The 61,469-nt window shown below is 52.7% G+C and overlaps 2 protein-coding genes and 1 non-coding gene across 3 annotated transcripts in view; 2 read left to right on the forward strand and 1 right to left on the reverse strand.

The window, feature by feature from the left end:
- The window catches only part of MAP2K5 (mitogen-activated protein kinase kinase 5), a 234,025-nt gene extending 206,217 nt beyond the window's left edge, over window positions 1–27,808 (forward strand). Inside the window, exon 20 of the mRNA XM_081831876.1 lies at window positions 27,361–27,808. Coding sequence (XP_081688002.1) covers window positions 27,361–27,465 — 105 coding nt within the window. The 3' untranslated portion in view covers window positions 27,466–27,808. The remainder of the gene's footprint in view (window positions 1–27,360) is intronic.
- An 18,295-nt stretch (window positions 27,809–46,103) lies between these two features.
- On the forward strand, window positions 46,104–55,133 carry SKOR1 (SKI family transcriptional corepressor 1). Its single transcript, XM_081829695.1, has 9 exons — window positions 46,104–46,210; window positions 46,431–48,630; window positions 49,742–49,829; window positions 50,746–50,853; window positions 51,397–51,468; window positions 52,859–52,933; window positions 53,177–53,251; window positions 53,764–53,829; window positions 54,402–55,133. Exons 1-9 carry the CDS (start codon window positions 46,104–46,106, stop codon window positions 54,494–54,496), a joined length of 2,886 nt encoding a protein of 961 aa, XP_081685821.1. The 3' UTR covers window positions 54,497–55,133.
- A 4,775-nt stretch (window positions 55,134–59,908) lies between these two features.
- Window positions 59,909–60,015, reverse strand: LOC115944243 (U6 spliceosomal RNA). Its single transcript, XR_004078810.1, has one exon. It is a non-coding gene; the product is annotated as a U6 spliceosomal RNA (small nuclear RNA).
- Window positions 60,016–61,469: the final 1,454 nt, after the last annotated feature.

A 61,469-nucleotide genomic window follows, 5' to 3' on the forward strand; every position in this document is an offset into this window, starting at 1 on the left:
AATATAAAAAGATCTGAAGCCTAGTCTCTGTGATTTGGGAATTGCTGTTGAAGGCAGCGAACTTATTTTCCTGGGAGTACACTCCAATAAATAGATGCAGTTCTTATCAATAATTAATGAGTCTAACCAGGAATTTCAAGGGCTGGAAAAATATTAGAAGCCTCCTATTTACAGTTGAAACCAGCTGGATTTGTTTAATGGGTTGTTTGCTTTTTAATTTGTAGCAGTTTTGAGAGAGACCTTTGGGGATCGGGAGTCTCGTGGTTTCAGTGAGGCCTTTTGTAGACACACAGTTATTTGGGGGGCCAGATCGGCCTGCAGATAATTTGAGGTTCACGTGGCCATTTAGAGACTGCCTAAAGGCAGTAGAGACATTTGGGCCTTCTGTCCTCTATTTAATTTTCAAGATTAGAATTAAACATTAGGTCTTGGTCTACCGAGAGACATTTGCCGGAACATGGACTAGTTTCTTTCCAGTATCCTGGTTTACCGTTTCTCTGTTCTCTCAGTGTAAATGGTCACTGATTCTGAAGTAGGAGGCTTGGTAGCATTCGTTTATTAGTGCAGAGGTTCCCTTGGCACAAATAAAAATGGAATTTTCAAATGTAACCCGATTAACTCTTAATTGTGTACCAGTAGCCCACGTGTGTCTCACCTCCCTCAGAAGGCTTCTGGGTGGCCTGCGTCTCTTTTTAAACTTGGTGGGGGGAGGGGGGATTCAATTAATAGCAGGACTTTCTAATTGTGGGACTGGTGTGGAGTTGACAAAAATTTGTATAAATAGGGTACATTTTTCCACTTAAGAGGGCTGTGCTGAAACATTTTTAATTGGATTTTCATGGTGATTGACAGCATTTGATTATGACAGTAACTTTATTTGGCTGGACTGCTCTCGCCTCTTGTTCGGATTTTTCCATCAAAGCCCTTTTTTATCCTCTGAATCCCCAGTGGAGCAACAGTGATTGTGGAAGAGCCTTTTAGCACCTTTGTTGTCACCGTCCCTGGTGATGATTGGGCCCAGCTGGTAGTAGATAAGAAAATGTCCCTTTCACAAAGAGGCTGTGTCTCCCGCCTCTGTGGCTTCAATAATTTTAAGAGCCCCCAAAACCTGTTGAGGATTAGAAGTAGCTTTAGATGTGAAATGAGTGTTAAGTATTAGTAATCGGGAGATTAGGGCCCCAGGGACGATGAGAGATAAACAACTGCAATTAAGGCAAATCTGCCGATGTAAACAAAATTTAGCAGAAACAGATGCCCTAACCATTTTGGGGGATTGATTTGAGGGCACCAAGGAATCGATTTTTGTCTTGTTTACACTTTCAAACCCCTGTGATATACTGAAAGGCGAAATATTTCATACAGCCTGATTTTAGTTAATTTTTTTTCCAGTGCCTCACAGTAGGTGCCTGTCTTCTCGCAGTGACCAGGCCTGAGTTTATTCAGCATTCACAGGGAGCAGCTAATTGTCTATGAAGGGCCCCCGTGTTTAAATGGGCTTGACAGGAATTTAAATTTTGTTTCAATCAACCCCTGTGCTCACAGCCTGCTCCAGTTTCTAATTTTTAAATTAAACATGATTTTTTTTTTTTTTTTAAGCCACAGCCTTGCCTCTGGAATACCCTGGCTCTAACTCTCGGAAGGCAAATCGGCAACCCTGCAATGCTGGTGTGTGCAGGGCCTGAGGCACCAGCTCCCAGGCTGGAAAGTTCTTTCCCCAAAGCAGGCGTCTCATCCCCCTGTCAGGGAGGTCAGCAGAGCTGGGGCTGGGCACACTGTCCTTCCTGCCTGTGGGAATAGTCCAGCTCTCCTGTGCAGGCATCAGCACCATGTCATGTGGAAAGTGGGTTAAGTACCAAAGAAAGGCAGAAGGGTAGGTTTAGAGGGCTGGCGAAATCGTAACCCACTGCACGTCTGGTACGGACACGGATTTCAGAAGCCCGTTCTACTCCTGTTTGATGGCGAGAACACGCCTTGAGCATCCCAAGTGTGCTCTCGCCGTTTTTAATTGTCGAGCGTCTGCTCAGCGCAGAGCATCCCGCCTGATGCCGAGGAAGCGTATAGCAGCCCTGATTCCTGACCTCAGCCAGCGTGCAGTCTAGCCGGGAAGATGGGGATATAACAGCCAAGCACTGGATAGAATGTGAGACTGGCCAAGGCCCTCCCTCGCCTACACCTGCCCCGCTTCACCTCACGGGGCTCCTTCGCACGAGCCCTGCGCTTTAATGCTCTCACAGCGCCCAGGTGCATGGGGCATTCTCGCATGGTCGTGTCTTCGCTCGTGCTCTTTCCTTACGTCCACGTGGTGAATTCCTGCAGTTCCAGTCACTGCAAGAGCTCCCCAAAACTTGCTGAGGATTACAAGTAGCTTTCGATGGGAAATGAGTGTTAACTGGACAGCCTCTGTGAAGCTTTCCAGGCCTGCCTCTGTAGGGCTCCTGACTTCCTGTCGTACGGCATCCTTCCTCCTGGCAAGTCCCTCTGTTAGTGCACTTTTCACCCTTTGTGGCAGGAACTTGTTTACCCAACTGGTAACAGTCCATAAGCAAGACTATGAGTTTCTGGAAGACGACATCATGTCTTATTTACCTGAGTATCCTTAGCATCTAGCCCAGTCCCTAGCCTCACGTAGAATGCTCGCTAAATAGTTATTGAATTGAAATGATATGAATTTAACGGGTAAAATGTTTTCTGCAGAAGGCAAGATTTCTTCCGGCCAGGGTTTTCTGGGGAGGCTTTGTGAACCGGTGACAAGTAAGGCAGACCTCGCAGAACATTTACTTATATGCGCTTATTACTTTCTGCACACAACGTGGAACACAGCTTGAATCGTAAGGGAAAGTAGCAGACCCTCTAATATACGCAATAGCCAGAATCCATACTACAACTTATTTTCTCTGAACTTACCTGAAAGCAGTTGGAAGGAGGATTGCATGCATCTTGGAGCTACAGATAAATTCAGAAAGGCTTCTGCTCTTTAACATTTAAAAAAAGCAGATTTATTGTAGAGAGAAATTAATCTAAACAAATACCATTTTTTAAACACGTGAGTTTACAGAGTTCTTTCATATAAATTACTCATTTGACCTTCACACAAACACTACAAGGGTTATTCTTATTCCCATTTAACTGATGTGTTAAACCAGGGCTTAGAAAGGTTAATTGATTTGCCTGGAGCCACACAGCCAGGATGGACATGGGACCATTCTGCCTTAAAGCTGTATCTGCTGGTGCACAGTGGACCGGGGATAGTGGCTGTGAGAATTTCAGTGAAGTCAAACTGTTTCTTGCAGTCAAAAATAAAACTAAGCACAAATAGCCTGCAAAGAAACACGTAGGATTTCAGCAGTGTGCTTGTGAAGCCAAAATGCCCCTCTGGGATGATTGCTCAGCTCACTCCTTATGGTCCCCCCCCACCTTGGCCTCGTCCTGCAGCTGCCGGGCCATGGTTGAGGCAAGGAGCTGGTGGCTGCACACAGCAGCAGGTGCCTGGCTGAAGCCTGGACCTCAGTGCAAGCAAACCAAACGGGAAGAGAGAAAATTCACACTTAGTCTGCTAGTTGGTTATCTGAGGGGAAGCTGTGAGAATCTATGCGTTATCATTGTTTTTTGGTGTTGTCAGCCTGTTGCAGAAACCGAGGACCTTTTCAAACCTTTTCAGTTCTACCATCATGGTTGCAGAAAGAAGCAACTTCCAAGAGATACATACTGTTCTTGAGTTTGGGAGAAATTTCTTTTAACTGGGCAAACTTACTGAGCCCATTCTATGTGCAGAATATATTGCTAGATGCTGTATTTAGTGCTACTCAAATATGGACCGTGGACTAGTAGTAGCATCTGAACTGTTTCTTGAACACAAGGAGTTTGTGCCAGAATATAAATCAAGCATGACTCAAAGCTTCTGTTTAATTCAGCTGACGTTTGTTTGTAGGAAAACTTTGTCAGTGAAGGAAGCTGCGTGCCGATTGACATTGTGGCATAGTTCCTTATCTTGTAGCAAGCCAGTAGCAAGTAGTTCCCAGACCAACCACTTGAGTTACACAGCTGCAGGGAACACAGAGGCTGATCAGAGGAGCTTACAATGCAGTGTGGAAGTGGGGCATTTAAATAACCAGGGGTACAGCTGGCCTGATACAAGACACCAAGGAGCAGTTCAGTAATCTATTTATAGATGGTCAAAAAGAACTAAATGAATTTATTTTTCCCTTCAGAATGGGAAAAATATTTGCAAACCATATATCTGATAAGGAGATAACATCCAAAATAATATAGAGAACTCATACAATTCAATAGCAAGAACCAAACAATCCAATTAAAATGGACAAAGGACCTGAATAGACTTTTTTTCAGAGAAGATATACGAATGGCCAACAGGTACATGAAAAGATGCTCAACATCACTGACCCTCAGGGAAATGCAAATTAAAATCACAATGAGCTGTCACCTCACACCTGTCAGAATGGCTCTCACCAAAATGGTAAGAGATGACAAGTATTGGCAAGGATGTGGAGAAAAAGCAACCCTCTTGCACTGTTGATGGGGATGCAAACTGGTACAGCCACGGTGGAAAACAGTATGGAGGTTCCTCAGAAAATTAAAAATAAACTATATGATCCAGCAATTCCACTTCTGAGAATATATCCAAAGGAAATGAAAACACTATGTCAGAGATATCTGCACACCCCATGTTTATGGCATTATCTACATAGCCAAGTCCAGAAACAGCCTAAGGGTCATTGACTGATGAATGGGTAAAGAAGATATAGTATATATGTACAATGGAATATTATCCAGCCATAAAAAGGAAATCCTTTCATTAGCAACAACATGCATGGACCTTGAGGGGACTATAGTAAGTGAAATAAGTCAGACAGAAATGCAAATACTGTATGATCTCACTTGTATGTGGAATCTTAAACAAAACACTCATAGAAAATAGATTTTTGGTACGGGGGATTAGATGAGAGTGGTCAGAAAGGTATAAGATAAATGTGTGTACAGAAGGTACAAAAAGATAAATAAGTACTAGGGATAGAACAGACAACATGATAGCTATAGTTAACACCGCTGTATGGCATATTTGAAAGTTGCTAAGAGGGTAAATCCTAAGGGTTCTCATCACAAGGAAAAAAAACCATTTTTTCTTTTGCTCTTTTTTATTTATATAAAATGATGGATATTTTTTTAAAAGATGGATGTTAACTAAACTTATTATGGTAATCATTTCGCAATATATGTAAGTCAAATCATTATGCCGTACACCTAAAACTTATACATTGTTATATGTCAGTTATATCTCAATAAAACCAGTTGGGGGTAAGAACTTAATGAAAGAGAAGCCAAACCGTGAGTGCCTTAGGAGACATGTGAACAAAGTAGTTAGGTCACACAGAATAGGAAGCCAGATGGAGATCAGGGTCCGTCAAGAAGGTAGAAGGGAACCTGAGGCTGGGAAGACAGCACACAAGTGTCTGTCCAACGTCGGCATTCCGGGGAGCGGAACGGCAGGAGCACAAGCATGGAGCCATGACCTTGCTCACTTCTATAACCGTTATGGTAGAATTGGAAAGGTGGAAAGATTTGTTGCCAGACAGCGAGCAGACATTCTGTCCTCAGTCTGTGAAGTCTGGAGAGGCCAAAGATGGGCTCTAGATCTTGAAAATGAGTCTGTCGTGAACGTGGACAAGAAGCAACATGGTAAACTGGAAAGAACATTGATCTGATTTCAAGTACAGGCTCTGCCTCTCGGTAACTGGGGAGTCAACAGTTAGGTAGTTTATCTGAGCTTCTTCATCTGTAAAATGGGGGTGGTGATACCAATCTTAAAGTATTGTTGTTTTTATTTAAACAAGGTGAGAGTTCTGTGAAAGTGTACTTATAAACTGTAAAGTGCTAGGCACAGGTGAAGCACTAAATCACTTAGCCTCTTTGGGTCGTGATTTCCTCGTCCATCTAATGTTCTGGGTATTTCCAACTAGTAGCTTCTTGGAAGACAAATGTGTTTAGTGGAGCTGACTGTGAGTTAGAATGAAGTAAATGTGTGTTGGATGTTCACAGCAAGTGTCCAATGAATTGGTAATTTCTTGGGGGGTGGACAGACCCCTGTGAATTTTCCTCCCCAGTCATTAGAAAGCTTAATTTTTTGTCCTCTGTTATCAGTAGAATGTAATGAGCATCTTGTTGGAGGGAATTATTGTGAAACAGTTAATCAACAAGTATTTGTTCTCTGTATCTCTGAGGTGTTGTGATGGATTCAAAAAGAATATAAGAAACAGTTGTGTCATGGAGGAGCATATGAGACACATCCACAGGAGACATTCAGAGAGGGCAGGATGGGCTGTGTGCTGCTGACTTGCCTGGTGTGAGAGCTCAGGGGAGGCCAACCCCTCCCATCCCTCCACCCCTCCTTCGCTAGCTGTTCGAAGTCAGGCATGGCCCTCTCTCAGCCTCATGTTCCTTACTCTTAGAAACGGAGTCCCACAAAGCTGGAGATTTAAGTGAGATAAAAGTATCTTACATGCCTGGCACGGTGGTTGGCATAAGATGAGCACTCAATATACGGTGGTCGCTATCATCACCATCACTGCTAATAACAAGAGGGAAAGGTTTCTGGAAGAAGGAAAAGCACAAGCTCAGAGCAGAGGAAGCACGGGACGGTGAGGAACCCTTTGCCTTCTGGCCAAAGCGAAGAAGACCGCTGGGAACGAAGGGAGTGAGGTTAGCTGGGTGGGATGGGTCTGATCTAGGAGGGCTTTGCACACCCGTGAGGACTGTGGGTGCACGAAGCTGTTGTTGGTTCCTGAGCAGCGCAGGATCTTGGTGAGGCTACCCCTCCACAGGCGATGGACCACCCAGTGATGGTCTCTGCCTGCTCCACATGGACCAGACTCTGGCTGGAACCAGCTTCTCAGTAGGGATGTCCTAACCCTCTGGCTCTTTCTGAAATTCCATGAAAGTCTCCAGCCAGAAGAAGAGAAAACTGAATTCAGAGCCTGTAGCTTCTTGGCAGCATGTCATTTGTCTCTCTTTCTGCAGCTTCTTTTCAGTGTCCTTTCTGTCACCATCAGGGAAAATCATTAGTATGCTAATCTAGCTAGCCGTCATTTTAACACTGACCTTTGCTAACCTGCCTTTGCAATTTCAGGAACTATGTTTGACTTCTGTAAAAGTAACCTTAAATTGTAGTCTTGTAAGAATTCCAGAGCTGTATCCTTCACTCCTTCTTCTAATGAGGTTATGACCAAATGCTCATTATAATTGCTTTAGACTCCTTTTAATTTTCAAGCTTATTAATCATAAGAAGAGTTATTTAAAATTGCATAAATTAATCTTAGATTAAAAGCCCATCAAAGCCTCGAAACAATTAAGAATAAGTAGGATTTCCCTGGGGCAGCAAGTTTTATTTTAATATTGTAGTCAGGTGGATATCAGAACCTTGAAGTGTGGTAGTGATTAATGTATGCAAAATTTAAATGAGATTTTTTAAATGGCAAATCTAAATCACATATTGACCTAACTGTAGGCTTTAACTGCATTGTCTGTCATATATTTAAACTGTTTACTAATCAACATTTTAATTACAGCGTGTGCCAGCAGACCCTAGGACAAATAAAATCTAGCATTTTAAAATATCGCTGCAAAGTTAGTTATCCAAAAATTGCAAGACTGTTACTGGGAAGGACAGAGGGATGAGAAAACAGAGCAAACTTTCTGCAGCAATGGGTAGACTTGACACAGACCATCCTGAGTTGTGGGGCTGCCCAGAGACTTCCGGGCCCCGACTGTCACCTTGCAACTCTGTTGGTCTGAGGCAGCTGCCTCTCCATGGAGCAGCAACTGGGTTTCCTTTGAAGTTGGTTCATGTTTAATTAGGGCAGTACTTCCCTTCATGTGTTTGAGCCCTGGCTGCCAAGCATTATTTACTTGAACACTGTGTAGCCCTCGGGTCGCTATCCACCCCCCTTTATGGTATGGGGATAAGATATTTCCAGAAATTTGCCTGGACCTCCGCCTAAGTGAACAGCCTCTTCTCCTTGCCTTCTCCCCCACGTCCTGGATCACCACTGGGTTAGGCAAACTGTCCCAGCTCAGGAAGATAGCTGGGGGCCGCACCAGAGTTGGGCAGAATTTCTCTAGTTTACAAATACTCTGTTTCGTTATTGAAGGTAGATGAAAAGAGGGTCACCTTGAACAAATTATTTCACCCCTCAAGACTTCAATCCCCACTTCATGGCAGGGAGGGTAATAGTGACTGTTTCTGTGAAAATCCAGATAAGGTGAAGCATATAAAGCAGATAGCGTAGGATTTGGAAAATAAGACGTTCCTGAAAATATTTGCTCCTATCCTCATCATTTCTTTTCTGAAACTAGTTTTTAAGTCATGGTTATAATTTCCAGTAGCACAGCGGGATATGTGATAAGACGTTCGTGTTCTCCCAACCCCTCCCACGGCCCCAGCCCCGCTCTCCAGAGTTAAACACTGTTAATAGTAGTTTCTGATGTTACTGTTCCACACCTTGTGTTTTCACTTACTATATCTATAGAATCTTTCCATATCCTATAAAAGTCTACCTCGCTCTTTTTAATGGCTGCATGATAATCCGTAATATGAATGTACCATATGTGTTTAACCAGGACCCTGTCATAGAACTTCTGGACCATTTCCAGATCTTTGCTGTTAAGATGGCGACCATCTCTATACACATCTTTGTATGCTGCATATGGGAATTCCAGCTCCCCCTTGCCTGTCCTGATGCTGAATTACCAGACTTGAATCATTGCCAATCTGATCAGTGATAGTCGTTTTAATTTGCATTATTTTATTAAGTAGGAAGTTGAACACTTTTTTTTCTTGCATTTATCGGCCAGTTGTGATATTTTTCACATACTTTGCCCCTCTTTCTGTTGGGTAGGTTGTCTCTTCCTTCGTCATGTTTTTGAGCCTTGACTGCCCCATCTAGAAAGCAAGAGTGGTGGACATACCACCTCCAAGGCGTCTTCTGCCTTTCTGGTCTGGAATCCCAGCCCAAGGATCCAGGATCCAAGCTGTCCTTTGGGCAGCTTTTCTGCTAACAAAAGCGCCCATCTGATCGTGGCCTTGCCGAGCCAGCATGGAGCTTGCATAGCCAATAGCTGGGGGTAAACTGCAAGAGGGCTGTTTTCTTCTTTTGTTTAGTTGTTGTGTCTTCCTCTCTGAGAAAAGCAGGCTTGGAAATTACAAGGCAGAGCTGGGATTGAACTTCCTTTAAAGCTGCCTGTAGACATCAGGAATATTTATTTTCTCTATTTGTTTTAAGCCTGGGAAGACTGTGTGGTTTTCTCACCACTGTCCTGATGGAGCCCTGACCAGCAAGCGTGCAATGCCCCTAGCCCTAATGTGCCATTAATGATAGGTTAATGTACAGTATAATGTTTTTGGGACTACGGGTTCATTACACTTCTGAGTGTGAGGTCTTTCCACAGAGCGCCCAAGGTCCCATTGCATTATATCATGCAATAAAAATACCCTTTTCATATCACACACTAATAAACTGTATTTGAAATGCTGTCTGAGGGCACTGCTGTCTTGTCTATAGGCTGAGCGCGAGTGCAACAGTTGGGATGCCTCTTTTCTATTTTGTGTTTTAGTTACACGGAATTCTGAACCCAGGGAAGTCTGCTCGTTCTTGGTTTAAATGAGGGAGCGAGTCGGGGCTTGAGGCCCGAGGCTCAGGGGAGGGGCTGCTTGATGAGAGTTGAGGGTCCTTAATACAGTCTTCCTTACTGGAGAATTGGCAAGGTCCCTAATTCTCCCTAATTCTCTCTTGCCTATCCACCCACGAGGTGTGCCACTGTCAGGGGAGCTGGTCTAGTGTCTTCTACACTTAGCATTAAACATATGTTAGGTGGTATAAAAAAAGAAGTATGATAAGCACTGCCGCGTTTCGGTCATGGATAATCGTGACTGCACACCTGTCTCCGTGCTGGGAGCCTCACACTCAGCCTCCCTGCGAGGTTGCTTCTCTTCTCCTTATTTGATGGAAGACAAAGTTCACAGAGCTGGGGAAGACAGCTGCAGTGCAGAGAAGGAGAGCCCCCTGTGTGGGCACAGACAGAGCCTCTCCCACTAGTGCTTGTGCCCTCCGAGAGGTCAGAGATGCACTTGTGCTGGGCAAGCGCCCTCTCTTCAAACACACGTAGTCCGGGTGCACTTGCTAGTTATCCTCACCTTCCTATGAGTTGGTTTAATCCGGTGATTTTTCTTCTCAGCAGTTAGCTGATAGCAGAGGTGATTTTGAACTTGCGACCCTGGAAAAGGAGACTCTTCTACATCAGAAAAGGACATTGAAATTTAGGAATGAAGCCAAGACTGGGATTGGAGGACTGAAAATCACCAATTTCATACTTTGATCCAGGGCAGACCATGGTGTCTGTACTTTGTTAAGGGGGTGCAGGTTCTACCAGCTGTAGGGTGTGGGGAAAGAGTGACCCGGGACATCCGAGCACCTGGGGTCAAGCCAGCCCTTACCGCCTCGGAGCTCCGTTGTCCTCGTTAATAAACAGGCTGGCATCTACTTCTTCAGCGGGAGGTGGCATGCGGTAACGTACATGAGAGCAACTGATCAGTGCCTGGCCCGGGTAAGAGCTCACCACGGTCCCAATTATGTTACTGCTATAGCATATTCTAACAAAAGGCACAGGCTTTGGAGCTGACGTCCGGTTCAAATCCCTGCTCTACCTTAACCCAGTCACTTAACTCTGAACCTAATTTTTGAATCCACAAATTTGAGGGAATAACAGTGATGCCGTCCCGCTACTTCATGGGGGTGTGTTGCAACATTGGAATTTAGATAATGAGCTTGAAAGCACTTTGTGGAATGAAAATCCCCACTCAAATGCTGGTATCTATAAATATCTGTATTTCTCTCTCCAAATCAACATATTCAAACTGGGTTATCTTTGAATAAATATCCTTATAGTGGAGCCAATAAGGGCAGCTATTAAAACGCCTCGCTGGTGTCCCCCCCCACCACCACCACCACAAGGGAGCATGTCACCACAGAAATGTAGATTTACAATAAGTAAGTCTACAAAGCCCAAAGAAGGGCAGTTATTTTATCCGACGTCTTCATGACAACAGAGCAGGGGAGCAGGGGCAGTGTCTGTGCTCCCCTGAGTTAGCGGGAGGAGAAACCAGCCCTGGCTCAAGGTAGACAGTATCACCTAGAACAGAAGTCAGATGATCAAGGGACCATGTTGAATGGGCTGAACTGGTCTGGGAAGCCAAGAAGATGATGGAAAGAAAAAAAGCCGAAGGTCCTGAGACTGTCCTGAAAGGGCTGAACCTTTTGGCTGTAGCAAAGTCCCCTTAATTGTTAGGAGAAGAGTATTTAAGTTTCAAAGATAATTAGTTTTTCTTTCAAGGGTTACAGAGTTGGACTGAACCTTTTGTTTTCAGATGTGCGGACTTCAGAACACTTACACATAAACCTCTCAGGGGTTAAATCTGTCTTTAGGGCTACCAGGACTTGAAAAATGTTACCATGTATCAAGAAAACCAGAAGTGACAAGTTCATTTAAAAAGCCTGGTTTGTCATTGTTTATCTAATTTTCACAGTTGACACAGAAAATTAAACCAGCTGACACTCACTCTCTTGACCGTCTCCCTGGCTCATTTCCCTGGTCCTTTCCTACCTGACCTTTCTAAGAACAAAATGCTCCAAACCCCCAAAATATAAAACTTCCCACTGAGTTTCCAAGTTGCCTGGCAGTCATTCCAAGATTCTGTCATAGGATGTCATCCCTAATGTTATTAAAAAACAAGATGAGGTTATAAATCTGCTCTTGTGAAGTATTTCTCTTTTCCCTCCGCTTTGACCATAAATCTTAGAAGTAATCAAACTCTCTGCGAAGAAAGCGGAGATAAACTTGGGCCCTGAGTGGCCCCATATGTCTTCACTGAATTCAGATGATCTGAGGGCTCATCTGCCCTGTGACATCACACCCTGAAGGAAGGCGCTGGGCAGAGTGAGAGCTTTCGCCATGTTTAACACCGACATTCTAAAGCTCAGAGAGCAGCACCGCACCTTCTATTGGTGAATGAGCTGCTCCATATAAGGAAACTATCCAGATAACTGAAGCTTATTCTTTATAAAATCAAAACTTTAAAAAAATAGATTACAGTGTGTTCTACATTTCTTTCCTACATAACATAATTAAAAATAAATAAGTAAATATTCACAACTCCATACCAATATGAATTTAAAAAAACAGATATGTACATCAAGATTTAGCTTTTTATTTATTTTTTTAAAGACTTTATTTATTTGACAGAGAGACACAGCAAGAGAGGGAACACAGGCAGGGGGGGTGGGAGAGGGAGAAGCAGGCTTCCCACTGAGCAGGGAGCTGGATGTGGGGCTCCATCCCAGGACCCTGGCATCATGACCTGAGCAGATGCCCAACAACTGAGCCACCCAGGCGCCCCAAGATGTAGTTTTTTGAAAGAATGTCTTTAGGTTGTCATTATGAACATTGTTCCTTTGTTGTATTCTGCTGCACCAGTGTCTCCCGATATTAACATGTGTAAGGCCGTTTGTCCATGCCCTGATTGACCCCAAGCTGGCTTTCCGTTTTTGTTGTGTTAGTGCTGCTAATCCCTGGCGCTTCTTACTCTTACTTGCTTCTTACCTGTCCTCGTTCTTCCCTCCAACACTTAGCCCTCACCTCTTCCTCTACGCTTTGACTATTTCTTTTGTGCTTTAGATTGGGAAACCAGATACTAAGCTTGTTAGCACTAAGTCTGCAATACAAGAAAACTGGCTTGAATAAAGGCTTGAGTGACGAGCTAAAAGTGATCAAGTTTTCGTTGAACTTCCAGATTCTTCATCTTAAATAAGGGTGTCAAATTATAGTGACCTGTTGATATGTCAAGTGCTCCCGGATGTGAAAACAAGGCCCTTTGTCTAAGTAGGAAATACACCACTTGATAATGTTGCATGTCAATGTCCGCGTCTGAAACAATATGACCGCTTTGCTCTTGAATCAGTAATTAGGGTAGACTTCAGAGTGTGGAAGTTTTGCTATTTTCTGAAGGGACCGAATAAGCCATGACTATGCCAAAGGCAGTGCTCAGGCTCTAAAAACCAGATCTAGGGTCAGGTAGCAAGAAGCCTTTCCATACATCTATACTGGATTTGATTGAAAACTGGAGCGTAAGTGTCAGGAGAAGCAAGCTTGTAACTAAGTAACTTTGTCCCTCTTACCAGTGAAAACAGGCTTGGTTTCAAAGGGCTCTGCAGTGAGGGCCGCCAGCTTATTTGTAACCAGATGAAGTGTGCTCCCTTAGTCATTCATTGTGCACATGACCAACGACACTGCCTCAGAAAACACAGGCCACACCGTTCACCGCCACAGAAAACGCATTTCAGGCTTCCGTACGTTTAATTTTCTTCAACATTACCTTGCAAACCACAGTAAATCAGTAACAGAAAAGTTAAGTACCACAGGTTCTTTGTGTTTTGTTTTAGAAAATATTGCTCAAGGCTAAAAGTGGGTTCTATTGATGATCTTTATTTGCTGCTGGGACACAGAATGATCAGAATTTTCAAGTGGCTGCTCCTTTTTTGTGGCAATCCTTTAAAAAAGAAAAAGAGGGTTAGTTTCTAATGGAAACCATTGGTTGCTGATAGCAGAAATGCTAGAGTTAACTGGTCGTTTTCAATCCTGTATTTTGTAGACTAGGCCTGACAGCTTTGGCCTTTGTTATGCTCTGACTTCAAATTTTCCAAAACCATTGCCCCAACCAGTCCCCTGGGCTCCCCCACACTCACCACAGTAGTAACCCATTCCAATGAATTGAGTGAGGCTCAGTGAAGTCGGGGACATCACAGCTGAAAACAGTAAAAAAGATGGCACTTCAGTTAGTTATGTACCCAGAATTTCGACATCCAGTGTCTTTAGCAATTTTCTTTCCTCTGTGTTTTTTGTTGATTTGGTAGCACCAGAAAATGTCCCCTTTAGGTTCAGTCTTCATGCAGAGGGTTGTTTATCCCCCTTTTTTAAGATTTTATTAATTAGTTTATTTATTTATTTATTTATTTATTTATTTGAGAGAGAGAGCGCGCCCACTCCGGCGAAGGGGTGTTGTGTGCAGAGGGAGAGGGAGAAGCAGACTCGCTGCTGAGCAGGGAGCCTGACACCAGGCTCAATCCTAGGACCCCAGGATCATGACCTGAGCTGAAGGCACCCCAGGTACCCCAGTTGCTTAGTTACTAAGATGGATTTTAAGAAGTAGCAGCCCTCACTTAATTGGATGCTTCTTGAAATAAGATGAGACAATGGAATAGGAAGTGCTTTTAAAAGTTGGAAGTGGGATACCAGGGCTCAGAACCCGGGGCTCACGTGGCGAGGTGATGTCTGGTCAGGGCTCTTGGGCACCTCCCAGTTACCACCCTTACCACCTTTCCCACTGCCCCCACCATATATCTGTCTGTATCCCCCCACCCACTCTGTCTGCTGTGGGGTCATCACTCTGCATTTTCAAATATGTTGGCCTCATAACATTCATATGGAATGTCGTTATTTTGTTTTCTGGATTTGCGGCTATGTATCCTATTTTCATCCCTAGTGATGTGTGCTTTGTCTTTATCAGTTTTGTCAGAGGTTAGTCTGCTTTAATAATTTTTTAAAGGACCACTATTTTATTGAATTGACCATCTCTTTGATACCTTTCTATCTAATCCCTTTGTGTTCTTTATTTATTTGCAGTCTTGTGTTTTCTTTGGATTTATTTTTTGTTCTGTTTACAATTTGTTTATATTCTGTTGACACTTAGCTCATAAACTTCCAATCTTCCCCCCATATACCCATATAATGCTGTAAATTGCCTTTTAAATATTATTTTATGCTGTATTCCATAAATATTTATATGTAGTGTTTTTACTGTCACTCAGTTCTAAGCAATTTCTAATTTCAATTACGATTTCTTTTTTGATCCATGAATTGTTTAGAAGTATTTTCTTTTTAAAGATTTTTTATTTATTTATTTGACAGAGAGAGACACAGCGAGAGAGGGAACACACAAGCAGGGGGAGTGGGGGAGGGAGAAGCAGACTCCCCACGGAGCAGGGAGCCTGATGCGGGGCTCGATCCCAGGACCCTGGGATCATGACCTGAGCCGAAGGCAGACGCTTAATGACTGAGCCACCCAGGTGCCCCTAGAAGTATTTTTTTTTATTTGCACTCAGGTGTTTTGCTATCTTTTGATTGTTACCTGCTTTCCATGCATCTTGGTCAGTATACATGGTTGGTGCCATATCAGATCGGTATTTGTTGAAGTTCCCTTATTACATGGTTGGCTTTTCTCCCGGTGTTCTCTTTGCTTGAAAGGAATGTGGGTGTATTCCCTCATTGCTGAATGCAGTATCCTCTTAACATCCTGTAGATCAAACTTGTCAATTGTGTGACCCAAATATTTTGTGGCCTAATTTTCTACCCGCTTTCTCTCTCAGTCACTAAGAGAGCTGTGTTCAGATCTTCCTCGATTAGTGTGGCTTTGTTAATTTCTCCTTACAGTTCTGTCTGTGTTTGCTTTATGCAGTGATGTTAGGTACCTGTGCCAAAAGACTCTATCTTCATTTCAAAGTGTTTCTTTTACCTTTATGTGAATGCCCTCAATCTGGAATATATTTTGCTGTCATTTTTCTTTTTGTCTGCTGTTAATAAACCTGCACTGTCTTTTGGTTCATATTTGTCTACTACGTGTTTTACTTTTCCTTTGCTCTCACCATTTTTGTGTTCTTATAAATGAATTTCTGTGTTTTGTGGTTGGTGTTTTAAATTTCATCCAACTTTCTTTTAATTGATTAGCTTAATTACATATTTATTGCTTATTGGTATATTTGAATATTTTTCTACTATCCTTTTTTGTGCTTTCTCTCTACCATATTTTTCTTTTTACTTTTTCTTTCTCTATTCTGTTGGGTTAATTATTTTTCTTCCCTTTTATTCTTTCCATTGGTGTAGGAATTATATTCTATTTCTGGCCTCTCATGGATTATCCTTAAATTTTTCATCTAATTTAGCAAAGCCTAAGGTTAGTTAATAAATATACCCTCCCAAACAATATGCAGCCTTAGACTCCATGTCTTACCTTCATATTAGGTAGAATTTATTTAAATCACATATGATCAAAAAACAAACAGGAGCTTAGAGAAGATCACAAGGTGTTTCCCCTCATGTAAAAGAAGGCAGGAGTAGGGTGCCCAGACTAGTGCAGTAGCTCCTTCCATTTTACCAGCCAAGGGGCATTTGAGCACCAGCCAGCAGCAGTGAGAAAGGGCAGTGGAAAAGCTTGCCCTTCTTTTCAGGACATTGGCACACAGTATATGTGCTCACACGGCATTGGCCAAAACTAGCTGCAAGGGAGGCAGGGCGTGCAGTTGCTTTGCTGGGTAACAGTGTTCCTCCTTAGAATCAGGATTTGTATCAGTAAGGAGGAAGAAAGAAGAGATATTGAGAGGCAGCCAGCACTCTCTGCCACAGCCCTTCTCCCCCCAGAATAAGGACCTTACGAGCATCTCATCCATCCCTTCTTCATGTCCTCACAGTCCAGGATTTCATTTTCACCTTGTTTTCAGATCCTCAGAATCAGTCGTTACTATCATCATCCTTTTATATATAATCAGCACTTGTTTAGGTTTATGTGTGGGTTTACCAATTGTTTGTTCCTTGTTGCTATTGGATTGTGCTTCCTCCATTAAGAGTTCTGTCAGGGAGTGTCTGTGGGTGGCAGAACCACTGAGCTTTTGTTCTACTCTTGCTGGTGAGAATCTGCACCTCCCTTTGTAGGCAATACATCTCTGTCCTTGGTACTCTGCACTTTCCCTACCATTTGTCTAGGTGTAGATTTCATTATATTTATTCTATTTGGAGATCATTGTGATTCTTTAATCTGAGACTTTGCATCTTTCATCAGTTCTCAAAATGCTCAGCTCTTGTCTCTAGATATCACCCCCCCCCCCCCCCCCGGTGTGTTCAGTCTGTCTCGGTCTTTCTTCTGGGCCTTTCTCTTTCACATGAAAAGAAAATTTTCTCTCTCTCTACTCTGCTCTGGGTGATCTTCTCAGGCTATTCTTCTAGTTTACTAAGTCTCTCTTCAGCTGTATGCAGTCTGCTGTTTGGCTCATCCATACACAATTTCTTTTGTTTTTTTTCCAGTGACTGTTTTATTTTCTACAAGTTACATTAAATTCTTTTTCAAATCTCGGTGTTCTCTTTTTCATCATATCTTGTTCTTTTCTTAGTACTTCACTTTCTTCTTATGTCTTTAATCTTCTCAAATGTACACTTTTTTACATTTTCCCTCCCAATTATTTTTCGATTATCTCAGTTCTGAGAACTCTCATCTTCCTGTGTGTATCTTGTCTGCTCATTCTTGTCCATGGTGAATTATATCCTCACGTGTTTTGGAATTTTTACTGTAAGTTCATACTGACTGGGGTTTATTACTGTGGAAATGGTTACATTTCAGAAGGATTGTCTCAGAATGGTTTTTTGTATGCTTCTGACAGACATTCCAGAGTAACACTAGATCAAGATTAACATTATATTAGTTTATCAGCCTGAGGATCTCAGACTACAGAGGTAGTACACTGGGTTCTAAACTGCGCAGGGCTGTGCCCTGTTTTTGTATTTCTTAGGCATCTCTCCTCAGAGCCACCTTATGGTCCCCTTTGCTGATGGGCAGACTTTTTATAGCTTACCCCTTCTATAAACCCAGCTTTGTTCAGGGTCTCAGGGTCAGCTCCCTGAGGGACCTTGTGTCCTATTTCTGCTTAGTTCTTCATACTTTCTAGGACTGCATTCCTGGAACCAGTAATCCCTGTAAAGCCACAAGACTCCCACTCACTTTTTCTGGTTTTCAGCTCCCTCTTCCTTGGTAACACTTATGGATTCCTCTTCTTTCTTATGAGTCCAGCCATGCTTTTTAAAACTTCCATTTTATCTGCCATGGCAAGGGCCATGTAGAAGGAAGGCTGTTAGGCTGCCTTAGTCTCTCATCATCTCTTCATTGACTCACTGTCAGAATCACTCCATTCTATTGTATTCAGCAAACATACTGAGCTCCCACTGTGTGCCAGAAATTGTGCTGTTCTCATTGCCTACCCCCTGCCTTTCATACACTCACAGTCTCACATATACCCACACACATGAGCACATGCACACATACAGCAAATGTCTCCAAGCTCAAATAGCAAAGCTTCAGAGGTAATTAAAAAAAAAAAAAGGCAGGAGAGAGAATCCATCCTTCTGAGCATTACATCTTTAAACCTCCACCACCATACAGCCATCACCCCACAAGACAAACCTTGACCATCTGGACATTGGTAACTGGCCCCATATTCACTACTTGGACATGCTGCAGAGTCAGCCTGTCAGGCAAGAGTTCTCAGCATTATTGAAGCAAGACCCCCATTCTGCCTCTGGCACCCTCTGATCCCGACTCCTCTGGGCATCTGCCCACCCCGAGACTGCCTGGAGGAGCCAGCATCCTCCCCGGTCCCATCTGAGTTCCCTGCCAGGCAGCCCCCCTCCCTTACGTGGTCAAGAGGCACCATTCTGCCACTCACACAGGGCAGCTTCCTCTGGCGCAGACTCATGAATGCTGGCATCCCACATGTGTAGCCCCCTCACCGTGGCCTCTGAAGTCACCCTGTGCCCCCTCCCTGCACCACACTGCACAAGCCCTAGAATGACTCACAGAGACCTCTAGAAATATCTTGTTCTCTCGATGGGCCATTTTCTGACCAATTACTCTGTGTAGGAGCACATAGATCTGCTCAGATGAAAGGTGGAGAGCTCCTTGACCCCCTTAGATGCCTGTGTACAGTCTAGGATGGCTAGAGGTAAGCAATTTGCTGCTAATAATTGAATATTTGGGGAGAAACATCTATTTCTGTAGCAATTGTAAAGAATAAACTCAGGAAGGTTGATTGAAGTGGCATGTCACAGCTGCAGACTGTTTCTGAGGTCTTAAAAGAAAATGAAGGGCTAGAAGGAACCCCCTCCACCCCCACCCAGGGAAAGGCTTTAGAAATCAGAGGCCAAGAAAGCACATTCTAGAAAGCCAAGCTAGGTAGACAGGCAGGTTCCACACTAGTGGCACAGAGACAAGCCTCGCACCGTCATCTTACTGTTGCACCCCCAAAGTGTTCTATGTGGAGGAGTAATAACCACCCCTCACACTGGCCACCTGTGTGTGAGAAGCCTGGTCTGTGGGCTGGTGGTTTCGTTTGGTCCTTAAAACCCCCCCGCCAAGAGGAGGAGACTGCAGTGGTATTCGGTGGGACTGAGACCAGCAAACATTGTCCCCATGTTCAAAACCAGCTGAGAAACAAGACTCAGGAAATGATAGAAAGCAAATATCAGCTTTATTTCTATAAAGAACTAGATTAAAGGACACGCTTACCTTGTGGCCCGCGTTGTCTTGCTGGGAATTTCCTGAGTCCCAGGAGTGAGCAACCTCAGGCCTTCCGCACAAGAGGGCAGGCCAGAACGCGCCCTCCCCGTGGGCAGGAGACCCCTGAGCTCATCCTGCTCCATCCTTCCTCCCTGTGTTGCTCCTCCCTGGGGGCAGAGCTCAGGAGTATAATAACAACAGAAGTCCTTGCATGAAGAGTGATGAAGCCTGGGGAATGGAGGTGCCCCCTGGAGTATTCTCTCCTTTACAGTGAGGCAGTCATGGCCCTTCCCAAGCCATCACTCTGGGATAGCACCAGGAAGGTTTGCTGACTCTGTGTGGGGCTCCTTGCATTACCCCACACAGGACAGAGAGGAGGATTTTCATGGAGGGGCCTCAGCTTCTCCCTGCTGAGTCCCCACTCGTGAGGGCTCCCCTCCAGCCACCTCCTTCCCCAGCTCCACCTGGTGACTAGCCTGGCACACCTAGCCTGGAAGGCAGAGTTGACCCCAGGGGTGATTATGACTTCTCATGTCATGTAATTAATATTATAAAGGCTGCCTGCGCCCTGCCACTTGTCAGAGATTAGCAGATGTCGGGCATCTGTGCATCCTTTTATAAGTCAGTTCGCTCTCCGATCTGACTGACCTAGGTAAGTAGGGATTCAATTAGCAGTTTTGAACCTTAAGCCGTGGAATGTTTTCTATTATGTAACATTAACGCAGCACCTCAATATTAAGATAGGAAAAAAGGGTGTTTTCTTTTTAGCACGAATGTATTAGTATTCATTGTGGACACTTCTTTATAAAGTCATTTATGAGCCCTCTCTTGAAGGACACAGAATCCAAGAGCTGGGCTCGTAGGGGAGAGTTACAGTCGTATCTCCATAAGCATTCGGCTTCCCTCTGCTGTTGTCTCAGTAACACAGAGTCAAGGAAATCCTGACTTACCCCATTGCCTGCTCAGCTCAGGCATCTGTAAAACCCATAGAGAAGCTTTGCAAAGGCAATAGCAGAAAACTTTTATTTTCAAAGTTTAGTCACTGACAGTAACTAGCAACTGTTCCCATGAGTTGCTTATGGTAAATCTATAGGTCAGACAAGAAGTCCTCAGAGCTTGCTGGAACAGACACCATCAGAAACTCAGAGCAGCCTTGACCCTCAGAGCCCTTGCTGGGCATCACGGGGCAGCCACTGGGCAGACGGACTTCATGGGCTCAGTGCACCTGGCTCCCGTGTGGCACTCACCATGTTCTGTGTCCTTACGGTGTGAGTGCACATCGCAGCCCTGAGTTCTTTCAAATGGCTGTGCGCCAGAACAGCCCTCCTATCTGTCCCCCCCACAGAGAAGAAGTTCAATAACATGCACAGATCTAACAAGCAGGACTGACTTTGCTCCAAGAGCTGCAAAAAATAAGTTAATATCACTGTGCAGGGTAACGATTGCCAGTATTCTGTGTGACATGTTGAGTTAAGCAGATGAGTATGTACATTAGTTTTTAATTAGGTTTTTACACATATAGTTAGAATATTTCTTGACAACTTGATCAAACATGTAGAAGCCCCAACACACCTCACATCCTGTGGCTCTGCTGGTCTCTGCGGTCCCTTCCAGTCCTCCCACTCCTCCGTTATTGCTGAGAAGGAGCTGAAGTGTTAGCCCTGCCACTAGGGCTGGTACCCTACAGGGGACGTGCAGAGAACCTTCAGGCAAGGCTCGCCGCCCCAGCAAGGAAACATGGAGTGGTGGGCAGAGCGTTGACACTGGCGACCCTTCGACCTCTCAGGTCACCCCTTACAGGCACCACCTAATCACAGGACTGCCCTGCCAGCTTGCATGAACAGCCTATTGGACTCTTCACTTGTTTTTGACTCGGCTAAAATGCAAGCGTGCTAGGCCTTTGCAGTTTCCTTGGTGGGAGAGGAGTGCCTGGTGGCCTGGGGCTCATGGAGATAATAATACTTAGAGTTACTGATTTTAAATAAACTATTTGAATAGAAGTGCCTAACACATAGGACTTTGAACAAGGGAGGACAAAGATACGCCTTTTTGTCACCCTAACTGCAGTTAACAGTTAAAAATCACTTGTTGAGGGGGCACCTGGATGGCTCAGTCGGTTAAGCATCCAACTCTTTTTTTTTCTTTTTTTAAGATTTTATTTATTTATTTGACAGAGAGATAGAGCCCAAGTAGGCAGAGCGGCAGGCAGAGGGAGAGGGAGAAGCAGGCTCTCCACTGAGCAGGGAGCCCGACATGAGGTTCAATCCCAGGACCCTGGGATCCTGACCTGAGCCAAAGGCAGACGCTTAACCAACTGAGCCACCCAGGAGCGCCAAGCGTCCAACTTTTGGTTTCAGCTCAGGTCATGATCTCAGGGTTGTGAATCAAGCCCCACATCGGGTTCCAAGCTGAGCTCGGAATCTGCTAAAGATACTCTTTCCCTCTCCCTCTCCCCACCCCACGCTCGCTCATGCACTCTCTCACAAATAAATAAATCTTTTTTAAAAAATAATTTGTATACCTATGATATACAAGGATACTCTTTTTAAAGAGTAGAAATTAATTTTTTTAAAGATTTACTTATTTTAGAGTGAGCACGCATGCAGGTGGGGGGAGGGACAGAGGGAGAGAATCCTCAAGTAGACACCCTGCTGAGCACGGAGTCCAACAGAGGGCTCCATCCCACGACCCTGAGATCGTGTTCTGAGTCAAAATCAAGAGTCAGACACTTAATGGACTGAGCCATCCAGGCTCCCCAAAAGTGGAACTTTAGAACTCACTGTGCCTGACCTCAGAGAACACAGTAGTTGTCCTCCATGACAAAAGAGAGTCTTAGATTCAAACCCTAAGTCTGCCACTTTCTAGCTCTATGGCCTTGCCCCAGGTCCCATTTCTTGGCACCTCAGTTCCTTTTGTCTATAAACTAGGGGTGCTGGGAGGGTTCGAGGCCACAGGCAGATATCTGGCAGCCGGAAGGCACACAGCAGGTGCTTGGTGAGTAGCTGCAGACATACAGAATGCACAGATGGCTTTGTCCTGCCACAGGTAATTGAGGGCCTACTATGTGCCGGCCTGGCAGCCACATCTGTAGATTATTAATGATGCAGATGCATGATATTCTTTAGGAAATTATGCAAGAGAAGGAAGTATGCAGACCCCAAGTAGGTCAATTCCCATTTGGGAAGAAAGTCAAAACCCAACTAAAGGGCAGAGCATGAGCAATCCAGACCGTGAGCCTCGGGCAGCGCTTAGCACTACAGCGGGCCCGGAGCTCTGTTTCCTGCCTGCACAGTGGGTACACTAACCCCCCATCTCCCTGTCCCCCCACCCCCGGTAGAGGGTAGAGCGCTGCCCACATGGGAGGGACTCTTTTGGTCAGGAAGGCATCTCGTCACGATGAAATGGATGGGAAAAAATTAGAGACATTATTACAGAGGAGAGTCCTACTCTAGTGAACTGCCGGTCACTTTGCCCAGATGAAGGGGAGGGAGAACTGCACTTCCTCCTCCCAGGTTCTCAGTCTCCACAAGGGCCCTTCCTTGTGCTAGCACGGTCTGCCGCTTAGCCCCACGTGGCCGTGGCTGCCCCAGGCGACCACAACCGTCTTCGGCAGCTGTGGACTCATCCCTCTCGTGCTCCCCCGCGTCCCACTTTTGGAGCCATCCTGCCTCTTGCAGTCCCATCCTTTTCCCTTCATTATGTCTCCACCTTCTGTGGCGAAGTTTGTGGACCCTACTACTTCAAGCCTTGCCGGTTTAATTGTTGCAATTGGCCCTGAGAGAATGCAGCAAATGAGAGTGGCTCCCACTGCCGGGTGGTGAGGCCAGCGAGGTCAGCAGCAGCTCCAGCCCGGCGCGCACCCCTCCAGCCTCGGCAGAGTGGCTGCTAACACACTTTCTGGCTGGAGGACAGAGGCCCGGGGACCCGGGGCAGCCACCATGGGGCGGGCTGGGACGCTCTTGACAAGCTGCAGGTGGGCGTCCAGCTGCGGGTGGAGCCCAGCACACCCGCTCTGTTCCTTGCAGCATGATGGGGGCTACGAGGGCGTGTCCACGTCTGGATTCCTCTTCCTGGAGAGGGACGGGCACTTCACCCAAGCGCTGCAGGAGGCTCGAACCCTCCAGGGCCTCATGGAGACCCGGGGAGAGGCCTGCCAAGTCAGCTCTCTGGTTGCAGGTGCAGGAGAGCATTTGGAGTCAGAGGCCCCATGTTGGGGCCAGCCACTTGCTTTGACGACCCTGGACAGGGCCCCAAGTGTCTGTTTCCTCATCTGGAAGGTAGACACACATGGCTGTGTGTGCCTCCAGAGTGAGCATGGGGATTCCTTGGGAAAATCAGGACAAAGCCCTCGGCAAGTGCCTGGCACACAGCACTCCTCCGTGGTGCTGGGCTCAGGATTAGTGTTATGTAGGGTGTAGTTTCCATCCATCTCCGGCATCTGCTCAGGCCTCTCCGGAGCCTCCTGGGAACCCAGGCACCTTGGAGTGGCTGAGTGATTCTCATGCTTTCTCTAGAATCGTCTGTCGGATTTTGCTTGTTTACTTATTAAACTCGTGAGAGGTTCTTGCACCGTGCATGTCCAGGCTGGAGGAGTGTCGCTGTCTAGAGAGGAGGGGGAGAACACATCCTGCCAGGGTCCCAGGGGACACAGTCCAGCCCTGAGAATGCACAGCCTAGAAACCAGGAGACTTGAGTTTGTCCCCAGCACTGTTATCTGGTCGCTTCCTTCCCTGGGCCTCAGTGTCCTCTTCTGGAAAATGGGATGATGGTATACATGCCCTGCTTCCCATACAGGCTGATGAGGGTAGGGGGCGTCGAGGGAGAGTGACCTGCCACCATGACAGAGCGAGCATTCGCCCAGAGTGTCCAAAGCACGGCGCTGACAGAAGTCAGGACCTGGGGCAATGCAGGCTCACAGCGTCCGTGTCACCTCTGTCCGGGAGGGCCTGAATCATGGGGCAGAAATAAAGGTGAGGGGAATTGCGATCTGGTTATTGATTCTCCCACTTCTGTCCGCTTCCCACTCAGTCCGGGAGAGGCCCGGGCCGTGGGCTTGGGTTACAGAGACTAGTGATCCAGCCTCGGTCCTGGGAGCCCAGGCAGGTCAGCCATGAGCCTGCGGCCTGCGTTTCCTCATGTGTAAAGTGGAGAGTCTAGTGCCCACCTCTGACGTGGGGCCTGTCCCCCGGCAGTGCTCACGGGCCCTGCAGGCAGAGCTGCTGCCAGGCCCGGGGATCATGGCCCTGGGGGTCCGCTGCTGCCCCACTCGGCTGCTCTCTGTGCTCTCCCTCCTTGCATGCTGGCTTTCTCGGTATGTTCAGTCATACCGTGGGCCACACCGCCAATGGCTCCCAAGTTCACACCTCACAGGCCCCGCTGCCTAGAGAGGCTGGGGTCTCCCTCCTGTATCTGTCTCTGTCCGTTCTCTGCGCCCCTCTATGATTCCCCCACTCCTCTCTCCGGAGCCAATCAACAATAGCTGGGGACAAGACCACTTGTCCAGGTCCCTCCCTTCAGGCAGGTGTAAAGCATCAGGGACACGCAGGACAGGAGAGTCACCTCCCAGCCAAGGAGGGCAGGAAAGGGGGCAGAGTCTCCGCCAGAGCAGTGGATGCTGACCCTCTCCTCCTAGAGCCTCCCAGGGCACTTGGGCACAATGCTTCCCTGCAGTGCACCCATCAGCCTTCCCATAACTGGAGGAATGCCTCCACTCTCCCCTCCTGCAGTTCCGCTCTGCTTCCTCCTGAACAGATGATAACAGAGATGCAGCATATGGGCCCCAAAGTCACCGGGCATTCTGGGAAAGTGACACTGTGCTACCCCGGGCTTGGGGGGAGGCGGCCCATCGGCTTCTGAGCACAGCTTCTCCCTTTGTTCTTCACAAGGGCGCAAGGTCGCCTCCTCTGAGCCTCCTGAAAAGGAAATATGCACGCTCGGACTTTAGGAAGAATTCCCTCTATGTAGGCAGCGATTTAGGAAGGCAGGTGTAGGGTAGACACATATAAGGGGGGAGAACTGCGTATGAAAGTCAAGATGAGGCCCTCCTGGGTCTCTCCTGCCCCATCCCCCAACCCAGCTTCCTGCAAGACACCAACCCAACCTGGCCTCCAACCCCCCTTACCCAGTGGCAGTCTGCGAGGGGCACCTGCTCCCCCCAGTAGTCCCACAGGTGTGTTAGGAGCCCCGTGGAATGCCATGAGCAGATCACAGGAGGTGCCCAGATGGGCTCCAGGCCTAGCTCCATGATGGCCTCGGTGAGTCGAGGCCTTGGCACCCCCTAAGCTGAGCTTATTCCCTCCCTGCTCTCCTCTAGTGTTCTGTATGCCTCTGAGCTAGACCATGCAGGATGCTCCTGGGAATGGCTTTCCTTGCCTGAATTGAGAAAGCCAGGTAAGGGGATGCAGCAGGAGTCCAGGGTAAGGAAGCCTGGATGGTTTTCCTTCCTATCCCCAGAAACACATCAGGTCTGACCAAGCAGCCTCATTACCTACCCTGGCCTGGTCTTGGACCGCTCCTGCAGACACTGGGATCTGGGCACCCAGGGCATGCGAGCCCCAGGCCCACATCCCTCCTGCCATGTGATAAACTCATTTTGAGGCAGCTTGGAGCTGCGAGCAGGTGGCCAGTGGCTGGCTATCCCCCAGAGCTGCTGGTCAAGACTGGGGTATATTGGGAAAGCAGTGCTGGGAGCCCAGCTCACACCAGAAGGGAGGTGAGACGGAGCCCAAGAAGGGATCAGAAAGCTGGAGGTGCACTGGCACTGGGGTGGCTCAGTCAGTTGAGCATCCGACTTTCGGTTTTGGCTCAGCTCATGATCTCATGGGTGATGGGATCAAGCTCTGTGTCAGGCTCTGGCGCTCAGCAGGCGATCTACTTGAAGATTTTTCTCCCTCTCTGCATGCTCACTCTCTCTCTCTCTTTCTCAAATAAATAAATCTTAAAAAAAAAAAAAAAAAGCTGAGGGTTCAGGGAAGCTGGAGCTGGAAGGAGGTGGAGGGAAGGGAAGGAAGCAGAGAGACCCCCCACCCCACACTCACCCACTGTGGCTCCCTGAGTCTCAGGCTACGTTTCTGGTAGAGGAGGAAGCTGCCATGTGTGCATTTCTCAGCCGAGAAGCCACTTGGTGAGGAGGAGGGAAGAGAATGCTTTTCAGTTTCCCTTTCCCCTTTGACCTGTGGTCAGGGTGACTCTGACTGCCCCTGCTTTTTTCTGACCTTCCCTGGGAACTCCCAGGAGACCCAAAGACTGTGAATGGGAATCTTGATTCTTCAGGACCGCAGGGGAGGGGACTGGCTAAATATAACATGGCCTGCCTTATGGGCTAAGTAGGTTAGAGCCCGAGACAGGCCACATGGAGACAGTCCCGGCCCCTCCAAAGTCCAGCCCCAACCTGGTCACCAGGAACCAGAGTGGATCTGCACCCATCAGTGTGTCCCTCCTTCTCCTGCTATGTGTGCCTTCCCTCCACTCAGATGGTGACTTATTCAGAGAGCGTTAGATAAAGAAGAACCCCGGAAGGGAGTGATGTAGCCTCGGAGGAGATGGTTCTCTGATCTGTGGGCAGCAGCTGGACTGGGGCGCTGGCAACCCAGGGGCCAGGCGTTGGCCAGCCCGCTGTTGGAGTGGTGCAGGGTGAGGAGGGGCCCGGTGGCGTGAAGAGACGACAGGCCCTCACCCGTGGGCTGGCGGGGCTCTCAGGAGAAGGTGGTCAAGCACGAGACAGAATCTGAGCTATGCAGAGTGAGTGCCCCGCCACCGGTCTCAGGCTGGCTGTGAAATGGGTTGATGGTGTCCTCCTTCCCTCGCAGGGCGAGTGGGGGAGAAGAAAGAAGGTCCAAGCCGAGAACAGGCCTTGGCAAGTGTAATGAAGTGCAGAGTCTGGGGAATGTGTGTCACAGCCTCTCCTCCCCTCCCCCCCACAGGGCCATCCATTCATCATGCAGTTCAATGACGGAAACGCCGCCGTGGTGTCCATGTGGGTGTGCAGGGCGCTGGAGGAGAGGCGGAGCCAGCAGGGGTCCCCGTGACGCCACAGAGGGGTGCTGACAGCCCAGGACTGGTCACCAAGGGGACAACCCACCCATTGCGCCCCCTCTCTGTTTGCCGTCTGCACCAGAAGAGCTTTGCTGGGCCCAGCTGCCCTGCTCTCACCTTCGACTCTGCTGGCAGATGGCCTAGCCCAGGGAGCCCTCCAGAGTGGCCAGCCCCTGCCCCCTCTCGTCTGGAGGCACTGACGGGGGGTGGGCAGAGGAGTGGGGGTATCGAGAACAGAGGCTTCGGTGCCCCTCTCCCTCTTTTTTCCTAACATTTTTCTTTGTAAAGGGTCAGGCCCCATCAGCATCACTGATGGGAATAAAAGTATTACTGCTACGTGACTGCCTCCCCCCATGAGGGTTGTGCTGTGTGGGGAGCGTCTTACCCCCCGGAGGTGGGGATGGGGCGGGACCTCCCCTCAGCAAGGATGGATGGCAGTGCCCGAGCTGCCCTTCCCCAGGCACCTGCAAGCACCCCAGTGCTTCCGGATGTGCCGTAAGGAGGACCCCAGCCCAGCCCATTTGACAGACGAAAGACCGAGGCCTGCAGGTCCCCGAACCAAGTCCCATGGCAAGGAATAGCTGACCCAGCAGTAGATCCGGGACCTCAGAATCCCTGTTGTATGCTCCTTGCTGGACTAGCGTTTGTCTATCCCGACAGCAGCGCCCACTCCGACACAGTGATCTGTCCTGGAGCAGCAGGTGAGGAATTGGAAAAGGCCCCAAGCGGTTCTGAGGCCCTTCTCCCAGCTCCCACTCCCACACCACACCTCCGGCTCCTCACTGCCTTTGACCCCACACCTGCGAACCTCACTCATCACGGCCATTCACAGCCGCCCTCTGGTAATCCTGCCAGGTAAGTGTGGTCACGCCCATTTTACAGGTGACGAACTGAGGCTCACAGAGGCTTGGGTTTCCACTTGCAGGTCTAAGTGGCATCTCCACATATCCAAAAGCAAACTTCTGATGCCACCGCTCTCCCGTCTCAGTAAGTGGTGGAGATGGAGATCCTCCCAGTGCCCAAGCTAACGTACTGGCACTCGGCCTTGACTCCTTTCTCCTTCACACCCCACATCTGTCCCACCTCGAAGACCTATTGTCTTTACCTTCAAAATGTATTGATTCCACCACTTCTGTCTTCTTCCAAGGCCCCTCGCCTGGACCGCCGCAACAGCCTCCCACCAGGCTCCCCACTCCCGCCCTGCCCCCGCATTCTGTTCTCCACACGGCCACTAGAGGGAGCCAGTTAAAGCCAGGTGGTCATGGTCCCCTCCTGCTCAGAACCTCCAGCGGAGCTCCACTGGCTCGGGGGACAAGCCGAAGACCCAACAATAGGCCTGTGTGTAGGCCTGTATGACCCTACATTCTGCCCCCATTATTTTCTGACCTCAACTCCTATCACTCCCACCTCCCTCCAGCCACATGGCATCTTCACTGACCCTTGAACACTCAGGCACACTGCCCACTGAGGGCCACGGCAGAGACATCTAGCCGACCCCGGGAGGTTCACACTCCCTCCATCGTGAAGGGCGGTTGCGGGAAGTCAGTGCCCAGCCCAGGAGGACATCCCCCAGACCCCCTTGCATTTAAGGGGGCCATGTGACTAGTGCTTGTCAATGGAAGGACAGAGCAGATGGTCCGTTGCTTCCAGGCCAAGAAGCATAAGGTGCAGACGTGCCTTCTCCACTCCACTTTCTCCTCCTGGCTGTGCTGGAAGGCTGGGGAAGGCTGAGCCTCAAATGGAGGGAGCCTGAATCCTTGAGTCACCACGTGGAGGGATGCAGCTCATGCTGCATTGAGCCAGAACACAATTCCTTTGCTGATCTGTTACTGGCAGCCAGGTATCATGCCAACTAACACAGGCCTTTGTACTTGGGGTGGGAGCCCTGTCACCCACGTAGCCACGTGGCTCACTTCTACACCCGTCAGATCTGTGTTCAGATATCTGTGAGTTCTGACCGGACCATTCTTTAAAGTTGCAGCCCTCCACACCTCCCTACCTACACGTTTTCCTTACTGCATTTGTTACCATGTGACAAACCACTCCTTTCACCATCTGTCTTCTGTCTTCTCGCTTCCTGTCCCCTATGTACACTCCCCACAAGGGCGGGGATTCTGGTCTGTTTTCTTCACGCAGTAACCCCCGTGCTAAGAACAGAGCCCGGCCCGGCAGGTGCCCAATAAATGTTGGCTGAATGGCTGAGGTGGTGGGGCTGTGAGTCCCAGCCTGGGCTCGGACTGTTGCCCAGGAAGGAGCCGCCCTCCGTGAGGCATCATTTTGTTTTCTCCCGCAGGATTGGAGTCCTCCTGCTTTTAGTAACACTTTTCCAGGTGGTACAGGTTTCCAGCTGCCCCCTCGGCCTCCAACAGCGCGCTCATCTTCTTACTGAGCAGGTGCTGTTGCCTGGGGCTGGGAAGGTCGCAGAGTTGGATGAGGCCCAGGCCATCAAGGCTGCTGCTGCCCGAGTCAGGGCTCAGGGCAGGGAGGGCTGCAAGGAGCATGGAGCGCGGACTCCCCAGAGAAGAGGCACTCAGGGAGCGGAGAGAGCTCGGGGCCTCCCCAGAGGGGTCTGCCTACCCCAGAATGTGAGGCAGCCACCACCCAGATGTAATGCTTACCCTTGCTTCAAGAAGATGCACCCAGCAAGCCTGTCATCCCCAAATCCCAAGCCAGGGGAGGGAGCGCAAACGAGCAGGTATTCCAGGCCAGCCCCGTGCTGAGGGCTTACTTCGACTCTCATCTTCACAGCAATGCCATGAGGTAGGTGGTAGTAGTAATCTGCCCATTTTACAAATGGAGAAACTGAAGCACAGAGAGACCAAGAGACATGGCCCGAGGTCTCCCAGCGAGTAAGTAGCAAAGGTTGCTTTGGAACTCCGAACCCCACCTTTAACCACAGCTCCAGAAGTCAGCTTCCCAAACATACATATGTGCTTGTGAACTTGCACACACGTGCCCCATCCTCTGTCTAGCACAGAATTGCACACACACACACTGGTGTGCAAAGATGCCGTGTCAGTATCTGTGGGACACACAGGCAGAGCGCCCCCCAATGATACTGGGAGACACTGCTCCAGAGGGCACACTGAAGCCCCGGTCTGGCTTCCAGGTTGACCTCGGACTGGGCATGTGTCCATCTTGAGCATCAGTTTCCTCATTAGTAGATGCAGGCGTCGATTTCAAGGAGCCCTGCGGCTTCTCCCAGCCCTGATGTTCTGGAGCCGGGTTTACCCCCATGAGCATCCCACAGAAGTGACACACTTTGCCCCAGAATTATGTGCACACACATGGGGTTTTGTTCACAACTAGGGTTTGGAACCCCTGGAGCCCACTCACTCATGGAACCCATGTTGAAAGCCCCTGCTTTGGGGTGGCCCCCAAGGTCTAAGTTTCCTTCTATTCAAAGTCTTGGAAAGATGGGGAACTGGGCAATTACTGAGGAGTTCTCTGGCAAAGACCCCACCCCCCCACCCCCGGCTGGAGAGCAAGACCCTCTTCTGCTCAGGGGCCATGGGAGGGCTGAGACCTGGAACACAAAGGGCAGGAGTGAGCTCTTCCTCTGCCCAGAATGCCACCCCACCCATCTTCCCCCACATGTCCCATCAGGCATCTCAAATGGCACCTCTTCTTGGAAGCTTCTTTATTCCCTTCTCTGGGTACAGACTGTGAGCCCCCCCAGGGCAGGGATGAGTCCTACTCCTCTCTCCGCAGGGCCTGGCCAGGGCTGGCAGGGGCAAGGCGCTCCAAGGTGTGGCAGGGAGGGCTGACAGAATGGAAGGAGGGGGCATTTGGGCCCCAGGCCCCTGGAGCAGCTCCCTCTCCCCAGGATTTGTCACTATCCTGTCCTGGCCTCATGCTCCAACCCACAGTAAAGCCCGTCTGCCTCCTAACCAGAGCCTCCTGGAGACGTGAACCCCGTGAGATGCAGCTCCAGTCCTCTCAGAACTTCAGGGGGAGCTGAAGGGGAGCGTTTCTAGGACAGGAGCGTCCTCACGGGGCCCCCAGGTCACACGGGGGAGCAGGTACTGCCCTGGCTTGGAGGCACAGAGGCCCCTTGGCACTCAGCCCACTGTCCCTTCCCAGTTCTGTCCTTTGGTTTTTCCCATCTGGGAAATAAAGGTTACAGAATCCCAGAGCTTTGAAGATCCTTCAAAAAGGCCCTGGGGACAGAGGGAGGAAAGTGGGACCCTTGTTCCCCAGGTGTGGTTAGACAGAGTCCTTGTGGCCCAGACCAGTCTGACCCAGAGCTTCCAGCCTGGGGCCCTGCTCAGGGGGGATGGTAGGCAAGTGCCAGGTGGGCTGAGTACTCTAACCTGGCTAGGGAAGGCTGCAGGGGCCCTGCCTGGAGGTCAAGGTCCTAGAGCCTTGTGCTCCTGCTGAACATATGCTTCCAGGTCTATACACCCTCAAGACTGAAGGCCAGAGTATAACCTCAGCGTGGGGTCCCAGGAGTGCTGGGCAGACGGGACCCTCTCAGTCACACAGGTCGGTGGGAAGGGGATGGTCAGCCGCCTCCACATTGGCAGGGGGAGCCCAGCGAGGCCATGACGCTGCCTCAAAGGCGGCCCCCGTCCCACTGACTGCTGCCCACGTTCCCCATGAGAGCTTCATCCTTTAGCTAAGTCTGGGCGCTATCAAGATGGGAGCCTCTGTTCTCAGTGTAGCGGGGAGTAGGGGGGACAGAACACGGGGCCCTGCGTCCTGGGGGGGGGGGCGGGGGCGGCGGTGGGGGGCGTGCCAGGCAAGCTGGCCAGGAGGGCAAGCAGGGAGCCAGCAGTTTCTGATGCGGTACTGGGGCAGGTGGACTCCCAAGACTGTTCTGGACCAGGTCCTAACTTGCACGCGGAGGGTCAGGGTGTTTTCACTACAAGCAGGTGGGACGCGGCCAGCAGCAGCCCCGAGGGGTACCTGTGGAGACGTGGGGAGGGGCCGGCGGGGGAGCCCGGGGCAGGCAGAGGATGGTTCAGGGCCAAGTCCCCGAGCCTGGCCCTTCGTGGGGGCAGCAGGAGAGTGGGAGGAAGTCAGCCAGCCTTCAGTGGTGGGGCTGGGTTTGGGGCGCTTCCTTTCCGGTGGGCAGATCGGAAACGGGGAGGCCCCCCCGCAGCTGGCCGGGCGGGGCTCCTCAGCGGGAGGCCGCGTGGCGTCCTGGAGAGAGGCTTCCGGTGTGGGGCGGGGGTGCGGGCGGCGGAGCCCGGGCCTCGGAATGACAAGTTTTGTGCTGAACAACTACAAATATTGGCTGTGACTTCGGACAGTCTGAAAAAAACTTTGTTTCCTCCCTTGGCGTTATCATTTGTCTTGTTTTGAAGCCAGAGATTTGCAGGCACGAACTTACAGACTAAAGTTTGTCTTAATTGCTGTGGTGTCACCACGTCTCTGGCAGATAAGAGCACAATGAACGAGTCGATGGGGCTGAGCCCTCCAGGTCCCTCTTCTAAAGTGAGACAAATCTCCCTCCTTTGAGCCCAACAGTCCATCGGCAGCCCTGTCCTGTATTTATCTCCCTAACAGTTTGCATTCACTTGCAAGGGATTAAAAAGTCTCTCCTGCCCACAGACTTAGTTAAAGGCATTCAAGTCGGGGGAGTCAGGCTGTGCCACAGGTTCTTCCCAGGGATGTGCTTTTTATCCCCCCCTTTTTTTGGGGGGGAGGGTGGTAGTAGGGAAGGCAGTGGGGGTACACACTGGGAAAAGCAGCAAGGGTGGCAGAATGGAGAAAGAGGAAACGGGTACCCAGAGTGCCCAGGTCAGATCACTTTCGTTCTGAGAAAGAAAAGAAATAATACTTCTTGCAGCATCCACTGGGCCCGGCAGGCTGCCTGCAGCCTCACCTCCTCTGGCCCTCCCAGCACCCCTGCAAGGGCGGAGCATGATTAGCCCCCCTCTGTCTCCCGCTCCCAGCTTCCATCACAGGAGGTGATGCTCTGCTCCCCGAATGAGCCAAGCCTTTGCATAGGCTGTTCTCTCAGCCCGACACCTTTCCCAGCCACCCCTTTGCCTCCTAACTCCGACTCATCCTCCAAGACTGAAATGCAGTTCTGGGGAGGGAGGGGTAGGGTGGGGGGAGGTGGGCACACTTGTCCACCTATGGCCCCAGAGCCCCGGTCACTGCCCGGCCTCGCTGTGCTGTCCTGATTTGTTTTCTTACACCATCCGTCTGCCTCATTCCGGTGAGGGCCCAGGAAGGCAGGAGCTGGGGCAGCACAAGCATTCAGGAGAGATGCTGGGGTGGGGGGGGGACGTGTAGATAAATACATGGGGGGGAAGGGTGGGGCTACAGCGAACTCAGTGAGGAGGCCTCGTCCTCCTGCCTCTGGGAACAAGATCCTAATGCTGTGGAGCCATGGGGCGTAGGTGCTCTTCAGTTTCCTTATTTTTATAATAATTAAAAATATATATTTTAAATCCCTTGGTCAGCAAGGCAGTGGGAGAGGCAGCCTTCGGTGTGAGTCTTCTGACGCGCAAATGAAGCCCTTCTCCTCTCCTGGGGCCTCCAGGGTCCCTTTTTGGCAATCCAGTGGGGGAGATGGTGGAATGTAGCAATGAAAGAAATGGGCTTGGAGTCACACAAACCTGGACCCAAGTCCTGGCTCTTCCACTGACGGACTGTGTGACCCTGGGCAGGATGCCTAGCCCCTCTGAGCCTCAGTTCCTTCATTGGTCAAATGGGGTAATGACACTACCCACCTCATGGGTTGTTGATGTCATTATTAAGTCATCCTTGATGCTGACCAGGACAGGTAGGTCATGCCCCTCCCCCCACCCCACTTACACCCCCACGCAGCCACTCCTCAGTCCCTATGACTCCCCACTTTTTTTTGTCTGCCTCCCTCCATCTGTAGGAGGCAAAATAAGAGAACCGCCCCCCCCCAAAGAAATTCACATCCTAATACCCAGAAATGATGGATATATTATGTTACATGGCTAAGGGAAATTAAGGTTGCTAATCACCTGTCCTCTAATCTTTAAGATTATCCTGGATTGTCCAGGTCAGCCCAGTGTGATCATGGGGGCCCCTGAGAGCAGAAGAGGAGGCAGGAGAGAAGCGGAGTCAGAGATTTGAGGCTGTTAGGCTGCTGGCTTTGAAGATGGAGGAAGGAGCCAGGAGCCGAGGGATGTAAGTGGCCTCTGGAAGTTGGAAAAGGCAAGGAAACGGATTTTCCCTAGAGTCTCCAGAAGGAACACAACCCTGCTAGCTCCTTGCTTTTAGCCCAGGGAGACCCACTTCTAACTTGTGACCTCCGGAATTGTAAAATAATAAATCTGTGCTGTTTTAAAACAGTGTGCTCATTTGTTAGAGCAGCAGCAGAAACTAAAACAATGTCTCCTCTTCATTTCCAGCCCAGGCTGCCCAAATGCCTTTGGAACAAACCCTCCCATGTATATATCCCTTGACAGTGTACAAAGCCCAGGTTCTAGGCTGCCGTCCTCAGTGGCCCTCCCCGTTGACCCACCTGCACCCTCACGCTCTCTCCCAGCACCATGCACCCAGCACCACCAACACCCATCCTTCAAGAGCCAGGCTCCCTCGGACCTCCAGCTCCACTCCCCTCCTTGAGCCTTGGAGGCTGGGCCCTTACAGGACCTCAGCCATCCTGGGCACCAGCTGGCACGGGGAACGCCCCGGGGCTTCCCTGGATCCTCAGCGGTACCCACTGCAGGCACTGCAGACACTGTTATTCATCAAATACTTCCTCAGCACCTCGTGTGTGCCAGGAGCTGGGGACACAGTGAGGAACAAGGCAAGTCCCTGCACTCTGGAGCTCACGTTCCAGCAGGGGAGACAGACAAGAAAGAATACCATAACTTCAGGTGAGAGCAATTGCTGTGAAGAAATAAAGCAGGGCAAAGGACCAGAGGATGAGCGCTCGGGGGGCAGCCGTGCTGTTGGGAGCAGGGCACTTTCCCACTTCCAGTGAGTGGTACCAGCTAAGGAAACTTGAGCCCCCACCATATGCCAGGCTCAGTGCTGGGCCCTTGGCTTATCTCATCTCAGTTAGTTCTCCCAATAATCCTATGATGCCAATCCAATGATGCCATTTCACAGTTGAGAAAGCTGAGGTGCAGAGAGGCAAAGTGATTTGCCCAAAGCCACATGGCCAGGAAGTAGTAGCCCTAAGATTTACACCCATACCTGCCTAAAGTGCAAGCTGCTCCCTCAGGAACAACTGCCCCCTGTAAGATGCGGGCTATGTTCTCTTAGGACTCTTACTCCAAGAGAGTAACAGAGAGAGACAGAACACCCCGTAGTCACTCCATCCCAGGCCGGTGTAGTAGAAGAGGCACATGCCACACACACCAGAAGGCAGACGGGAGAAGTGAATTATCAGTGGGAAAGGGGGAAAGCCTCCATGATATTTGCTGGAGAATGACTGGTTCTTAATTCTTGAGTAACTATGGTGAACTCCATCTGCATCTGCAGAGGGAGGAGGCTGAGGGGGCCCTTCTCTGGGGAGGCCCCATCTCTCCTGGGGAAAGAAGGATAATCATTTCTCCCAACCAGAAAAGCCAGTAGGGTGCCAAGACAATTTAATGGGGAGAGAGTCATCTTTTCAACAAATGGTGCTGAGACAACTGGATATCCATATGCAAAAGAATGAATTTAGATCCCTACCTCACATCATGCACAAAAATTACCTCTAAATCGATCATGGCCCTAAATGTAAGAGCTAAAACTATAAAGCTTAGAAGAAAATGTTAGGTGTAAATCTTACGACCTTGGGTTTGGCAAAGCTCTCAGATATGATACCAAAAGCACAAGCAGGAAAAAATAAAATCAATAAATTGGGTGTCATTGGGGCGCCTGGCTGGCTCAGTCATTAGGTGTCTGCCTTTGCCTCGGGTCATGATCCCAGGGTCCTGGGATCGAGCCCCGCATCGGGCTCCCTGCTCAGTGGGAAGCCTGCTTCTCCCTCTCCCACTCCCCCTGCTTGCGTTCCCTCTCTCGCTTTCTCTCTCTCTCTGTCAAATAAATAAAAATCTTAAAAAATAAATAAATAAGTAAATAGGGTGTCATCAAAAATTAAAACTTTGGTGCTTTAAAGGACACCCTTAAGAAAGGGGAAAAGACAACTCACAGAATATATTTGCCAAACCTGTATCTGACAAGAGACTTGTACCTAGAATATATTAAGAACTCTTTCAACTCGGGTGCCTGGGTGGCTCGGTTGGTTAAGCGACTGCCTTCGGCTCAGGTCATGATCCTGAAGTCCCTGGATCGAGTCCCGCATCGGGCTCCCTGCTCGGCAGGGAGTCTGCTTCGTCCTCTGACCCTATCCCCTCTCATGTGTTCTCTCTCTCTCCTTCTCTCTCTCTCAAATAAATAAATAAAATCTTTAAAAAAAAAAAAGAACTCTTTCAACTCAATAATAAAACTAGAGATAACCCAATTGAAAAAGTGGGGAAAGGATTTGAACAAACATGTCTCCAAAGAAGATGTACAAGTGGCTAATAAGCACATGAAAAGATGCTCAAAATCATTAGTCACTAGAGAAATACAAGTCAAAACCACAATGAGATACTATTTCACACCCACAAAGATAGCTATTGTTATAGAAAAAAAAAGAGACGATGGGGCGCCTGGTGGTCCAGTCGGTGGAGCATCTGACTCTTGGTTTTGACTCAGAATGACTGGTTCTTAATTCTTGAGTAACTATGGTGAACATCCATCTGCATCTGCAGAGGGAGGAGGCTGATGGAGCCCTTCTCTGGGGAGGCCCCATCTCTCCTGGGGAAAGAAGGATAATCATTTCTCCCAACCAGGAAAGCCAGTAGGGTGCCAATTAATGTTCAGGTGGTGATCTCAGGGCCCTGATCTCAGAGTCGTGAGATTGTATCAGGTCTTTGTGCTTAGTAGGGAGTCTGCTTGAGATTCTCTCTCTCCCCCTGCCCTTCCCCACCCCTGACACACATGTTGGCATGCCCTAAATAAATAAATAAATGAATAAATAAAATCTTTTTTAAAAGAGAGAGCTGATAATAAGTGTTGTCAAGGATGTGGAAAAACCAGAATCCTCATATATTGCTGGTAGAATGTAAAATTGCAGTGCTTTGGAAAAAGTCTGATGGTTTCTTAAAAGGTTAAGTGTAGAGTTATTAAATGACCCAGCAATTCTACCCCTAGATGTATATTCAAGAGAAATTAAAAAATACAACCACACACACACACACACACAACTAAAACATACAACCACACAAATTACTTGCACATGAATGTTCATACCAGCCTCATTTATAATAGCCAAGAAATGGAAACAACCCAAATATTCATCAATGGATGAACAGATAAACAAAATAAAGGATACCAATACAAAGGAATATTATTTGACAATAAAAAAGGATAAAGCACTGATCCAAGCTACAATGTGGATGAACCTTAAAAACATTATGTGACATGAAAGACGCCAGACACAAAAGACCACACATGGTGTGTTTCCATTTAGATGAAATGTTGAGAATTGGCAAATATATAGAAGCAGAAAGTAGTGGTTGCTTAGGGCTGGGAGGGTGGGGAGCTGTGGGGTGATCGCTAATGGGTACAAGATTTTTCTTTGGGGTGATAAATATGTTCTAAAATTGATGGTTGCACAACTCTTTGAATATACAAAAACCATTGAATTGTACACTCTAAATAGGTGAATTGTGTGGTATGTGAATTACACCTTAGTAAAGCTTGACCTGTCCCAGCACCTGGACTCCACCAATGCTCAAGCAGCTGTCTGGAAGTGATCTGAGGCTGTCGAGGAGGGGAAAACTCACGTATGCTGAGCATCCACTCTGTCACGTGCTTTGTGCAGGCTGAGACTACGGGAAGGATTTTCAGGACCCAGAAAGAAAATGTCTCCTTAAATTTCGCACCCTAGGCACCTCCCTCTAGCCCCAGATCTGGGTATGTGCCATACACCCAGCAGCTTATTTAATCATTATAACATCGCCGTAACACCCTTATGACTACTCCATTGATGCGGGTTTGAAGACTCAGAGCAGAACTGGGATTTGAACCCAGGTCTTGCTGGCTCCAGAGTCCATCCTCTTTCCAGCCCTCCCCATCCACGCTGAGTGGAAAGAGGCCCTGGGAAGGAAGCCCCTTACAACCAAGGAGAGCTCAGCAAGCCCACCAGCTGTTCCCCCACCTGCCTGCCAGGACCTATCCCCACCTTCTTTTTTGAAAAGATTTTATTATTTATTTATTTATTTATTTATTTATTTATTTATTTATTTAGGAGAGCGAATGAGAGAGAGAGTGTGTGTGCTGGGGAAAGGGCAAAGGGAGAGGGAAAGAGAATTTCAAGCAGACTCTACCCTGAGCGAGGTGGCCTAGGTGGGGCTCGATCTCAGGAGGCAGGGCTGATCTCAGGACCCTGACCTGAGCTGAAACCAATAGTTAGCCGACTGAGCCACCCAGGCACCCCTATCCCCACCTTTCAAGAGAGCAAGCCTTCGGGGGCTCTACCTGAGGAATCTTGCCTGAACTTGTGAGGATGGTGGGAATCCCAGGACCTCCTAGACATCACCAGGGAGCACAGAACCTTCTACTCTTGAAGAACCAATTGGTCACTAGACACCAAGGGTACCGTTCAGTCATTATGGCCAGCAAGTCAACTGGGACCTGGGCTGGGGTTCACAGCCTTTACGCTAAAATGCTGTTCACTCATTCAATCAACAACTATGGTGAGTACCTACTGTATGCTAGACCCTGTTTCAGGTCCCCCGGGAATACAATAGCAAATAAAACATTCCAGGGAGAGATTCAGAAAATACTCACAAATAAATAACTACTTGGGAAGTATTAATTGGTGAGCAATCTAATGATGAAAACAAAACAGTACGAGACAGAGGGATGCGGGCCCAGGGAAGGAGGCAGTCTTAGAGGAGGCCCAGTGTTGTGTCCAGGAGAGCATTCTGAGACTTCTGAAAGGCAGACACTGGAAAGAGAAGTGAAGCCAGTCTGCTCTGTGGGTCAGAAGTCTCTAGATGCCATTGAATTTTCTTGGTGTATTTCTTCCAGTTGGTAGGAAGTTTCTGCGTGCCCACAGTCTCCCCATGCTAAGGACCTTGGAAAGAGGCTTGTGGCTAAGCTGGCGCTGACCAGAGGGGAGCCATTGGAGGGGAGGGTAGCTGGGATATGAGCAGGGACCCAAACTAGAGATCTGGAGGGAGAGGGAGCCCTGGGGCCAGCCCAGCTACTTGCCCACCCACCCTCTTTCCATATACCTCTGCTCAGGTCTTGGAGGCTTCTATGTCTGGTTGAGGCAAAGAAATTTGGTCCTGGGCTCCCCACTCAGGCCATCCCAGCCTAACTTGCTTCCCCAAGTGCAGAGCAAACCCCAGGATGAGCAAAACCAGGCCTTATGACCTTTGAACTTTTCCCAAAGCTTTTTGGCTCCGGAATCTACATTAGCCCGGGTGCTTAGGTCCCACTCCCCACCCCCGCAGGGCTCCAGAAGAGAGATGAGCCTCCTGAGTGGGTCAATCCTTCGCTCTCAATAGGTGCTGGACAGTGTGCCCATCCTATAGATGCAGACAGATACTGAAGCCAAGTGAAGGTCCACGTCACTCAAGTGGTGAACAGAACTGGCTCTGGGCCTCAACTTCCTTTGCTCTTTCCGATGACCAGGAGCTGGGAGGCTTCCGCTGGGAGGAGTGCTGGCCAGGCCTCTGATTCCAAAGAGCCAGGTCTGGGCGACAGAAACCCAGAGTGTGCAGCCTCTGGCAAGTCCCGGCCCTCTCGGAGCCTCAGGCCTCCGGGCCGCACCCAGAGCGAGGTGGGCGGGTAGTTCCGAGCACAGTTACGCTGGTTCTGGGGCCCCTGCCTCACCACTGCTCTCCGACTGCGGCCCAGCAGGCCCCGCCCAGCCACCTTCACTGGCTCGGGCTGAGGCCGCCGGGCGGGGTTCGGGTCTATCTGGCCGTCGGATTAATATCCAGATATTAAGTAAACAATAAATTAGCAAAACTACAAGAAAATTTTACAGCCCTTTGCATTTGGCAATCATTGAGTGTTAATTAGAAATTCATTACAATTAAAACCCTGCCTAAACAGGGCCTGCGCGCCTTAATTACATCTGATTTTTAATTCAGAATACGTGTTTACACAGTAAGCGCTACGTACCCCATGATTATCCCCAATCCTCTTTATACTGTACTAATTATGTAAATTAAACCTAATTAACTGACGAAAACTGCCGTTAATTCAACTGGTAAAAGATATGTGTTTGCGGAGAAGGCGCGGCCGCCCAGCCCCAGCCCTTGCTGGAGCTGGAATGGGCTCCCGGGCGCCAGGCCGCGTGGACGCGACGCCCGGGACGCGGAGGCAGAGCGGATCCGGCGGGGGTGGGGGGGTGGGGGGAGCATGTGATCCGGAGTCCGGCCTTGCCACCTCAGTGCCACCCCTCAATGGATAAAAGAGAGAATCCGCGCTAATAGGGGTCAGAAAGACCAAGGGCATTGAGTGCCGCGGGCTTCCCAGACTGCACTGGGCTGCAGGATCCACAGCTCCCTCTGAGGAAGACGGGTCCCATCCTCCCCCGTCTGAGCCCGAGTTCAAGTCCCCAGCGCTGCCCTGCACTGGCTGCCTGAACCTGAGCAAGTGACCTGGCATTGCTAGGCCTGTTTCCTCTGCACGACGTGTTGTGTGATAATAAAAGCTCCTCCTGAGCTGCGCGGTCCTGCACATCCCTTATCTTCTCATCACTAAGTGAGGTTCTCCCAGCAGCGTGCAAGGTACATTTGGCGTCTGGGAAATCAGTCTGCGTCCCTTATTGCCTGGGGAATCTGGGTGGGTTGGCTTTCACTTCCTGACCTTCAGTTTCCTGCCTGTAAAATGGGAATAAATGATCCCTACCTATTCCCACGGCCACTGTGAGAACCGGCTGTGCAACTGTAAAATGCGGTTCATGGTGATACTAACCAACCGGATGCTGGTCCAGAGAAGAGCCCAGACCCGACCCCCGAGACCCGCTCACTGGAGACCACTACCCCCCAAGAGAGCGATGTCACCTCCCCAGCCTCTCTCTACGCGCCTGCCGTCTTTCTCCAGCTCAGATCCTGGATGGAGCGTTGGGTGGGGTCTGCGAAGCCAGTCTTGGGTGCAGGGAGCTGTCCGCAGCTTGGTGCTGAACGGAGACGCAGGGGCGACCCCTGCACCGCCTCAGTGCCACAACCCGGGGAGGGAACTTTTGTCTGAGAAGTCCCCGGGGGCCCTGGGGCCCGGCTGCCGGAAACGCCCTAGAGGTCGCCCCGGAGGCGCTGTTGGCCCTCACAGTACAATAGAGGCAGGACAGGCAGGCTTTGCCCCTCCTCTTTCCACTCCCACCTCCCCACTACCCCGGGGGCGTCCTGGCTCTGCGATCGTTGTCACTACCACACCGAATTCTGAGATGCCTTTTAAAAAATCATTAGGAGCCTAAGAATAATTACCGAACGGGATTGTAATTATGGGATGGGGGAGGCCGGGCAGAGGGAAGGGGGATGAGCAGGTGGAGGGTGGGGGTGGCTTTCGGACTGGGATGGAAAATGGGTTTCTGTTTACCTCGGAGGGAAGTGTAACGGGGCGGGGGAGGGTAAAGAGAGGTAGAGTTAGAGCGGGACAGAAGCAAAGCCTGGGAAAGACACATTAATGGAGGGAACAGAGGCAGAGAAAAGGACTGAGCAGATTCTGAGAGAAAAGAGAGAAAGGCAAGGAGGTCCAAGAGAGAGAAAGATGGAAACCGAGGGAGGTGAAAGAGCAAGAGGCCACTCTAGAAGGGACCCCGCAGAGCAGACAGAACCCTTAAACTTGGGGGTAGTTTTTGAGGCCTCGGATAACATGTTAGCCAAGGGGAGGAGGTGACAAACGAGTCAGGCCGGGCCCCCTCTCTCCAAGGGCAAGGCCTGGGCCATCCGTTGCCTCCCCCAGAGGATTCTCCCAGGGTCCCTGCGAGCCAGGGGAGAAGAGAAAAACGAGAGGAGAGAAGTGGACTGACGAAGGAGAAGGAGTGACGAACCCCAGAGGAGGCGGAATGCAGAAGGGGAGAGGGCCTGTAACCCAGAGAGAAAGGGAAAACGAGGGGGCGGGGGCGAGGGCGACCCCGCGCCGCTGGCCGCGGAAGATTTATGGCGCCGTTCGGGTCCCAAGGACGGGCTGCGCTAGCCGCTGCTGCCAACGTCGGAAGCCTCAGTGGCCGCTGCGCCCCCTGCCCGGGCGGCCCGCCGCGCCCCGGGCCATCCCTGCCATTATTAACTTCTGTTTGATTAGGGTAATTGTTCAAACTTAGGCTGGACAGTATGATTAATTACAGTTTAATTAACGTGTCCATTAAGGACACTTAATGCCATGGGGGGGTGCGAGGGGGCGCCTGGGTATGAACAAATAGGGAGGGGGTGAGACTGGTAACTCGAATGAAGTCGAGACGGAGATTGAAAGGGAGAACACGGTGACCCAAAGGGGTAGTGTGGGGAAAGAATAGTGAAGACAGAAACCTACAGGCAGAGAGGGGAGAGAAGGGTGGAGAGAAATGGAGCTTTTCAAAGAAAGAAGATGCCAAGGGGTGTCTGTAGCATCAGGGAGCTAAATTCCTACCTCGGAGAAACTGAGGTAGCAGGAGACCTGGAGAAGATTCTAGCAGCCACCTAGAAAGTAGTTGACCCCGGGTATCTCCCAGCGATGACTTAGTGCCTACCCTGGGCAGGTCGCTCTTGGTGGAGGGAGGCAATCAAGGGGGGGAGGGGTGGCCCAAATCCAATTCCACTGCTTAGTGAAGGAGTCGCCCATCCCCAGGCTGGAGCTGTCCTGACGCCTTCCAACCAAATCAGAAGCGGTGGGGAAAGTTGATTCTGCCCCTTCCCAGCTACCCAGCCCCCATAGCCCACACCCTTATCTCTGCCCCAGCTCGCCGCTGGTTACCCAACTGGCTCCCCGGGGCCACTCTCGGGATCCACTGCTTTGGCCCAAAAGTGCGATGCCCTTCCTCACGCCCCTTCCTCCAGAGCCTTCCTCAGCCCGGTCAACCGGCCTTGGCCCAGACAACTCCTGGCCCTTAGGCGCGGAGAGCTGGGCCCTCCCCACTTCGTTCAGGGAGGCAAACTTTGCGGCCCCAGGCCCTTCCTCCCTCCTGTCCCCTTTGGCGAGCGTGGGCCGCAGGTGCCGGGCGCAGGGCGCAGGTGTGCGGCCGCTTACCTGGGGCGCGCAGACCCGGGAGCTGCAGGAGGCGGCGGGCGCGGCGCGTGGCCCGCGGGCTAGAGGACCCCGGGAGGGCGCGAGTGACTGCGCGATCGGTGGGTGTGGCGCCCCGGCTCGCAGCTGTCAGGCGCGCCCGCTCCGCGCCGGCCTCGCCACTCGGGCTGTGATCGCGCCGTGCCCGTCGCCGCGCCATGCGCTCCAGCCTTCGGCCTCGGCTCCGGGCCCGTCCGGGGCCTCGGGGGCAGCGGCGCCGGGCACACGTCTTCGCTCAAGGGGCCCTGGCGTCCCGCGCCCGCTGAGAGCTGGCGCCGCGCGGGAGGGGCCAGCGGGGCCGCGGGTGTGAGCGCGAGGAGCCCGGGAGCGCGGCTGTGCGCGCGCGCGGGGAGGGGCCGCGCCGTCACCCGGAGAGCCCGGCGGATCCCGGACTCCCGCCCGCCGCTCCGCCCGCCGCGCACCTCCTCTCACCGCTCGCCCGGCTCCAGCCGCCGCCGCACGGTGAGTACCCGCGTCCGGTCGCCCGCAGCCCCCGCGCCCTGCCCCTACAGCTTTTTTCGTTTAGTTCCGATTTGGGTTCTAGCGGCTGTTTTTATTATTATACCTAAAGACTCCATTGCCTCACTCCCACTGCTGTCCGCCTCCCGCCTCGTCGCCCTCTCCAAGCTCACCCCTCAAGCCCCAGGAGCCGGAAAGGGCCCCGCAAGCAGCCCTGGCGGCTGCTCCTGGCCGCTGCGTACAGCTCATTGCCCGGGCTTTCCGCTCTGGCCCTCGAAATTCGGCTCCTTTCCTAGGGCCCCCCTTCTCCTGGCTCTGGGGCCCAGAGCCCCCTCCACTCCGGAAAAGCCCGCGGGGCCCCCAGACCCTCAGCTTGGGGAGGACGCGCTCTGCTCTGAGGAGCATCCTTCACTGCATGCGGGCAGGGCACACTTGCAGGTTTCGGGAAACCGAGAAGACATCGTCATTTCCCAGAGCCGCGGAGCCCACCCCCACCCCCGTCACCTCCCCAAGCCCGCCTGAGAGCTCTTCAGGGGGGTGCAGGGCTTGCGTCGGCTGGGGAGTTAGGACAGTGTTTTTGCCTCCTAAGATGTTACAAGGGACTTCAACGTGAAAGGAGGGTCAACTTGTTTCAATTCGATCCGCGGAGATGAAGATGAAACAGACAGATAACAGATAAATAGCTTGATACTTGAAGAAGGTATGAAGACAGATGGGAGAAAGAGGAGCGAGCTGGGAGAGACAGGCAGCTCAGGGACAGATAAGATCGACAGATGAGGGGGCTCCTAGACAAACAGGGAGGGGAAGAGACAGACAGAAGAGGAGCCCAGTCTCTTCAATGAAGGCTTTTGAACTCGGATCCCCTGTCTCGCTGGAGCTGCCCCTCTGAAAATGGATTTGCCTTTCCTGACGAGTTTAGGGGAGAGGCCCACCGGGTTGAGCTGCCTGGGCCTCAGGAGCGCCTGCAGCCGTGGGCCCGATGAGAGCCTTTGGTGTCTGAGGACACGTGGCAGGGCCAGGCGACCTAGAGGGCCCCAAACATCAGTCCCTGGGTCCTCCCGCTGCTGAGGTCCACGGGAGAGGCTGCCTCCCTGCCTGGGCCAGAGATCAAGGCGTGGGACCGGCAGCAACTTTTGACCTGGAGCCTTGTGGCTTCGGACACCGGCCAGAATTCTTCTCAACCCGTATGAACTGGGACAGCCCGGCTTGAAGTATACTCAGAGAGGAGACGCCCCCAAAAGAGGAAGCCCAGAGCCCGGAAAGACTGCACTTAGCCTGAGCAGGAAAGGCATATCTGAAGAAGGAGGAAAACTTAGGGAATGGGCTGTTAGAAGCAAAGGAGAAGTGGCTCCTGAGAAACTTCCTCGAGAACCCCTCTGTCCCCACGCGCTAACCCGGATGGAAACCGGCTTTGGTCCGGAGCGCAGCTAAAAATGCAGAAAATGTGGTTAGGAACTGCGTGACCCTGGTTCCACAGATGGCTGGGGGAAAAAACGGTTTGTATTTCCAGCCGGAATCTTTCTGCTCAACGAACGCGAGGCTCAGGGCGTGAGAGGAGAAGCTCGGGTTTGTGGAAACCAGTGCTGTTATTCCGGGGAACCGGCTTGGCACGGAACTGGGTGCGGTGGGGGCCGCCTTGGGGCTAGGCGCGCGCAGAGTGCTTTGGAGAGCCGGGTTCAGCACCGCGAACAGCGGTCGTCTCAGCCTCCTTCCCCCCCCGCCCCCCCCCCGCCCACGGCCTCGAGACCCTCCTCCTTCTCCTTGCCCCCCCCGCCCCCTGCTGTCTGGAGATGGGCAGTGACCGCCCCTCCCCTGTCCGTACCCCTCCCAGCGCCTCCCCCGCCCGCCCGCGTGCATGCGCGACTGAGCAGAGGGGCAGCCTGTCCCCAAAGTCCGGGCTTCAGGACCCGGGCGGGTAGGGCAGGCTGCGAGGGTAGCCAAAGGCGCACGGATCTGGACGTTGGGAAGCCTGGGTTAGGCAATGGCTTTGCTGTGTGGCCTTGGGCAAGTCACTCTCCGTCTCTGGGCCCCACTTCCTCCACAATCCGAAAACAAAATTGGGTTCCTAGCTGCCGGGGCATTCTTGAGGTCTCAATTACCCCTTCTTCTCCCCCAAACCCCGGGGGCTTTTGCTGTGGCGCCAGCACGAGTCTGAATAACAAAAGGCTCCCGTCCAGGGGACGAATGAGCTTGGACTCCCCATAGCCAAGTTTCCCCGCGCGCCCAACTCGGCGCACCCCGCTGGGCGGGCCGAGCCACGGTGGCGCTGAAAATGGCTCATCTGCTCTCTACTTTCTCTGTTTCGCAGGAGCGGCGGCATGGAGGCTCTCACCACTCAGCTGGGGCCGGGGCGCGAGGGCAACTCCTCACCCAATTCGAAGCAGGAGCTGCAACCCTACTCGGGCTCCAGCGCTCTCAAACCCAACCAGGTGGGCGAGACGTCGCTGTACGGGGTGCCTATCGTGTCTCTGGTCATCGACGGCCAGGAGCGCCTTTGCCTGGCGCAGATCTCCAACACTCTCCTCAAGAACTACAGCTACAATGAGATCCACAACCGCCGGGTGGCCCTGGGCATCACGTGCGTGCAGTGCACGCCAGTGCAGCTGGAGATTCTGCGTCGGGCCGGGGCCATGCCGATCTCCTCGCGCCGCTGCGGTATGATCACGAAGCGCGAGGCCGAACGCCTGTGCAAGTCGTTCCTGGGAGAGCATAAGCCACCCAAGCTGCCCGAGAACTTCGCCTTCGATGTGGTGCACGAGTGCGCGTGGGGCTCGCGTGGCAGCTTCATCCCCGCGCGTTACAACAGCTCGCGTGCCAAGTGCATCAAGTGCGGCTACTGCAGCATGTACTTCTCGCCCAACAAGTTCATCTTCCACTCGCACCGCACACCCGACGCCAAGTACACGCAGCCCGACGCCGCCAACTTCAACTCGTGGCGCCGTCATCTCAAACTCAGTGACAAGTCGGCCACAGACGAACTGAGCCACGCTTGGGAGGACGTCAAGGCCATGTTCAACGGAGGCACCCGCAAGCGGACTTTCTCGCTGCAAGGAGGCGGCGGCAGCGCTAATGGCGGGTCGGGTGGGCAGGGGAAGGGTGGTGCTGGCGCCGGGGGCGGCCCGGGGTGCGCGGCAGAGATGGCCCCAGGCCCGCCGCCCCACAAAACCCTGCGCTGTGGCGAAGACGAGGCCACCGGGCCTCCTGGGCCGCCTCCTCCCCATCCGCAGCGGGGACTTGGTCTAGCGGCGGGAGCCGGCGGCCCGCCGGGCCCTGGAGGGCCTGGTGGCGGCGCCGGCGTGCGCAGCTACCCAGTGATCCCTGTGCCCAGCAAGGGCTTTGGCCTCTTGCAGAAACTGCCCCCGCCGCTTTTCCCTCATCCCTATGGCTTCCCCACGGCCTTCGGCCTCTGCCCCAAAAAGGACGACCCGGTGCTAGGCGCGGGCGAGCCCAAGGGAGGCCCAGGCACCGGGAGCGGCGCGGGCGCGGCCGCTGGCGGAGGCGCGGGCGGGCCAGGATCCGGCCACCTGCCCCCCGGGTCAGGCCCTGGCCCGGGTGGCGGCGCCATGTTCTGGGGTCACCAGCCCTCTGGGGCAGCCAAGGACGCAGCGGCCGTGGCTGCAGCGGCCGCCGCCGCCACCGTGTACCCGACGTTTCCCATGTTCTGGCCGGCGGCAGGCAGCCTCCCGGTGCCGCCCTATCCAGCCGCGCAGAGCCAAGCCAAGGCCGTGGCGGCCGCCGTGGCGGCGGCGGCGGCGGCGGCGGCGGCGGCTGCCGGCGGCGGCGGCCCTGAGTCGCTGGACGGTGCCGAGCCGGCCAAGGAGGGCGGCCTGGGCGCAGAGGAGCGCTGTCCCAGCGCGCTGTCCCGCGGGCCGCTGGACGAGGAAGGCGCTGACGAGGCGCTGCCGCCGCCTCTGGCCCCACTGCCCCCGCCCCCTCCGCCCGCCCGCAAAGGCTCCTATGTGTCGGCCTTCCGACCCGTGGTCAAGGACGCCGAGAGCATCGCCAAGCTCTACGGCAGCGCCCGCGACGCGTACGGCGCCGGGCCTGCTCGGGGGCCGGGGCCGGGCGCGGGGGCCGGCGGCGGTTACGTGAGCCCAGACTTTCTGAGCGAGGGCAGCTCCAGCTACCACTCCGCCTCGCCCGACGTGGACACTGCTGACGAGCCCGAGGTGGACGTGGAGTCCAACCGCTTCCCCGACGATGAGTGCGCTCCAGACGACGCCGAGCCGGGCGTACCCAGGGCGCCCAGCGCGGGAGGCGGCCCGGACGCCGACCAGCCCGCAGGGCCCCCGTCTACCACCTCCTCGGGCGCCGACGGTCCCACAGACTCCCCAGACAGCGGCAGCCCCCGTCCCCGGCGCCGCCCAGGGCTGCCAGCAGCCAGCCGGTCAACATTTGGGGACCTGGCGGCCGACGACGTGGTGCGGAGACCTGAGAGGAGCCCGCCGAGCGGCGGCTATGAGCTGCGAGAGCCTTGCGGGCCGCTGGGGGGCCCCGCGCCGGCCAAGGTGAGCCCCGCACCCGCCTCGCTGGTGGCGCCTCCCCGCTTACCCCTCGGCACCTCGGGGATGTGGGGCAGGCACTGGCCAAGTTAGGGACGGGAATTGTGTTCGGAGCAGGCGTTCGAGCGGCAGGCCCCAGCTGCTCTGGGTAGGCCCAGCTTCGGTAGCGCTGCGGGCCTTGCCGGGACCTCTGAGTGAGGGTTTCGGAAAATCCGGGGGTGTGTGGGGGCGCAGCAGGCCTGAGAAACGGGTGTGCTACGTTTTTTGTTGGGTGGGGGGAGGGGCGGTGGAGACAGGCAGAGACCTTCAGCAACACAGACAGAAAGAGAGAAATAAAAGGGGTCTGGCGAAAGAACGCGGAGCAGAGAAAGGGACCCAACGCCAGAGAAAAGTGCGTGCGGGGCTGGGCCATGGCACACGCACCCAGATGCGGATCAGGGTCCCGGGGAAGACAAGCTGATGGGGAGAGGAGAGGACGGCGTCTCCCTCAAGCGGGGCCCCAGCAGGACCGGTCCCGGAGTCTTCCTCCACCCCAACGCGTAGTTTTCTGAGTCCCTTTGAACTCCGGCCTTGGGAACCGCAGGGTTCCTGGTAGGCAGCTGTCAAGACGGCTTGCGGGGCGGGAGAGGGGCTCCCAGGTTGGCTGGGCCACGGGTTCGGGTCGGGGCTTTGCAACTAAGCCGAAATCGTTGGCCATTTGAAAGTGGGTGCGCATACTTGTACATTTCCATTAGGTCCATTAAAACACGAATCATTAGCTGGATGCGAAAGGCGTCATTTATGGGGGAACTGGGTGAGGGCTGGTGGAAGATGCCGAAAAGGAGATGGGCGAAGGGGGGGGGTGGCCCGCTGTGAACAGTACTTGGGCTTGAGAGCCGCTTTGTCTTTCTGATAATTTATCGAGGACGCTAATAATGACCCTGAAACTACAACGGTGATGCGGCCTCCGAGGGCGCCAGGCTGCGCCGCGTGCCTCATAGCCGCCGGGGGCGCTCGGGTCCCCCGGGCTAGCTGACCTCCCCTCTCAGCTCTCCCTCTCGGCCGCGGCGCAGGGCCGAACGGCCCCCGAGCCGCTTCAAGCGCCCCCCTAACCGCCTGTCATTTTCGGCCGCCGCAGGTGTACGCGCCAGAGCGGGACGAGCATGTGAAGAGCGCGGCGGCGCTGGGGCCCGCGGCCTCCTACCTCTGCACCCCCGAGGCCCACGGTAACGCCCCCAGCCCCCCTGCCGAGGTCGCTGGCCAATGTGACGTGGGAACCGCGGGCGGAGGGCCGGGGCGGGCGGGGGGGGGGGTCCTGCGAGGGAAGACGAGAGGAGAAAAAAAGAGAGGCAGAGAAAGCGAGAGAGGGAAAGAAAAATAAAGGAAAAGGAAGCTAAGTAAGAACTCCCAATAACTTCCATCGTTTGGTCACTTAACAAACCTCCCGGTCCACCACACATACACACGCTCACGTGCACCTCACACACTGGCTTAAATCCTTTTTAAAATCGCGCCTGGCACCTCTTTCAAGTCCTCTCATTTATTCAGCAATTGTTTTGGCCTCGACGTCCTGCTGGGCAGGCCGGGTTAGGGCGGAGGGTGCGGGCGCTCGGCTGCGCGCTTGGACACCCCTGAAGCGCCGGGTAGCTGCGGCCCAACCGGGGGGAGCCCTTCACGAGCGCCAGGCCCCAGTGGCTCGAAGAGGAGGGGCGGAGGGCCTCGGAAATCCGGGCAGGCCGAGCCCGAAAGGATGTCTCCCCTGCCGCCACCCTGCGCGGGTCGCCGCCTGGGCCGCGTTCTCGGCGGGAGCGGCGCAGGCAGACCCGGCGGCCACGCGCGCTCGCGGTGCCCCAGTATCTGCGCGCGATGTAGGTCGCTCGTCCCTGGTGGGCTCGGCTGCTCGTCTTGTTCTTTTCCGAGGGGCTGGGGAGGGGGCGTGGAGCGCGAGATGAGCAGACCGCGCGCGGGGGAGGGGGTGCCCGGCCCAAAGCCTGAGGGTGCAAGCCCAGGCGCACAGCCGGGAACCAGCGGCGGCCACAACGCTTTTAATTAGGGCTCGGGCGCCCCGACCGTGGCAGCCCTGGCCGTATCGGGGTCACGGTTTCTTTGCTTCTCCTTGAAACTCGGTTTATTGCCTTTAAGAACCAGATAAGGAAGACAATCACTCGACCGCCGACGATTTGGAAACGAGGAAATCCTATCCAGACCAAAGGAGTATCTCCCAACCAAGTCCCGCAAATACAGACCGAGGTGAGCCCTAGGACCCTCGCGCACCAACCCCACCCGGAAGCTGGGGCCCAGGTCGCCCAGGTGCCCACCGTTTCTGCTTGCGAAAGGGGTTTTCGATCGAGCGTAAGCGGCTGCTGGGCCCCTCGTGCGGCTGGCTGATACATATTTAAACAGCGCGCGCGAGAGGTGCAGGCTAGGTTTTCTGAGTTGCTTTCCTCCTTAGTGGGTTCGGGGCTCTTCCGGGTAAGAGAAGGGGCTGTGCTAAAAGGAAATAAGAGACACCATCACCCACATGAAGCAAGTCAGAGGGCAGGTCCTGCCCTAAGATAGCCTACCTTCCCTGAGTCCATTGTCCTTCTTCAGTGGGTCACTTTGTAAAACGAGGGCCACACCCCTAAAATGATAGCTTGGAAGGTAGGTGGTACTCGATGCCTGTAACTCTCTCTTCTAAAGGCAGAAGATCTGGAGCAGCTCCCTGACTTAGCACTGTTCCCAGCAGCTCACCCTTCCCCTCCCAAGGCCTCTCGCAGGATAGAACCCCTCTTACCTGCCCTTGTATCCCAGGTGAAGATGGGCTCACCCTGGATATCACAGGAACTCAGCTAGTGGAGAAAGATATCGAGAACCTGGCCAGAGGTGAGGTTAAATCTGTGAAATGGGGGTACACCCTGCTGGGGGGGAGATGAACCATTCTTGTAGGGGAGTGTGTGGGAAGACAGGGTTCTTGGGGAATCAATTTTCATTGAGTGGAAAGGATAATCCTCTGGGCACATGATGCTGGCACAGAGGTGTGGGGTGGGAGGGAGTGGGGAAAGTGAACCAAACCCCTAGAGGTTCATTAGAAGTTTGGATTCCCAAGGCTGGCCTATCTGAAAAGCCCAGTGAAAGAGAGCAATGAGTAATGATCCTCAGAACTTGATGCATGTGACAGATAGGGCAATCTGGGTCTCCCAACCTCACTGGAAAACAGGACTTTTTCTGAAAAGCAAGATTGCAAGAAGGCATTTATTTTAGGAATGTCTGAGAGGTTAATTTTTTCCTGGAATTAATACATAACCACCACCACCCCCCCACACACACACACAGCGTGCCCTAAATGGGGTGAGGATAGAGCCTGCTTTCAGAATGGAATCCTGGGGTTGCTGCTCCACCTGCAGGGGGAGTGCGTGCCTTGAGACACAGAGGACGGGAGCCTCTGACCCCACTTGGCTCCTCTACCTCCCATTTCTGTGTTTCCTCAGCACCTGCTCAGGGTGGGATTTCTCAGAGAGACTCCCCAGGGGGAGGACCCAGATCCCAATAGCTCCATGGTCAGGGCAGCCCCTGCCATCTCTCTGTTCTGAGGGCACGGACGGGGCTTTCCACATCCACCTGCTATCCACCACACTGCCCTCAACCAGCCCAGGGATGGGCTTGGAAAGTGGTGTGGGAAGGGGAAGAAGAATTGGTGGTCTTTCACTCTTCCTAGTCACAGATTATAAAGGATATGCAATTACCTTCAACATCATTGGTCCTTTATATGAGAGCTCTTAGTATGGATTTGGGGGCCTGGGACCCCCTGAAATTGTGAACAAACTGTTGTGCGTACAGGTATTTTTCAGGGCAGGGGTCCAAGTCTTTGACCAGATTCACCCAGCTCATATAATTGAAGAGAGGGATTAGGTGTGTCATTTGGAGGGGTAAATCAAGTCCTGGGCCAGCCTCTAAGGTTAGGGAGTTGGGAACAACTTAAAGCAGATGCCATGCTGGTTAGCGCCTGGAGCCAGGGCCTAGAAGCCCAATATGGCTTCCACCATCCTGAATTTAATTCCCCTGGGCAACCTGTTTCCTCGCCCAAATCCTTTGGAAGCAAACGGGAAAACAGTGTAGAGGGCCTCTACCTCCTGGCCCCACCACTCCACAACTCCCATCTCAGGGTCTCCCGGCTAGGGCAGGACCTGCAGAACCTTGGTGCTGGTAGTTGGGGGGTGGAGGACGCCTGAGTCCCGCGCACCCTCCTTTACCTCCCACTCTCGCCCCCTCACAGACGAATTGCAAAAACTGCTCCTGGAGCAAATGGAGCTCCGCAAGAAACTGGAGCGAGAATTTCAGAGTCTCAAAGGTACCCCCACCCCGACCCACCTCACCCCACCTCACCCCACCTCAGCACGAGAGCCTTCTTCGTGCGCGCCCGGAGCCCAGGCCAAGCAGCCGCGGCTGCGCGCCCCGCACCAGCCGCCGAACCCTGCTTTTCCGGGGCTTCCCGCCAGGCCCGAGACGGAAGGGGTAGGGGCGGGAATGGGGAGTGGGGAAATGGGGCCGAGGGAGCTGTGACGCACAGCCCCCACTTAATCAATTTGCACAGATAATTTTCAGGATCAAATGAAGAGGGAATTGGCTTATCGAGAAGAAATGGTGCAACAGCTGCAAATTGTCAGAGGTAAGACGCGAGTCAGGTGAGCGCGTGCACGGGCCGTAACTGCCTCTCGTCTGGCAGGAGCCGCAATGTTGGCTCAGTCATTTGGATTTAAATTGAAGGTAATTTAACAATTATTTTTTTTATTTAATATCCTTTGTATACTCTGATTAGCCTCAGAATGGCAAGCGAGCCCAGCAAACGGCTTGCAGGCATCATTACATGGAGTGATTGAACTTCTTATCGCGGCAATTTCCGTGGTTTCTAAATTAAAAATCGAGGCGTAAAATTACCTGGGAAGTAATGCCTAAGTTTGCTTTAATTTTGGTTAGATCCGTCTGCCTTTAAGCGCCATCCCAGGCCTTTTCCTCCCTCCTCCAGGCTGCAGTTTGGGGCATTGATGCTCCCTCCCTCGGTCTCCCGGATTTGTTTCTTCGAGGGGCTGAGCGCTGGGGAGAGGGTGAGGCCCGGGCTGTGACCCTGGCCGGCTGGAGGGTGGTCTCATTTCCTCACCGGCCCCTCCCCATGTCTTCCAGACACTCTGTGTAACGAACTCGACCAAGAGCGGAAGGCGCGCTATGCCATCCAGCAGAAATTAAAAGGTGCGGATGCTGGGGAACAAAGATAGGACTGTTGCCAGGCTCTGGCTGTGCCACTGAATGAATGAGTGAATGAATGATGGCGGATGAGTGAGGGGATGGTGAATGAGCTAATGAATGGATGAGTAAATGGAGGGGCCAGTGAGAGGGCAAGACCAGGTCTACCTAGATCAGAAGCCAAGAGGAGGGAAATGGGGATTTTTTTTAATGGGGAAATAATTCTAGAACGATAGAATAGGGAGAAAGAACCCCTTGAGCCCTGGGCATTGGGAAATCTGCCGTGGGATCCAAATCTGGCCGTGGGCAGATTGACTTCTCTCTTTCTGTGCCTCAGTTTCCTCTTCTGCATAATGGGGCGACTGCACCAGCGCAGTGGTTCTAAATCGCCACGTTCTCTCGCTTACACGCCTACCTTTTTCTGATCCGTTCACTTGAGAACCCCTGAGCCAGAAGGGGGTGGGTGAGACCCCAGGAGGGCAGGGGAAGGGCGGGGCGAGTGGACGGAGCCGGTAGGCCGCGTGGGCGAGGCTAGGCAAGCGAGGTGCTCAACCTGGCCCGCCGGACTGTGTTTCCAGAAGCCCACGACGCCCTGCACCACTTCTCCTGCAAGATGCTTACGCCCCGCCATTGCACTGGCAACTGCTCCTTCAAGCCCCCGCTCTTGCCCTAGGGCCGGCCCGGCCGCGCCCACGCGCCCTCAAGCCATGCTGCTCTCTTCTTGTAAATACCCGCGGCCGCGGCGGCCGAGAGCGAGGAACAAGCCATTCGGACACGGCCGATGTACATACAGCCTCCCGCCCGCCCGCCCTCCGCCAGGGCGCCTCGGCCCAGGGCCCCTTCTCCGTTTCCAAGTGTAAATACCACCTCGCCCCACGGTTGAACTCCAGGGCATCGGACCTCATGGGGTTAACTGGACCGAAGGGGGTAAGAAAGGGGAAAGGGGGGGCCTCCCCCGCCCCACACAGCCTCGGATCCCCAGTTGTGTACACACTGTAGCAACTTCGCGGGGGCTGGCCCCGCGCTCCCCTGTCCCGTCCACTTCTGAAACTTGTTCCTAATGACAAAGTGGCTATGTGCAATGGATATAAATGTACTGTGAGTCTCTCTTGGTTCAGTATTGGGTTCCGTTTGATTTATGCTGTAAATTATTTTGCTTCCTTCTCCTGGACCTACTTCCAGTCCCATTTTGCATTCCCCTTTGGGTTTTGTTTTGTCTTTTTTTTTTTTTCTTCTTGTTAACCTCTTGATGTAACAGCACTTTAAAAAGGGCGACAACTGACTCACGAGATGGAGACCACCTTGAGCCTGTTTGGGGAGACCACCCTGTATCCGTGACTTTTGTTTTGTTTTTAATAAAAAAAGAAACGTGTCAATTCCTGGGGCTGTGGAGGTGGGAGTGCGGGGGTGGGGGGAACGTGGGCGGCGGCGGGCTGAGGGCTGCGCAACAGGTGCGGCTCCAAGACCTCAGGCGCGAGTTCTGGGGCGCCCGGACTGAGAATCACCGGGCTCGGGTGGGCAGCAGCGAGCGCCCCGACCTCTCTCCCAGTCCTTCAGGCACACCGAGTTTGCCCCCCAGGCCACCCTCTCCCCGCGTTTGGGACCCTCCCTAGAGCCTCTGGGCCCGGGATAGGAGGACTACGGCGGCCTCCTGGGTGCCATGGTCTCCGACTCTTCCCTGGAGCTCTCGCCAGGGCCGAGGGTTTAGTCGTGCCCACTTCCACGCCTGCCCCACCGGGAAGTCACCCCCAGCGTTCTCTCAGGGACGGGACGCAGCCCGGAAGCCCAGGTTCAAGCAGAATTGCCGGGAGGCACGGGCACCGCCCACCTGGCCCGGGGGCGCTGGGGTGGGCCGGGGGCGGGGGACGAGGTACGTCGGGTGGACCTCGGCTGGGCACGCCTGGAAGGGAAGGGCGTGACTCCGTGCTCGTGCACAGATGTCCTCCTGCCTGTCCCTCCTCTACCCCCACGGAGGGAGCTGGCAGTTTTTAATGTTCTGTCCGTTTCAGTCCGAGAGTGTGCGCGGACATGGAGCAGCGCAAGGAGCCAGGTGAGGCCCCCCTGTGCTGGAATCAGGTCGTCTCCACTGGGGGATGAGGGGTGTCAGGGTGTGTGTGACAGGGGTAGGTTCCTGGCCGCGGTTGATGAGGCCTCAGCTTGCTGCAGGCCTCTCATCGGCCTCAGTTTCCACAGCGCACCTGCTGGTTAGGCTACAGATAAAGGGTGGAAACTGCAGCGCACTTTTTCGGGCAGGGGGGTGGGGGGGAAGAGTGTGCTCGGAGCGGGAAAGCGCCGGGTACTGGGGCTCATTCGGTCCTGGCTTCCAGTTTCACCTCCTCGGCTGACTCGCAAGGGTGCTGTGTCGCTCCCTTTATTCCTCTAGGCCTCCGTTTTGGCCCACATAGAATAACCCTCGGGCCTCCTACCCCGGCGCGCGGGGAAGCGCTCTGGAGGGGAGCGGAGCGCAGGGCCGCCGGTCGAGGCCCTCCGACATCCCGGGGATCTCCGTGCGCTTCTCCGGTCCCCCGCCGCGGGGCCAGCCCCTCGGGCCTGGGAGCTCTGGGCTGCGCGGGCCAGGAAGCTTGGTGGCGGGGCGTCTGGAGGGCCCGGGGCGGGGCGGCGAGCAGGGGGCGCGCGGCGGGCCGAGGGGATGGGGCGCGGGCGAGGAGCCCGCGCGCGCACGCGGCGGAGGCAGGAGGCGGGTCCCCGGAGGCTGGGGCTCACAGCCCTCCTCCAGTCCCGGGATATTCCGAGGGCCAGTCACAGAGAGGACACGACAGAAATAACGGCGGTGAGGGCTCCGGCTAAACCGTGAGGTGTCGCCCGGGGAAGAAGTCACCTCGGGAGGCGCGGTGTCCCAGCAGGAACACCCTACGCGCGAGCGTTTCCTAGGGTGGAATGAACCAGATCAGTTCCCCACTGCACCAACGGTGACACTGAGGGCGGAGAGGAAGGGACTTGCGTGCTCAGGGCGTGCGGGGGCCGAGCGGCGGGCGGATGCGCGCAAGAGCAGGTGTTTTGGAGAGCACGAGCCTTTACCCCCTGGCGTGGCCACGCCTTTGGAAGCCGCACTTCCTTCTCGGGGAAACGGGAATGACAGGCACTACCCGGGCAGGAAGTTCCGTGGCCGCGGCCCACACAGAGGAGCCCAGCAAATATTCCTTTCACCTTCCCTTTCTGAATTCCCCCGAAGTGGAGGGGGGGGTGGGGAGGAGAGAAAGGCCGTAGGCAGCTGGGGCTCTTCCGAAAGGGCGCCCCATCTGGGCCGGAATCCCTGCAGATTGGAGGTGTAGGCGGATCCGACCCAGAAAGCTTTGTCGCAAACCCCTCCTGGGTTCCTCGTCCCTTCAGAAGTGGTTTGTTCTCCCCCAAATGTTAATAACCGAACGATTGGTATGGATGTAATTATCAATAATTATACGAATTATTGCTGATTGCGGGGCTCGTAGCTACTTTAATTAGTTTACCAGATTCTAATTAAGTTAAATGAAACATTAATAGGGAAAATATGCTTTGGGGAAAAAAAACAACCCAGGATTTTTTAAAAAGTCTATTTCTCGCCACAACGTTGCCACCTTGCGACACAATTTAGGTACGACAGCCAACGTCCGAAGGCCCCAGACTAGGGAGACTTGTCTTAGGGAGAAAAAGTGGGGTTTGGGGAATTGCTAGAGGGCTGTGGAGCACAGAACATTCTCCTGGGTGTTCCGCCGAGGTGTTCGGTTTCACACTCCTGGCTTCGGGAGGTGCCCACAGGAGGTCCGGCTCTGGAGTCCAGGGTCTGGGGATTAAGAAAGAAGCAGGCAAACATGGCTTGACTTTTCACCCCCCTGGGAGGAAATCCCCAACTCCGTCTATCCTGCAAATCTGGGTAACCTGTCGGCAAAACAAACAAAACAAAACAAAAACAGCTGGAAGACCTCTGGATTCCTGGGACTAACCTCTTCATTCCTGTGGCACTTGGTTAATGAAACTCAGGGGGTGTTCATGTCTCTGAGTTCTCCTTGGTTGTGTGTGTCTGTTTCCCCTAGGACTGTAAGTACCCTGGCAACAGGGGCCACGTCTTGCTCTTCCTTGTGATCTCCAACACAGGGCCCAGTGCATCCCAGTAGCTCAACAGATGTCTCAAGGAAGGGATTCCAACTCTGGTTCCTCTGGGTGCTGGAAATGTCCGAGGGGAGGAGTCCCTAGGTGCTTCTGGACAACAGCTATTGGGAGGCAATTGAGCTCATTTGCTTTATATTAATAAAGCACAAGTTTATTGCTCAGATGACCCTTCATCAATAGGATTATTTTGGGGGGCAGGTGTCTGGTAAGAGATTGTCAGCCTAGGAAAACTTTCTTCCTCTTCCAGCTGTGTCCCAAAGAGGGTGCTCCTTCACTCCTTCACATTTTGCAAGTTCGCCATGCACATACCTGTCCACTTATTTCCAGCTACCCTGATCTAAAGTATAACCTTGAACCTTTGCAAAAATACAACCCCTGTCCTTGAATTCAGAACACCAGCAAAAGCAGAACTGGACCCCTATGCTCTTTCCATTCATTCTAAACAGCTTTATCTCTCACTCTCTACCATCCAAGGTGGTGTAGTGTTTGGTTAAGAGCACAAGCTCTCTAGGCAGATTTCCTGGGTCTCAACCCCTTCTCTGTTATTTACTAGTTGTGTGACATCGGGCAAGTTGTTGAATCTCTCTGTGCCTCAGCTTCCCCATCTGTAACAGAAGGCGGGAGAGGGTATCTACTTCACAGAACTGAGCAGAGCCAGCAAAATCAGCCAGGTCTCTGGCTTTTCCAGGACAAAGACTTGCCTGTCTTTCCTCATCTCTGCTCCAAGACCAGGGGTCATACCAAGTGGAATAACAAGTTTCTTTAGAAGGAGAGAGAGTCACGCCAACATTGGTCCTTTCCTTGTTTGGCATCTCAGAAGGAGACTTTGAAAACTGCTCATCCAATTACCCAAGTTCCTCCTAAGAACCAGGCATGTTTGGGGGAAGAAAGGAAAACCAAAGCTTGTCCTCCGACTCCATGCACTGGAGGCCGTGAGCCGAGGAGAAGGTGCGACGAGAGGTCCCACAGACCCCCATTCTCGGCTGTTACCTGGAAAGTATTTCACCTCACTGAAGGGAACAGAAATGGATCCCTGATGGAACGCTGCTTGGCAGCTCCGAGCGCCCGCCGGGAGAGGACCCTCCGCTGCCCTGGGGCGGCTCTGGGGCTCGGCGTCTGCTGCCTGCCCGAACTGTGGGGAGCCCAGAGCCTGGGAGGTGTGCGGCCCCTGGAGGCAGACCAGCTGCTCTCCCAGCGGCTGCAGAGACCGGGGGGCCCACTACGAGTGTGCTCAGGCACCAGCAAAGCATGTGCACCAACATTTTTTCTCCCGGAAAGAAACCTGTATTTCAAAACACATTGATAAAGTCAGCGCAGGAAATCTGAACTTTACTGGACTTTCCCCCGCTTCCCATCTTACTAAGTAGGACTGTACTTTTTGCAATCATTACATGGGGGCAGGGTCCCGATCTTTTCCGGGCCTGTGCCTCCAAAGGTCTCGTCGGGCCTTGCGGCAGCCGCTTACTAATTATATGATCATGGCCAGGGTGCTTTACCTCCCGGGGTCTCCTGTAAAATGCTGACAATAGTACTCACAAGGCAGGGCTGTCAGGAATACTGAGCTATTGGAAGCCCCTGGCACATGGTAGATGCTTAAGAAGGAGTGGGCATTATTATGTTTTTAAGATTCAGAGGCAGCATGAGGAGTCTTGCTTGTTACATGTCCTGTTACAGTCCCCTCAGGTCTATTTGAGCACTAGGGTCCTGTTATGTTTTGGACCTGAAGCGGGTTAACTTTGGCAAATCCGTTTCCTTAAGTGTAAGGTTCCGTAGGACTCAGGATAGTGCAGGGGGAAGCAGGGGCAACACGGGGAAAGATCAAAGCCTGGGGTCAGGCGTAAAAAGCAGGGCAAAGGGAGAATCTAAGCCCCACCTCCTCTCATTCTATCTGCTGGGACTACAGTTTCCTTTGTGTGAAAGAAAAGATAAAACCTGTAGGTTCAAAGTGTTTGCACCCAGGGGTAGATAAACTCTGGTACAAAATATGGAACGCTTCACGAATTTGCGTGTCATCCTTGCGCAGGGGCCATGCTAATCTTCTCTGTATCGTTCCAATTTTAGTATATGTGCTGCCGAAGCGAGCACGACTCCCAAGCTTTCTCAGATAGTATATAAAGCTATGAACCGCAATACTTTTACAATTATGGTGACTATGCTGCGCGCTTTTCAAAACCCCAAATATTCAAGGCATTATGACCGTTTGTATCTCGTACATACAGTAATGGTATCTTTGTGATTACGGCCAAATTACGTCTAATTGTGTCCCTAACCTCCCAACGTTGTGTATGCAAATGAAGGGACCATGGGAAATTGGCCCTCGGCCCGCCCGACCTCTGCGCGCCCCCGGAGGGCGCCGGGAGCACGTTCGGTCACGTGGTGCGCGCGGCTCGCGCGCCTGTTCCGTGCCGGCCGGATTGGGCCCCCAGGGGTCGCGCGCCGGGCTCCTCCGCGAACGCGGCGGCGCAGTGGCCCCTGACACAACGGGGGCGGGGCCAGGGCCTTGGGCTGGGGGCGAGGGGGGAGGGGAGGGACCATGATGAACTTCGGGGTCCGGGGCCCCGAAGCGGCTGCGAGCGGCCGGTCGGGTCGTCCCCGCTCCAGGAGCCGTGACCCCGGCGAGAGTTGGAACCACGGACCGTGAACCGGAAGGGGCTGGGCAGGGTGGCCGAGGGCTGCAGCGCGGCGGGGTGGGCCACGGTGCGCCGCTGCTTCCCCTGGGGTGCTCGGGACCCGCGCCCCGTGCTTGGAGCCAAGGGCAGGGGGTATGCTTTGGGGCCCAGGCTTTCCATAGTGTGACTCGGGGTGTGGCATCCTGGGAAAGGTCACCGTGCTTTGGTCCAGCACTGGGCCGGGCCCTTAACCCGACCCGTGTCCTTCCCCTCGATGTGCAGGTTAGAAAACAAGCTCTGGTTGGTTAATCAAGGCCAAAATTGTCCTGCCAGTTGTGAAAGAAGTTGAGCTCTGGAGGCAAGTCTGGTTGCAAAACCCGATCATTTCCTCTTCCCAGGGGAACTCGAGCGAGGAAAGATTTGGGACCAGGAGTGGCACCTCCCCTTTCTCTTACCTAGACAATGCTCCCAAGGCCTTATCAGCTCAGACTTTCCTTCCTGCCTTCATTCCTTCACCAAATACCAAGCCCCTATGACGTCAGCGCCGGGGCTGCGGGGCCAACAAGCAGGGCGCTTCGGTTCCAGCAAAGGGAGCCAGGCCAACATGTCAGAGCATTCTCAGTTCAGTGCTGAGACGGACTGGAAAGGAAGAACCTGGGGGATAGATAGTGACTGGGGCATGAAGGTGGGCAGGAGGGGAGGGGACATTTGAGCTGTCACTTGATATGGATGCAGTCCTGAGAGGACAGGACAGGCAGTACCAGGCAGAGGAAGACCTGGGAGCCACCTGAGTCAGTTTCACGCATCTGGGCAAGTCCTTCAGGCAGGAGAGGCCACTGTGGAGGTAGTTGGTGCCCCGAGGGCCTGCTCTGGCTCAGCTGTGAGCCTGATTCAAGCCACAGCCAGGGAGCACCTGGCCTGACCCTTGGG

This window comes from Leptonychotes weddellii, chromosome 9 (genome assembly GCF_054177405.1).
Source record: "Leptonychotes weddellii isolate Sample4059 chromosome 9, ASM5417740v2, whole genome shotgun sequence".
Lineage (NCBI taxonomy): Eukaryota > Metazoa > Chordata > Mammalia > Carnivora > Phocidae > Leptonychotes > Leptonychotes weddellii.

Coding starts and splice junctions, on each gene's coding strand:
- SKOR1 (XM_081829695.1), top strand. CDS start 46,104: ATGGCTTTGCTGTGTGGCCTTGGGCAAGTCACTCTCCGTCTCTGGGCC. Junction 50,854..51,396: donor TCCCGCAAATACAGACCGAG/GTGAGCCCTAGG, acceptor CTTGTATCCCAG/GTGAAGATGGGCTCACCCTG. Junction 53,830..54,401: donor CATCCAGCAGAAATTAAAAG/GTGCGGATGCTG, acceptor CTGTGTTTCCAG/AAGCCCACGACGCCCTGCAC.